The following is a 72,089-nucleotide window of genomic DNA, read 5'->3' as shown; positions in this document are numbered from 1 at the left end:
TTTTCACTCAAAGTAGGTCTTTAACTTTTTTTTCTTTTATGTATTTTCTTGGTAGTTAGATGAAGATTATGAATCCCTCCTCAAGAAAAAAAAATGCATAAAATGAAATACATGCAATTACAAAAGAAAGCAATGGTATTGACATCATCTAAATATTTTTAAAGAAATTTTGAACCTCAGGTCAAAATATTTGAATAAAAGGAAAAATTTATGAAAATTCATCCATTCATCCATTCATCCATTCATTTATTTTTGTGTGGAATATCTGAGTACTTAGTTCAATTTTCCATTGGTAGGTGAATATTGAGATGAAGTAAATTAAATTAATGTAGTACAACTCCATTAGAAGGTTCCTGATTGATATCTTTTAAACTGTGAAGAGGTGCAAATTGTGACTGCTCATTCTAGTTATTTTGTATGTTCTTTTTTCTGATTTTGCTCATTTTACTTTGCATTAGTCTTCCTCCCACTTTATAGTAATTTATTTTTTAAACTTTTTTTACTTTTTCATATATAATATTTCTATTTTCCTCAATTACATATAAACCAAATTTTACATTTGTTTTAAAACTTTGAGTTCTAGAATTCTCTCCTTTCCTCCCCCCACTTTCAGAAGGTACATGTGAAGTTATGCAAAATATTTGCACAAAAGTTATGCAGTGAAAACAACAACAACATAGATTTGTACTCTCTAATTCCCCTCCAAAAAATACTTCAATAAAAATAAAGTATATTTTAAAAAGAACATGATTCAATATGTATTCAGACACAACCAGTTTTTTCTCTGTGTATGGATAGTATTTTTCATCATAAATCCTTTGGAATGATTGTGGATCATTATATTGGTGAGAATAGCAAAGTCATTCACAGCTGATCCCTCAGTATTACTCTTATTTTGCACACAGTACATTTCATTTTGCTTGAGTTCATGGAGGACTTTCCAGGATTTTCTGAGAATATCTCTTCTAAAACCATTTCCCTACTTTATATGTCTCCTTCCCCTCCTATTTTCCTACAGGGTAAAATAGATTTCTATACTCATATTGAATGTTTATGTTATTTTCCCTTTTAGCCAGTTCTGATGAGAGTACAGTTCCCTTCCTCATCCCCTACTCCTTCCCTTTTCCCCTTCACTATAGTTTCTACTATGTGGCTATTCAGGATATCTCATATCTCATAACATAAATGGATTTCTTTGTTTCTATCTCTCTCTCTGTCACTTTTGAGGAGGGCCAAGGTGTAAGAAGAGAAAGAATAGAACTAATGAGTGGAAAAATAGTTTAGCAATAGTAATTATAAAAGTAATTTTGAAGCGTTTCTTCGGTGAAGGTCCCATTTCTCAAATATACAGGAAACTGAATTAAATTCATTTAAAAAAAAAAAGAGTTATTTTCCAACTGATAAATGATTAACATAAATTATACATGTAAAATCTTATTAAACACATTTCCACATGTTCTGAAAGAATTAGAATAAAAGAAAAAACACAAGAAAGAGAAAACACAAAACAACAACAACAACAAAAAAAAAACAAAAGGAAAAGAATGTACTATGATTTTCATTCAGTTCTTTCTTAATCCTTTCCTTAGTTCTTTATCTCAATGTGAATAGCATTATCTATCATGAATCCTTTGGAATTATCTTAGATCATTGTATTACTGAGAAGAGTTAAGTCTATCCAAGTTGATCATCACACAATGTTTTCAATGTTTTTTTTTTTTTTTTTTTTTACTGTGTACAGTAGTCTCATGGTTCTGCTCACTTCACTCAACATTAGTGCATTAGTTCATATAAATCCAGGTTTTTCTGAAATCTGCCTGCTCAACATTTCTTATAGAATAATATTATCCAATTACATTCATATACCATAATTTGTTTAGCCATTCCCCAATTGATGAGCATCCTCTCAATTTTTAACTCTTTGTGACCACAAAATCAGTTTTTCCAATTTGCTGATTGAGGGAAAACATCACATTTTTTAATGAAATACATACAATTCTTCTTTTGAGAAATATTTTTATATCCTTTGACTATTAGAGTTTTGATTTTATTCTCAAATATTTAGTTGTATTTCAAAATCTCATCAGAACTATTTCATATGAAGATTTTCCCCTATCCAATAATCTCTCTTATGTGTTATTTATGTATGTTTTTTGCATCTACATGTGTGCAAAATCTTTTAAATGAAATGTATTTAAAATGATCAATTTGATCTTTTGTAAATTCCTATATCTCTCTTTTACTTAAATTTATATTTTATCTATAGCTATGAAAAGCACAGCATGTATTTCTTTTCTAATTCTTCTGTTATGATATCTTAATTCAATTCATATATGCATTTCAAATTTATTGTTGAATCTTATATAAGAATTTTTAACAAGCCCCAAAATTCTGTAAGACTGCTTGTTTTCTTATTAGCTATTTTCAAATAAAATATTCTTTCATAGGTCACTTATGTTTTCAAGCTTATCAAACAGAATTCAATTATTTCTAATTCTTGTCTTGTATATTCTATTGAAATACTGTTTTTTTTTTTTAAACAAATGCCATCTAATTTGTATGATTATGATTTAACATATAGTTTGACATCTGGAAATGCTAACCCTTCTTCATTCTAACTTCTTCATTCTTCATTTGTATTTCTCTTCATTCCTACTTTTTCTCATTATTTTCTTTGATATATTCAAATTTTTGTTTTACTGAATAAATTGTTATTCTTTTCTATAGTTCTGTAAAATGTCCTTTTACTAATTTTATTAAATATTTAAATTTTATATTTGATATTGCATTAGTTTGAAAATTCTATATTTATAAAATATTATTTTATTTCTCTTATTATTTCAGTTTGCTTATCACATAGTTATGCAGAATGAATTTTTTTCTTTTTTTTCTTTTCTTTTCTTTTTTTTTTTCTTTTTTTCTTTTTTCTTATTTTTTTTGCAGCTTATTTATTTGCTCCTGGGTTGATTTATTTTGCTAACCTCTATTTAATCTAGCTAATTAAAAGTATGTACTTTCTGTTATTTTTTCCCCAAAGAACTTTAGTTTTACTTTTCATTTCTATATTTCTTTGGTTTTCAACTTATTCTTCTGATTATTTTCACATCCTTTCCTCTATGCTTATGCTAACTTATGTTTTGGCTTTCCATTATTTTTGTTTTTGCTGCATATTCACTTAATTAACCTTCTTTTTTTTCTATTTGTTAATGTAGTTTGTAGGGATATAGTTTTTCCCTGAGAAATATTTTAGTTATGTCCCAGAATATTTCATATTTTGTTTTGTCTTCATCAACTTCTTTAATTAATTGAAAATTATGTCTATTATTTATTCTGTGATGCATTCATTATTCAGAATTTCATTATTGAGATTTTATTTAGATGTGTGTCTTTTACTTGTGCTCTCTTAACCGATTATAATATTTATTGTGCTATAGTCTCTATCGGCATATTTATACCTTCTGTCTTTTGTCATTATTTTAAAATATCTCTGATATGGTCAATTTTTATAAAAGATCTATGTTATATAAAGAAATATAAATGTTTACATATATGTACACATATATTTCTATCTGCCCAGTTTGGAAGATACTTTTTGGCTTTTAGCTATAGTTTCTTCAGAAATTGCAGAAAAATTAAAATTTATTTAAAAAAAAGTTTCTGTTAGATTTGTTCAAAATTTAGAATGAAACTTTGCTCATGTGGAGGGTTTGGTATTAAATCTGTAGTATTGCGATTTTTGTTATATTGGCATGACCCAGACATGAATATTGAAATTTTTTTCACCTATTTAAATGATTCTTCATTAATTTAAGGAATATTGTAAATTGAATATATATAGAAACAGAGCGTGTTTTGGTAAAGCAACACCTAAATATTTTATGTATGTTATAATTATTTTAAATGGTAATTCTATAACTTGAATGTTGTTATTATATATAAATGTTGATTTTTATGGATTTATTTTTTAACCTGAAGCTTTTACTAAGTTCTTAATTGTCTTGGTTTTGTTGCTTATCTGGTAGGATTTTTTTCCCTGAGGCAATTAGGATTAAGTGAATTGTCCAGGGTCTCACAGCTAGGAAGTATTAAGTATTTGAGATCACATTTGAACTCAGCCTGGTGCTCTGTCCACTGTGCCACCTAACTGCCTCCTCTGGTAGGTTTTTTTAAAAAGTAAAATCATCATGTCATCAGCAAATAATCTGTTTATCTCTTCTCTTTATCTTTATGCTTTTAATTATTTTCCTTTCCTATTTAATTTTTTTCTAATATTGCTATTGCTAGAATTTTCAGAACTACAGTTTAGAAACTGATAGTAATGGGGAAATGGGCATCATTATTTTACTCTAGCATTTATTAGAATGACCTTTAGTTTTTCCTTCATTTTATGTGATCCTTTCTTTTGGTTTTAGATAGATGCTTGTTAAAATTTTAGCAAGTATCTGCAAGAAAAGAATACTTTTTTGTCCCAGTGATAAGCCTGTGGATGTAGTGCCTGAGTGCAGATCCTGGCTTAGATAATGGCAGTTAATAAGGCAATTTCTTGTAGGATTTCTCAGTTTATTCTTCTGAGAATTCAGGTATAATTGATACATCTCTAATGCATAATTTTTCTCTCTCTGTCTCAGATTAGTCTATGGAATGGGAGAAATATCTGCTTCACCATCTTGTTTTCTTTAGATTTTTGAATGATTTTTTCTTAAAAAAGAGAAACTTTGGACAAGAAATTATAGGATGTTTAAAGGGATATATCATTTGTGGTCATTTGGAATGTGGTCTTCTTAGTCCTAGAAAACAAAGTTAGGAGCAATTGATAGGAGTTGCAGATAGACATATTAAGATAAGGATAAGGATACACTTTGTTACACTTGATTAATGAAACTCTATTCTTCAGAGGACCAGAAGATCCTCCCTTACTTTTCATCTTCAAGCAAAATCTAAATGTCTATTTGTCTGGTATGACAAAAAAGGGATTCTTAGTCAGGGATAAGTTTAGAGTAGTCCTCTAAAGTCCTTTACAACTGTGAGATTTTGATATATCTAAATATAGGGCAACATTATTGAAAACCTATTGAAAACAATGTTATAATTTCATTTGGGGAAGATAAAAGGCAACTTTAAAATATATGCAAATTTCTATAGTGAAAATACTTGTGTATTTTAATTATCCAAGAATTCTAAGGCACTCCAGTAAGAAAGGACACACTATTCATTGTTTTTTTTTATATTTAAACAATTCCTAAAATGAGCTCTTTTTTAGAAGTGAGAAATAACATTGCTTCATGGGGAGATCTTTTCCTGAATTGTGTGTGAAAACTTCTATGGAATAATGGCTTGAAAATGCAAGGTAGTTGCTTTACTGGTAATTAGTACCACATGAGTGCAGAACCATCTTTTAAGTTCATGGATGCTGAGCTTAGTGTATGGTACACAGCTTCATCAGTGTCTTCTGGAAATGTTATGAATAATAATGAAGAAAGAAACATCTATTTACATATATAGCTAATGCTCTATCGTGTCAGAGTCTACTGCATTTAGCAAGGCATTAAAAGTCATCTCCATCATGGTTGGCATTGCTTGATTGACATCCCAGGCTAACATCCCCTCTAAAGCAGAATTGTAATCAATGTGCTAGAATAAGGACCATTACCTTTTTGACACCACTTTCATTTCTTTCTTCTAAATTTTCTCTTAGAATAAATTTTATTATTCTTTAACTATAATACATCTAGTTTTGACACTTGTTACCAGTAATTACAAAAAATCAGTAGACTGGAATTGTGAATAATACAGATATTGTTGAACTGAACTATGGCTCTTGTCATACTCTTCCATCTTCCATGCTCAAGTAGCAATTAAACTTTACAGTTTTGTTATAATATGTTTCAGATAAAAATATTTAAGGGCTCCTCTGATAGTTTACAAGGTAAATTCTTTCCCAGTACAAAATACTATTTGATCTAAAATGTCCTTTCTTTTTCCATATTGTTTGTCTATCTGGGACCTAGTTACCCTACAGTAAAGATGTATTTGTTAAACATAACTGAAACTCAAATTCCCACTCTTTGATATATAGTCATGGGGCAATGTTTAGATTAACTCTCCATTTTCTATTTAATATCTTCCCTCAAAATTAGCTGTGATAATGTGAAGAAATGGACTTTTGTTATTTTTTTTAATAATTCATATATGACCCACTGAATTGTTAGAACTTAGGTTCTAAGTTAGGCTATTGGCTATTAATTTCATGTCTATGACTTTTCTAGCACTCTCCTGTCATTGTGGTTCATTGTTCTACGCTTGGAATTGCTCCTAGAAGCCATTTGTTTAACTATTTTATAGAAGAGGCAACTGAATTTCATAGAGACTTAGTGACCCACTTGTTAAGAAGTTACAAGTGACAACACTGAGATTTTAGATCACAGGTCACTTCATTTTCTTTTTCATTCCTCTTTTTAAGTTTATTTTTTACTGAAATTTTATCATAATGGTATAATGTATTTAAAGTAAATATTTAAACATAAAATACAACAAAACAAAGCAGATTTTTTTATTAATTTTATAATTATAACTTTTTTTGACAGTACATACACATAAGTAATTTTTTTTACAACATTATCCCTTGTACTCCCTTCTGTTCCAAATTTTTCCCCTCCTTCCCTCCATCCCCTCACCTAGATGGTTGGCATTCCCATACATATTAAATATCTTATAGTATATCCTAGGTACAATATATATATATGTGTAGAACCAAATTTTGTTGTTGTTGTTGTTGTTGTTGCAAAGGAAGAATTGTATTCGGAAGGTAAAAATAATATGGGAAGAAAAACAAAAAAAAAATATGCTCACAGTTTACACTCATTTCCCAGTGTTCCTTTTCTGGGTATAGCAGATTCTGTCCATCATTGATCAATTGGAATTGGATTAGCTCTTCTCTATGTTGAAGATATCCACTTCCATCAGAATACATCCTCATACAGTATCATTGTTGAAGTGTATAATGATCTCCTAGTTCTGCTCATTTCACTCACTATCAGTTGATGTAAGTCTCTCCAAGCCTCCGATTGGTCATTTCTTATAGAACAAAAATATTCCATAACATTCATATACCATAATTTACCCAACCATTCTCCAATTGATGGGCATCCATTCATTTTCCAGTTTCTAGCCACTATAAAAAGGGCTGCCACAAACATTTTGGCACATACAGGTCCCTTTCCCTTCTTTAGTATTTCCTTGGGATATAAGCCCAGTAGTAGCACTGCTGGGTCAAAGGGTATGCACATTTTGATAACTCTTTGGGCATAATTGCAGATTGCTCTCCAGAGTGGTTGGATTCTTTCACAACTCCACCAACAATACATCAGTGTCCCAGTTTTCCCACAGCCCCTCCAACATTCATCATTATTATTTTTTTATTATTGTTTATTTAATTTTTATTTTATTTTATAATTATAACTTTTTTTTTTGATAGTACATATGCATGGGTAATTTTTTACAACATTATCCCTTGCACTTACTTCTGTTCAGATTTTTTCCCTTCCTCCCCCAACTCCCTCCCCCAGATGGCAGGCAATCTTATACATGTTAAATGTATTACAATATATTCTAGATACAATATATGTGTATAGAACTGAATTTCTTGTTGCACAGGAAGAATTGGATTCAGAAGGTAAAAATAACAGTTTACACTCATTTCCCAGTGTTCCTTTTCTGGATGTAGCTGATTCTGTCCATCATTCATCATTATTTTTTCCTGTCATCTTAGCCAATCTGACAGGTGTGTAGTGATATCTCAGAGTTGTCTTAATTTGTATTTCTCTGATTGATAGTGATTTAGATAGTGAGCGGAAATAGTTTTAATTTTATCATCTGAAAATTGTCTGTTCATATCATTTGACTATTGAATAGCTTGATTTCTTATAAATTAAAGTCAATTCTCTGTGTATTTTGGAGATGAGGCCTTTATCAGAACCTTTGACTGTAAAAATGCTTTCCCAATTTGTTTCCAAATTTCCCTTCTAATCGTGTTTGCATTAGTTTTGTTTATGCAAAACCTTTTTAATTTGATATAATCAAAATTTTCTATTTTGTGATCAATAATGATCTCTAGTTCTCCTTTGAATACAAATTCCTTCCTCCTCCACAAGTCTGAGAAGTAAACTATCCTATGTTCCTCTAATTTATTTATGATCTCGTTCTTTATGCTTAAATCTTGGACCCATTTTGATCTTATCTTAGTATGGGGTGTTAAATGTCGGTCCATGCCTAGTTTCTCACATACTAATTTCTAGTTTTCCCAGCAGTTTTTGTCAAATAATGAATTCTTATCCCAAAAGTTGGGATCTTTGGGTTTGTCAAACACTAGACTGCTATTTTTATTCACTATCTTGCCCTGTGAACCTAACCTATGCCACTGATCAACTAGTCTATTTCTTAGCCAATACCAAATGTTTTTGGTGACTGTTACTTTATAATATAGTTCTACATCAGGTACAGCTAGACCACCTTCACTTAATTTTTTTTTCATTACTTCCCTTGAAATTCTCGACCTTTTGTTGTTCCATATGAATTCTGTTGTTATTTTTTCTATGTCTATTAAAATAGTATCTTGGGAGTCTGATTAGTATAGCACTAAATAAATAGATTAGTTTGGGGAGTATTGTCATCTTAATTATATTCTCTTCTCCTATCCAAGAGCACTTAATGTCTTTCCAATTATTTAAATCTTACTTTAATTTTGTGGCAAGTGTTTCATAATTTTGCTCATATAATTCCTGATTTTCCTTTGGTAGATATATTCCCAAATATTTATACTATCATCCGTTATTTTGAATGGAATTTCTCTTTGTATGTCTTGCTGTTGGATTGTGTTGGTAATGTTTAAAAATGCTGAGGATTTATGTGGATTTATTTTGTATCCTGCAACTTTTTTTAAAATTTTAATTATAGAATTTTATTGACAGAACAAAATCATGGGTAATTTTTACACCATTGTTCCTTGCATTCACTTCTGTTACAACTTTTCCCATCCCTCCCTCCACCCCCTCCCCTAGATGGCAGGTAGTCATATACATGTTAAACATGTTAAAGTATTTCCTAGATACAATATATGTATGCAGATCCGTACAGTTCTCTAGTTGCACAAGAAAAATTGGATTCAGAAGGTAAAATTAACACTTTACACTCATTTCCCAGTGTTCCTTTTCTGGATGTAGCTGATTCTGTCCATCATTGATCAATTGGAATTGCATTAGCTCTTCTTTATGTTGAAGATATCCACTTCCATCAGAATACATCCTCACACAGTATCATTGTTGAAGTGTATAATGATCTTCTGGTGCTGCTCGTTTCACTTAGCATCAGTTGATGTAAGTCTCTCCAAGCCTCTCTGTATTTCTCCTGTTGGTCATTTCTTACAGAACAATAATATTCCATAACATTCATATACCATAATTTACCCAACCATTCTCCAATTTATGGACATCCATTCATCTTCCAGCTTCTAGCCACTATGAAAAGGGCTGCCCCAAACATTTTGGCACATACAGGTTCCTTTCCCTTCTTTAGTATTTCCTTGGGATATAAGCCCAGTAGTAGTATGGCTGGGTCAAAGGGTATGCACATTTTGATAACTTTTTGGGCATAATTCCAGATTGCTCTCCAGAATGGTTGGATTCTTTCACAACTCCACCAACAATGCATCAGTGTCCCAGTTTTCCCACAGCCCCTCCAACATTCATCGTTATTTGTTCCTGTCATCTTAGCCAATCTGACAGGTGTATAATGATACCTCAGAGTTGTCTTAATTTGCATTTCTCTGATCAATAGTGATTTGGAACACTCTTTCATATGAGTGGAAATACTTTTAATTTCATCATCTGAAAATTGTCTGTTCATATCCTTTGAATATTTATCAATTGGAGAATGGCTTGATTTCTTATAAATTAAAGTCAGTTCTCTGTATATTTTGGAGATGAGGCCTTTATCAGAACCTTTAACTGTAAAAATGTTTTCCCAATTTGTTACTTCCCTTCTAATCTTGTTTGCATTAGTTTTGTTTGTGCAGAACATTTTTAATTTGGTGTAATCAAAATTTTCTATTTTGTGATCAATAATGGTCTCTAGTTCTCCCTTGGACACAAACTCCTTCCTCCTCCACAAGTCTGAGAGGTAAACCATCCCATATTCCTCCAATTTATTTATGATTTTGTTCTTTATGCCTAAATCTTGGACCCATTTTGATCTAATCTTAGTATGTGTTGTTAAATGTCGGTCCATGCCTAGTTTCTGCCATACTAATTTCCAGTTTTCCCAGCAGTTTTTGTCAAAAAATGAATTCTTATCCCCAAACTTGGGATCTTTGGGTTTGTCAAACACTAGATTGCTATTTTTAGTCACTATCTTGCCCTGTGAACCTAACCTATGCCACTGATCAACTAGTCTGTTTCTTAGCCAATTCCAAATGTTTTTGGTGACTGTTGCTTTATAATACAGTTCTAGATCAGGTACAGCTAGACCACCTTCACTTAATTTTTTTTTTAATACTTCCCTTGAAATTCTTGACCTTTTGTTCTTCCATATGAATTCTGTTGTTATTTTTTCTAGGTTATTAAAATAGTTTCTTGGAAGTCTGATTGGTATAGCACTAAATAAATAGATTAGTTTAGGGAGTATTGTCATCTTAATTATATTCTCTCGGCCAATCCAAGAGCACTGAATGTCTTTCCAATTATTTAAATCTGACTTTATTTTTGTGGCAAGTGTTTTGTAATTTTGCTCATATAATTCCTGACTCTCCTTTGGTAGATATATTCCAAAATATTTTATACTATCGACCGTTATTTTGAATGGAATTTCTCTTTGTATCTCTTGCTGTTGGATTGTGTTGGTAATGTTTAAAAATGCTGAGGATTTATGTGGATTTATTTTGTATCCTGAAACTTTGCTAAAATTCTGAATTATTTCTAATAGCTTTTTATCAGCGTCTGTGGGGTTCTCTAAGTATACCATCATGTCATCTGCGAAAACTGATAATTTGATTTCCTCATTTCCTACTCTAATTCCTTGAATCTCTTTCTCGGCTCTTATTGCCAAGGCTAGCGTTTCTAGTACTATATTGAAAAGTAATGGTGATAGTGGGCAACCTTGTTTCACTCCTGATCTCATAGGGAAAGGTTCTAGTTTATTGCCATTACATATGATGTTTACTGAAGGTTTTAAATATATTATCCTTATGATTTTAAGGAATAGTCCATTTATTCCTATACTCTCAAGCGTTTTTAGTAGGAATGGATGTTGGATTTTATCAAATGCTTTTTCTCCATCTATTGAGATGATCATATGGTTTTTATTAATTTGATTATTAATATGGTCAATTATACTAATAGTTTTCCTAATATTAAACCAACCATGCATTCCTGGTATAAATCCCAGTTGGTCATAGTGTATTATACTGGGGATGATTTTCTGAAGTGTATTTGCTAATATCTTATTTAAGATTTTAGTGTCAATATTCATTAAGGAAATTGGTCTATAGTTTTCTTTCTCAGTTTTCGATCTACCTGGTTTAGGTATCAGTACCATGTCTGTGTCATAGAAGGAATTTGGTAGGACTCCTTCAATCCCTATTTTTTCAAATAGTTTATATAGCATTGGAGTTAGTTGCTCTTTAAATGTTTGGTAGAATTCACATGTAAATCCATCTGGTCCTGGGGATTTTTTCTTAGGAAGTTGGTTAATAGCTTGTTCTATTTCTTTTTCTGAGATGGGACTATTTAGACTACTTACTTCTTCCTCTGTTAATCTGAGCAAGCTATATATTTTGAAGATATTCTTCCATTTCATTTAAGTTATTGAATTTATTGGCATAAAGTTGAGCAAAGTAGCTCCTAACTATTGTTCTAATTTCCTCTTCATTAGTGGTGAGTTCTCTCTTTTCATTTTCAAGACTAACAATTTGCTTTTTCTCTTTCCTTTTTTTAATCAGATTTACTAAGGTTTTGTCTATTTTGTTGGTTTTTTTCATAGAACCAACTCTTAGTTTTATTAATTCAAAAGTTTTCTTTTTTTTTACTTTTGATTTTATTAATCTCACCTTTTATTTTTAGAATTTCAAGTTTTGCATTTGTCTGGGGATTCTTAATTTGTTCCTTTTCTAGCAATTTTAGTTGTAAACCCAATTCGTTGACCCTTTCTCTATCTTATGCAAGTAGGCCTCTAGAGATATAAAATTTCCCCTTATTACTGCTTTGGCTGTATCCCACACATTTTGGTATGATGTCTCATTATTGTCATTTTCTTGGGTGAAGTTATTAATTATGTCTATGATTTGCTGTTTTACCCAATCATTCTTTAGGATAAAATTATTTAGTTTTCGAATATTTTTGGTATATTTTCCCCTGGCTTTTTATTAAATGTAATTTTAATTGCATTGTGGTCTAAAAAGGATGCATTTACTATTTCTGCCTTACTGCATTTGATTTTGAGGTTTTTATGTCCTAATATATGATCAATTTTTGTATAGGTTCCATGAACTGCTGAGAAGAAAGTATACTCCTTTCTGTTTCCATTTAGCTTTCACCAAAGATCTATCATACCAAATTTTTCTAGTATTCTATTTACCTCTTTGACTTCTTTCTTATTTATTTTGTGGTTTGATTTATCTAATTCTGAGAGTGAAAGGTGGAGATCTCCCACTATTATAGTTTTACTGTCTATTTCTTCTTGCAGCTCTCTTAATTTCTCTTTTAAAAATTTAGATGCTGCACCACTTGGTACATATACATTTAATATTGATACTGCTTCATTATGCTACCCTTTAGCAGGATATAATGACCTTCCTTATCTCTTTTAATTAGATCAATTTTTGTTTTTGCTTGATCTGATATGCGGATGGCTACCCCTGCTTTTTTGGCTTCACCTGAAGCATAGTAGATTCTGCTCCACCCTTTTACTTTTAGTTTGAATGTATCACCCTGTTTCAGGTATATTTCCTGTAAACAACATATAGTAGGATTCTGACTTTTAATCCAGTTTGCTAACTGCTTCCTCTTTGTGAGGGAGTTTACCCCATTCACATTTATGTTAGAATGACTAATTCTATATTGCTTGCCCTCCTGTTAACCCCTGCTTATGCTTTTCTCCTTTCCTTCCCTCTTACACCCCTACCTAGTATTAAACTTCTGAACACCACTTGCTTTTCACAGCCTTCCCTTTTTAGTATCCCTCTCTCACCTTAAAGTTCCTCTTCCTATTTTACCCCTTTTTCTCACAATTTCTGTATTGCCTTCCCCTTAGCTTACTCCTTCCCTCTCACTTTTCAATGAAGTGGAAGAAGTTTCACCATAAATCGAATATGTATATTGATACACACTATGTTCATCTCCCTCCTTTCTTTCTCTCAGATATAATAGGTTGCCTTTGCCTCTTCATGAGATGTAGTACCACCAATTTACCCTTTTTTGTGATATAATTTCCTTTCCACCTCTAGTTTCTAGGACAAATTATACCTGTGTTCTTTACATGTTTTTTTGGCAGAAATATAGTTCTCAAGATTTCTTTTACCTTTTTAGAAATCTCTTGAGTTCTGTATTTGAAGATCAAACATTTTGTGTAGGTCTGGTTTTTTCATCAAGCATAGATGGAATTCATTTATTTCGTTAAATTTGCATCTTCTTCCCTGGAAAAACGATGCTAATTTTTGCTGGGTAAATTATTCTTGGCTGCATACCAAGTTCCTTAGTCTTTCGGAATATCATGTTCCAGGCCCTTCATTCTTTTAATGTGGGTGCTGCTAGATCCTGGATTATCCTTATTGTGGCTCCTCCATATCTAAATCGCTTTTTTCTAGCAGCTTCCAATATTTTTTCCTTCATCTGATGGTTCTTGAACTTGTCCACTATATTTCTTGGCGTTTTGATATTAGGGTCCCTTTCAGTAGGTGATTGATGAATTTTTTCAATGTCTATTTTACTCTCTGTTTCCAAAATGTCTGGGCAGTTCTCTTTGATAATTTCCTGGAAAATGGTGTCCAGGTTCTTTTTTAACTCACATTTTTCAGGGAGTCTGATTATTCTCAAATTTTCTCTCCTGGATCTGTTTTCCAGGTCAGTTGTCTTTCCAATAAGGTACTTGACATTCTTTTCAATTGTTTCATTTTTCTGGTTTTGCTTGACTACTTCTTGGTTTCTCCTTGAGTCATTCATTTCTACTTGTTCGAGTCTAATTTTCAGTGATGTATTTTCTTCACTCACTTTTTTTTATATCTTTTTGTAATTGTCCAATTGAGTTTTTATCTTCTATGGAATTTTTTTCCATTTCATCCATTTTAATTTTTAGAGAGCTGCTTTCTTTTTCCAACTCACTAATCCTGTTTTCCTTGGAGTTGTTTACCTTTTCCAATTCACTAATTTTATTTCTCAATGATTTGTTTTCTTTATCTACTCTGTCTTTAAATACACGGAATGACTTCTCCAGGCTCTCTTGCCAAGCTTTCCTTTCCTTTTCCCTTTCCCTTCTAGCTCTCTTGTGAGAGCCTTTTTGATTTCCTCTATGAGATTCTTTTGTATTGAGGAGCAGCTCATATCCCCCTCAGGGGATTCCTCTGGAGACAATCTGCTTTTAGTCTCCTCAGTATTTGAAGTCTGCTCTCTCTCCATACAGAAACTGTCGATGGTTAGAGCCCTTTTGAATTTTTTGTTCATTTTGTCAGAGCAGGACTCAAAGAAAACAAATTGACAAGAGAAACAATTGGTCTGCTTCTGGGGTGGATGAGGCTGGATGGTGTTACTGGGCTTCCTCTACAGACTGAGGGAGACAGACAGCAGCAAGGCACTAGCAGGACAGTGATGGTTGCTCCTGGCTTGCTGACAAGACAGAGTATCCACACTGGGGTAAAAGTCTATTTGCAGAAATGGAAGAGATCGTACCCCTCCCCACTCTGGTCTGAGCTGAGTGATCTATGTTTCTCGCTCTCGCTGCCTGCCCTCAGTCTGTTCCCAGTCTGTTCGATCCTCCCCCGAGCAAACACAGACCTTCTCTGGTGAATTTCAAGGATTGCTTCTGTTGGTGATTATTTGTGGGTTTCTTTTCCAGTCAAGCATTAAATCTGAGGCTTGTCATGAGAGAAAACACAGAGCTCAAGCAGCTGTCTGCCTCTATGCCGCCATCTTGGCCAGAAGTCAACAAAACAGATTTTTCAACTTCTTTTTAGTCAATGTATTATCATGCTACCCATATTTCTATTCTTTACCAAAAAAGAGGAATTCCATGAGTAGAATTCAATTCTCACAATAGGGGGAGAATTTGATGTGCACTCTTAGACAAGAACCCCAGGTTTTGTCATATTGCTGTTGGTAGTATTCATTCCTAGTGATTTTAATAGCTCAGGACAGTTATCCAGCTTCTTTTTTCCTTTCATATAATACATAGACTTTTATTTTCATTTGTCTCCTAGGATCACAAAGGTAGAGCACACCACCTTTCATACAATTATAAACAAACTGAAATAGAGGAAACTATGAAAAAAAAACCCACTATGAAACAAAAGGCTATTTGAAAGAAAGATCCTAAACAATATAGGAGAGAAACTACCCAGAAATCTTAATTCACAGAGAACAGAAATGGCAAATTGAAAAAGGCAGCTGATCAATGTTAGAGGGATCACTGACATTGATGGGTATAGTCTCAATTTAATTGCTTCCATAGAGGTTGTAGTTGATGAGAAGATATTGCCAGGTTCATAGTATATAATTTTACAATCTCTCTTGTGATGGATGACCACTGAAAATGACAATTTTCTATGATGCATTAGAGGATAGGCTTTACTAGGACACATGGGGAGTTTGGATATTTCTTTTCTTCTCCCCTCCATAAACCTTAATTTACTATTCATATTCAAGAATAGGTTAGAAGGGAGTAGAGAGCACTTTCAGAACAAAAGAGTCAAAGATGAAGGTGTGGTAAGAGATAGGAGTTCTAGAGGCTCTCATTTAGTTCTTCTGCTCTAGCTGAGAATCATTCTGATATCTGAGCCTTGGTTTAGGGCACAATATGAAACATGATAAAGTGAAATTCTAAGAGTTACAGTTTTAGGAAAACATGAAGTTGTGGCCAAAGTTACACATCTAGCCAAAGATGAGACTATGTTTTTTCTTGGATCTGCAATACCCCTGCCTTTTATGGAACTCAAGATAACATATTTCAGCTCTTATGAAACATTGTCATAGTTAAAATCTTTGTGCTAAAGAATTGTTTCATTCCCTATCTAACTTTTTAATTCTAGTTTCTTTGAATATGCATGCAATTTATAGGCTGCCTAATCAAGAGCTGCCACTTGTTCCTCAATTTAAATGATATTTAAACACATAAGAATAAAGTGCTGTATATTTCTGGTTTAATCCTTTAGATTTCGACTTATGGTTAGTGCAATATCTTTCATTTCTAGATACTTCAAGCTAGTCAATTTGTTCAGATCTTCTAAAGATTTATAGTTTTCACTGGTGCCTGTCAACAGGTATGTTGCCATCTTGGGAAACATGTCCTGATACAGTCTTTTGATGCCCACCTCAACAGGCTCCAGGGTTTCTTGGTCCCTGATTTATTTTAAATCACCACTGATTTATCTAGTCTAGGAAAGAGAGGAGACAGGATGAAGAAAATGATGGACATGGGAAGAGAGAGGGATGAAAAGGAGAGGGAAGAAGGGAAGGATGAAAACTCTAAGAAGCAGAAGAAGGTAGGAAAGTTTGACTATTTCTTGCTGGATGCCTAAGCTCTGAAACCCTTTCTCTTTTCAACTTCAAAGGATTTGAAACTCACAGAACCACTGCAATTTATTCATATGTACGATAATGTCACCTTAGGAGGACTTCAGTCAGATAAAATATTTATCCTAACAATTCTATGGATAATAACAGAAGAAATAAACTTTTATCCATCATCAAAGACATATGAGTCAAATGCAAAATATGAAGGAAGAGCCTAAAGTCAATTATTGTGAATAATTTTTTTCAGATGTTATTTAAGGTAGGTCATAACTAGGTCTTAAAACTCTTTAGGTTGTAAAGACTTTTTGTTGACTGGGATTTGTATAGTGGAATTTGAACCAGTCTGTAAAATTAATTATTTTGTACTTATATGAGTGTCCTAGTCTATTAGCTCCCATAAAATATGAGTTAGTTATAATTAGAGAATCATAGAACAGTAGATTTGGAAGGAAATACTCTGAGGTCATTTGGTCTAACATATGAATGAAAATCTTCTCTATGACATCCCTAAAAAGTGGTCATTTATTCTTTACTTGAAAATAACTTGTTAAAGGATAATCCATTATCACCCAAGGCATCCATTTCACTTTTGGACAGCTTTTAATTATTGGAAAGTTTTTTTTTTCTTCTTATTGAATTTACATTTGTACCTACAGCATCCATTAATTCTTTCTCATTTTTACCCCTGGGACCAATTAGAATAAGCCAAATCTTCTTTCATGTGATATCTCATAAAATATTTGAGACAGCTCCCACACACTCATAAATCTTTGCTTTTTCAAGCTAAACATCTCCAATTCCTTCCTAATTTGAAAATATCAAGATATTCAGTTTCCTCACAAGCTTACTTAATTTGAAAATATCAGGATATTCACCTTTCCCACAAGCTTGCTTGCTCTAATCTAGATTTCTCCAGTTTGTCAATGTCCTCTATAAAATGTGACTTCAGCAATGAATATCATGTATGTGAAGTCAGAATACAGTAGGGGCCACTACTTTTTTTTTGGTCTGGATGACATACTTTTCAAAAGTGGTGATGATTGCTTAAGTTTCCTTGGTTCCTTGTGTCTTACTGAATTATCTACCCCAAATATTTTTCATTTGAATAGATTCTAGACATGCTTCTCTCGAGCTTTGACTTGTGAAATTGATTTTTTAAACTATAAGCACAAGACTACACATATATTAAATTTTATCCTCTCAGTTTTGATCCATGTGGGGGTTTTCTCCTCAAAATCTGTTCTATTTTTTTTACTCAGGAAATCATCATTTTGTCTTTTGAAATAATCATTACTATTACTGGAGAAATTTTACGTAGCTTGAAAAAAAAAATCTATCTAAATTCAATCCATGAATCATTTGTGAAATCTGTGACCATAGTCCATAATTTGGGGAGGAAAGCAAAATTATCCAGTATTATACCAGCCTAAGTAAGGATTACACATCTGTGCTGCCCAGGTGCCCTTGTCCATTTACCCCTGGTAGAAGAAGCTAAATTACTTGTCTTTATTATTTCTGCCATAATCTTTGATTCCCTTTCTTTTTGAACCTCTCCCTCCCTTGACAACTTCCCTTCTCCTGTCCTTAATTCCTAGTTAAGTGTTTTCATTCAATTGGAGATCTTGGTCAATCACCCTCTATTGAATTGCCACAAACAATTCTCAATGGCTCAAACTCCTAGGTAGGTAAGCTCATTCAATTTTAAATTGAATTGAAGATCGGGTCCCTAGGAAGTTGGCTTTCCATCTCTGGAGGAAAGATCAAAGCAAGCCCCAATATATCTAGGGTTACAATCCCAGATATTTTGGGAGAAGTCCTAAACAGGATTGATTATACTTGCCAAAGAAGCTCTCTTCTTAGCAAGCTGTCCATCCAGGACTTTTTGCCCACTGCTGAAGCTATTCTCTTCTCAGTATTAAGCTTTGCTATCTTCCTAATAGGACCTTTTTTGTCCACTAAGAAGTCAATTCCTAGCAAGCTTATTTCTTAGTGCCAATAGATTCCTTTTGGCACACAAATTTCAGGTTTGTGGATTCTTTTGCATAGGTCCTGCACCTACCACCAGAGAGGATCTCCCACCCCAATTCTAGCACCTTATTACAATTACCACTAACTTCATCATTTCTGAATTGGTAAATTGAAAGGTATCTTTGCAAGTTGATCTAATTCTTTATGGTTTTTTTTTTTTTTTTTTTTTTTTTTTTGGTAATTAGGACAGCTCATACAGAAAGAAGGTAGATACAAAAGGTATGCCAAAAAAGAATTGTTCAATAATGTAGTATAAGGAAATAAAGAATGATAAAGGGAAAGAAGCAGTTATTAAGCAGTTACTGTGTAAAGCGCTGTGGATACAAATATAGAAGTGAGGCATTTGAAGATGTCTTCATATCTCAGATGTATATAGTTATGGTAAATAACCCCTTGAGATTCGGTGCAAGAGTAGGGAGTTTTGGGGACTCCCTTCTGGCATCACAAAGGTTCTCTGTAACTAGTTCCAGATCAGTAAAGAGCTAGACCACCAAAGGGCATTGGCTCTTTTTAGATTGCTTGATTATGCATATTTTTAGCAGGGTATTGTTTTTATTCTATATTTTTTTTTTTGGCTCTGATGTGAGGAAGGAAGAAAAAAATAAGTGCTTAATAACTAAAATTTAAAAACTGAATAAAAAAATTCATGGGCTAAAACAGATTTCATTAAGAAGAAAAGGAAAGAAAATGCATGCTTAATTTGGAACTGAAAAATTGAAAATTGAAAATAAAAGATCATAGTAGTTTGCTAAAATAAAAAAGAAAATCTGTATCAATGTCATGTTTTGCTAATGATAATGTCTAGATTTAGGGAACCAAAATGAGATTAGGGTTTCTGATGGTTAGGGAGTTAAATGATAAGGTTTAGTGGCAGGTTCAAGGTTCAGGGAATCAAATGGAGAGGATTGGCTCCCTTGCAACCCCTTGAGATTCGGTGCAAGAATAGGGAGTTTTGGGGACTCCCTTCTGGCAGCACAGAGGTTCTCTGTAAAGGAATTTACAGACCCAAAAACCTAGATTGATAAAAGAGGTTTATTATAGGAATTGGGGAGTAAGTTTAGAAATCTTGACAGAAAGGCCCTGATAGAGAGGCATAAGTCTGGTTAGGGAAATAGGTAAGGGTAAAGAGAAGGTGAGACTGGAAAAGAACAGTGGACAGAGGCTCCTTGGCTCCCAAGCATAACATAGCTGGAATATTTGGAACCTCCACAAAGAAAGGGTTTTAGTTTGGCTCTTTTGTATTGAGTGTCCTAGTGGGGGTTGGGAGAGCCTGGATCTCTTATTGGAATTCAAAGGAATGCTTTTGGACTATAATTTGTAATTGAATCAAACGCTCTGACATCCAGGAAAGACAAGTTTTCTGGGGAAGATATGCCTCAGCCAGGAAGGGCTGGGAATCTGAAAGGAATCACACATCAACAAGAAATAGTTTCTTAGAAGGTACCACAAGCCACTTCACTTATATATAGGAATCTGAAGATTTTTGTGAAAATGACATTTTAAGAGTGGAAAAGGTGCTTGTACTTTAAAATATCTATCCCACTGAAAGAAATTGCTACCATTAGAGTTATATTGAATTAAGATAGTTATTTCTAAAATTTATTTGATGACCATTTATTTTTAAGATAATTTATAAAACAATCTGTGAAAATAATTTGCTTAGCTTGAATTTTATTCAAATATAAATTTATTAGCTCCAAACCCCAACTTCAACATGAATAGTATATTCAGGTATTTATTGAATTATTAACAATATATTTACCTAGCATCTTTTGGATTATTTTAATTTTTAAAAGTTAGAATTTTTTAATTAACTTGTTATATTTTACCTACCAAAATGAACAACATTGCAAAATTTAACATGTGATAAGTGTTTAAGTGTTTAAGTTCCCACAAAAATTATTGAAATTCAAGTTTATAGACCATGTTCAAATGGAGTGAGCAGCACAGTGGTCCAACTCATTCTTGTTGATCCTAAACTGACTGATGGTTGTGTGATGTAATAGGACTCTGTGTCCCCCTGATCTTTGTGGAGGGTAGACCACCTGGCCTGGGAAAATCCTAAAAAAATGATCCACACGCACCTGAATCTCCAGGCTCTGGGAAAACTATCTGGTTCCCATAGGAAAATCCCACTTCCAAATGATCTGGGAATCACTTTGATCTGGGAAACAATCACCACCCTTATAGATTTGGAAATTAGCTCCCTTGCCTCAAACCATAGAAGACTAAATTAAAAGCAAGACTCCACCCAAATCTTTGTTATCTTTCTAATCAGGAAACAGCCTACTGAGAGAAAGAATTTCTCAATGAAATAAATCCATTGTGATAAAAACCTTGCTTGTAGCCTGGGAATGGGAATGGGAATTCTTTTGCAAAACCTAGGGACCCCCATCGCTGTTAGGGTATCTCTAGAGGAACCAGACAAGGAGAAGCTGAAGGGGCAGAGAATGTTTCCAATTTGAGGAGTAGTTCAGCAGTGAATTAAATTTCTAGGGTCAAGAGGCTGTGTAATTCTGGGCAAGGTCATCCAATATCATAACCAAGGCAACTCAAATACAAAAATATAAATTATAGACAATTTGGCATTAATACTTTAAAATCACTGTCTTTAAAAATGAATTTATTGCCTTTGCCTCTAGAACTAATCTTCTGCCTGACTTCCTTCTTTCTGCCAGTGTCTCATCATTCACCCATTCTCCCATCTTCATAACCTTAGTGATATCTTTGCCTCTTCATTTTTTACATTGTAAATCCAAACTGTCAGTCCATGGATGACACTTCTGCAGCATCTCTCAATACGTCTTCTCTCTTCTCTACTTCCACTGTTACCATTATGGTACAGGCACTCAGTACCACCCACTTGCACTGGAGAAATAGATATGTATAGGTTGTGACTGCTCCATCCTCTCCTTCCTCCAATGCATCATTCAAATCTCTATCAAAATAACCTTCTTTATGTAGATATCTAGTTATTTCATTTGTCTATTAAAGTACATTCAGTGACTTCTGATTGCCTATAAAACACACTTCACATTTCTTTGCTTCGCATTTAAAGAGCTTTATAATTTGGAGCTATTCTATTTTTATAGCTTTATCTGCTACTATTTTCCTCTGTGGACAGTGCTATAACTAAATTGGGTTCTCATCTCCTGAATGTGTCTATAAAATTCCTACCCAAACTTTACAGTTCAACTCACCCATCATTGCCGTGAAATCTTGCTGAATACCATCTCTCTATTGTTACTGATTTACCCCTTTGGATGTCATATAAGATATGATTCTATATTTTTCTAATTCATTTATCACTCAATTTTAAATTACCTATTTTGGTCTTTTCCTGGTGATGTTTTTGTTTTTCCTTTGTTCTTGAAGAGAACCATGACATTAGGGAATTGAATGCCATGACAAGCATGTAAATTGGATTTAAGTGAAGGAGGGTTGTGCAATTACCTGCCTTACTTTCCTCCAGAACTATCTGAGTCCAGTGGCCAGATATTGATCAAGATGACCAGAGATGGCCCTGGTTGCAATGGAAGACCTTGGCCTTTTTAAGCTTTTTAAAGATTTTCAACAGGTCTCAGTTTGACTGAGGGTGCCACTCACTCAGCAATTAAGGATAGGTGGCAATTGAAGCAAAAAATCTCCTCTTTCATTTGTAAAATAAATAAACAAACAAACAAACAAACAAACAAATAAATTAATAAATATGGGAGGGGAAGATCCTCAGGGTTTCTGGCCTAATTGACCAGAAATAGCTCCTATACCAACATTTGATCATTTTTTTGATTCTGATTGATTAAAATTGAATAATGTAAATAGCAGTCATTTCTCCTTTGGCCAGAAACCCTAAAGACCATCTCCTTCCAGATTCATTCATTCATTTATTTGTTTATATATATATATATATATATATATATATATATATATATATATATATATATATTTTTTTTTTTTTTTTTGTACTAGGCACACATTCTTGAAGAATGTAAAATAAATCTTTCCTGCATTCATCAGTGAGTTAATTATTCCTCCCTCCCTCCCTCCCTCCCTTCCTTCCTTCCTTCGTTCCTTCCTTCCTTCCTTCCCTCCTTCTTTCTCTCCTTCCTTCTTTCTTTCCTCTCTTCCTCTCTCCCTCTTTTCCTTTCTCCCTTTCTTCCTCCTTCCCTCCCTCCCTTTCTCCTTTTTCCATTTTTTCCTCCCTCCTTCCCTTCCTTCCTTTCAAGCTTCTTTCCTTCCTTCCTTCCTTTCTTTTTTTATATTTTGTTTTCCCCCAATTACATATATAGACTATATTAAACATTTTTAAATTTTAAAAATTCCTCCCTTGAGAGAAAGAAGTTTTATTCATGCAAAACATATTTTCATATTAGTCATGTTGTAAAAAAATAAAACAAGAAAAAATAACAAAAGGCAAGAAATCATGCTTTAATCTGCATTACTCTTCCATCAGTTCTTTCACTTGAGATAGCATTTTTCATCATTAATTCTTCAGAATTGTCTCAGATGATTTCATCGCTGAGGATAGCTGAATCATTCGTAGTTGGTAATTATACGATTTCCTGTTACTGTGTTCAATGTTTCCCTAGTAGTTTTCATTTCATGTGCATCAGTTCAAGTACATTTTTCCAGGTTTTTCCTTTCTCTTCTCCTCTCCTCTCCTCTCCTCTCCTCTCCTCTCCTCTCCTCTCCTCTCCTCTCCTCTCCTCTCCTCTCCTCTCCTCTCTTCTCCTCTCCTCTCCTCTCCTCTCCTCTCTTCTCCTCTCCTCTCCTCTCCTCTCCTCTCCTCTTCTTTCCTTTCATTTCCTTTCCTCTTTCCTTTCCTTCTTCCTTTTTCCTTTTTCCTCTTTCCTTTCTTTCCCAAAGATTGGTCACAAATAGTCTATTAGAACAGTTAGGCAAGAGGTGGTTCTGGATTTTCAAACTTATGTTTCCTTTCTGCTTTGCTCATTAAATAAAGGACATTTTTGATTTGGGCACATGTTGCTGGACAGTCCTATCCCAGCATTGTCTCTCAGAGTTAATACTAAACTTTTTCAGAGATGACTTGAGAGTATCCTTTAACATTTTTAAAAAAATATCCTTATACTGTTTCTTCTGACCTCATATGAGTGATTTTTCTTGTGTGATTTTTCTGTACAATAATCTTTTGGGTAAGTATGAGTTTGGCATTCAAACTACATGATCAGCTCATTGGAATTGCTTTCTTTGCAAAAGAGTCTGAATACTTGGCAGTTCAGCTTTAGAGAGGTGTCTAGTACTTCACCTTGCCAAGTAATAATGCTAATAAATATATGCTACATGTAAATTCATCAGATTCTGTAGGACATCAGATAGTAATTAAGAGAAAGATTGTGAAAAGAAAAGGTATACTTATTTCAAGGATATGGCAAGCTTGGGTAGTTATTAAAAAGTGGTTATAAGGGGGTCATATAGATAAATGAATATATATTTAAGAAAATTTAAAAAAAAATTAACAGTTCTGCTTCAAAATGACCCTGGTTATTGCTTTATGTTTCTGAAATTCAGCTCAATAAATCAATTATGAGATAGATATCTCTTTAAAGGCAGCTAAGTGAACACCATATACCAAGATAAGATCAAAATGGGTCCATGACTTAGGCATAAAGAATGAGATCATAAATAAATTAGAGGAACATAACATAGTTTACCTCTCAGACTTGTGTCAGAGGAAGGAATTGGTGACCAAAGAAGAACTAGAGATCATTATTGATCACAAAATAGAAAATTTTGATTATATCAAATTAAAAAGTCTTTGTATAAACAAAACTAATGCAAACACCATTAAAAGGGAAGCAACAAACTGGGAAAATAATTGTACAGTTAAAGATTCTGGTAAAAGCTTCATTTCCAAAATATATAGAGAACTGACTCTAATTTAAAGAAATCAAGCCATTCTCCAATTGATAAATGGTCAAGGGATATGAACAGACAATTTTCATTTGAAGAAATTGAAACCATCTCTAGTCATATGAAAGAGTGTTCCAAATCACTATTGATCAGATTCTAGACCACGTGGTCGCGCTATCCCTGACTTTTCAGGAAAGTGAGAACCCCAAAAAGGAGGTGATCACGCCTCCCCAGACTTCTCAGGAAGGGAGATGAAAGCACTAAAAAGGAGATAGTCACACTCTCCTTGACATCTCAGGAAGGGAGATGAAAAGCATCAAAGAGAAGTGGGGATTGCTAGCAGGTTTCTGGATTGAAGAGCCTTATTAGAAACAAGTATGCACAAACCCATCAGCATGGAAGTTATTACACAAGCACATAGCAATACCGCAGAGGCTATTAGTGATGACTCTCCCCACCGTCAGTGCAGACTTGATATGGTGTAACAAACAGGAATTGTACATTCAAGTAGTGATATAACAAACAATATAAATCAACACGGTTTTGTAAAAGATTTCTAGAAGTCCTAGAAGGAGGGTATGTAAACATCAGTCATACATACGCCTTCTTCAGCAACCAAGAGATAGTCCAAAACCAATCTATTGTCCATTGCTTCACGTGTTAGGGAATCCAATGATCCCCACAAGTTTTTGAAGTCCCGCATCAGTCTTTTTATATATTAGGGAATCCAATGATCCTTACAGGTTTTGAAGTCCTGCAACAGTCTTATGATGCCTCAGAGAATCCAATGATTCCTGAGGACTTTCAAGTCCTATAATACTCTTATCATGTCTCAGAGAATCCAATGATTCCTGAGGGTTTTCAAGTCCTATAATACTCTTATCATGTCTCAGAGAATCCAATGATTTATGAGGATTTTCAAGTCCAACAGTTTTTGATGTCCATGAGTCAAACGTCATAACTGCCAGGTTCTTTCGGTGGTGGGCACAGTCAGCAATGGAACCACTGGATGTTTCTTGGGTCTTCTCCTTCGTTTCAAGGGTCTGCTCCATCTCTCTCTGATGGACAAGGCGAATACGGCTCGTTGGCACGCATATGGTTCCTTCTCCATCTGTGGAGATACAAGCAAACCCTCTCCCCCAAGCAGTTAACCTATCTGGTCCCTTCCATTCACCACTTTCTGGGTCTCTCCACATCACCTGGCAATTATCTAAAGACAGTGGAGCTTCTCGCACTGGACACTGTCCTTCCAGTGGGTTATAAAACCTGTCTGTGGGAGCCAGTGCTTCTTTGTCAAAAATTAAAAAATTAATGGTATAGAGAACTAAATTTAGAAGTCCTCTAGGATTACCTGTGGCTCCCCCTTTCTTTTGTATTTGGAGGAGTGTCTTAATATCTCTGTTTCTTCTCTCCACTATTGTCTGCCTTTGAGGATTAAAGGGTATGCCGGTGGTATGTAAAATCTTATACCGTGCACAAAAGTGTGCAAAATGTTTAGACGTATATACAGGTCCATTGTCTGTTTTTATTGCTTGTGGCATACCCATAATTGCAAATGCTTGTATAAGGAATTCAGTGACCACTCGGGCTGTCTCTTTTGCTGCTGGCATTGCAAATGTGAATCCTGAAAAGGTGTCTACCACAATGTTGATAAAAGATAGACGACCAAAAGATTTATAATGGGTCACATCCATTTGCCAAATTTCATGAGGTCTCAAACCATGAGGGTTCTTCCCTGGAGGAAGTGTAGGAGCATGGAAAAGAAGGCAAGCTGTACAGGCTTTTACTATGCTCCTAGCTTCTTCTCTTGTTATTCCAAATTGTAAACATAAAGCTCCAGCAGCCTGATGATATTTAGAATGAGATTCTTGTGCTTCTTGAAATAAAGGAGTACTGGCCAACATGGTTAGAAGGCTATCTGCCTTTGAATTACCATCAAAAATAGGACCTGGAAGTCCACTATGGGAGTGGATATACAAAATATAAATCTTACCCGGATGCTTTCTCACTCGCTCTTGAAGTTCCTTAAAGAGCTGATATATATTGGAGGCTACAGATTTTATTTGGGCTGTGGCAATTCTTTGTACCACACCTACTGAATAGGCCAAATCAGATATTATATTTATGTCTCCCAGATAATAAGCAAGAGCTAGAATGATTGCATACAATTCATTCTGCTGAGTGGACTGAAAAGGAGTTGTGATTACTCTTTATAGTTAAGTCACGAGAATATACAACACAAATATTATGTTTGGATGCATCTGTAAAGATACCGTGTTTCCCCGATAATAAGACACTGTCTTATTATTTTTTTGGGACTAAAAATCACCAGAGGGCTTATTTTCAGGGGAGGGCTTATTTTATCCTCCATCATGCCCCTTTTATCCTCCATCATGCCCATTTTAGCCTCCATCATGCCCCTTTTATCCTCCATCATGCCCATTTTAGCCTCCATCATGCCCCTTTTAGCCTCCATCATGCCCCCTGAGTGCTTATTTTATTCTCCATCGCTTACTGAACTTACCGAGTTTTTAGATGGTCCTGTCTCAGCTCTACTCCGTGGCGCTGCTCTCAGTAGCGCCAGCAAGCAAATCACCAGGGAAGAAGAGGATGACGCGCTCACTGCTGCAGCTCTGATTGGATGCAGCTCGGAGCGCGACGTGCGTTTCACCCGGGAGGGGAGGGCGGCGCTGCTTACTGAAGGTACCGCTACGCAGCATATAGCGCAGGGGATCACCATGATGACCGTTTTCATAGTAAGTTCGATAGGGCTTATTTTCGGGGGAGGGCTTATTTTAGCGGAATATTAAAGAGTATGTGGGTGTCTTATTTTCAGGATAGGTCTTATTATCGGGGAAACACGGTAGTTGGTCCTTTAAGAGAACTTTAGAAACCTTTTCTTCAAGAATCCATTGCCAATTATGTAACAGTCTGATTATCTTTAATGGAGACCCGTGTGTAAAATTTGGAGCCATGGCTAATAAAATTTGCCACTTTGGGATGATTTCACATCACACATTAACTTGTTCATTAGTATAAAAGGTGTATATTTTGTCAGGTCTTATCCCAGATAATTGCACTACGTGTTTAATGGCCTTTAATAAAATTCTAGCCACAAGCCTAGGTAAGGAATAAGGCTTTGCTCTGGTTGTGCTGAGAGGTTCACCCACTCTATTACACTGTCTCCTTGATGAAGGACTGTTGTGGGTGCCTTTTGTGTAGCAAAAACTGGTATTTCCAAGGGTTTTTGAGTGACTCTTTCAACCACATTGGATAAAGTCAGTTCAATTTGTCTCAAAGCCTCTTGAGCTTCTTTTGTAAGCTGGCATGGTGAATTTAAAGCACTGTCTTTCCTTAAAATGTTATATAATGGTTGCAATTGACAGGTAGTCAAGCCTAGCATGTATCTCTTGCTGTTGGATTGTGTTGGTAATGTATAAAAATGCTGAGGATTTATGTGGATTTATTTTGTATCCTGAAACTTTGCTAAAATTCTGAATTATTTCTAATAGCTTTTTAGCAGAGTCTTTGGGGTTCTCTAAGTATACCATCATGTCATCTGCGAAAAGTGATAATTTGATTTCCTCATTTCCTACTCTAATTCCTTGAATCTCTTTCTCGGCTCTTATTGCCGAGGCTAGAGTTTCTAGTACTATATTGAATAGTAATGGTGATAGTGGGCAACCTTGTTTCACTCTCTTCCCCATAGATTGATGGAGATTTTTTCAACTGTAAAAGGAGTAAAAACCCCTGTTTCACCTTCAAATATCCATCTTAAGCAGGTAGCACTAACTTCAGCTGCTATTGATCCTCCTACCCCAGACATGTAGGTGTCTGCCTTAGTCTTTGGCCAGTGACTGGGCCAGTTGCCACCTCTAATGACTGTGAGATCTTCACCTATGTCCACCAGTCCTTCTAATGGTATGCCATTTATATAGATGATTAGCATAGGTTGGTCAGCTGTCACAGCTGCTGTCCAGTATATTCCTTGGTTTTTCTGCTTGGAGTCAGAACATGGGTGACTGTCATCAGGTTGCTTATCAGGGTTCTGTATCAACACACCCGATGCTAATACTTACCCTGGTTGATAAGTCACACATTGTCTACCTGTGTTAGTGACTGGGATATTATCTACACATTCCCCAGTTTCCCACATCAGTGTATGAATGAACACTGTCTTGGAAGTACTCTCAGGAGGTGAAATGGTCAAACCTACTGTCCTGGAGGCAAGGGATCTATAGGTTGGAGAGGAACAGATTTCACCTCTCCAGAGTGTATCTCAGTTGTCCCAGCTGCATACAACTCTGTCCTCCCTAATTGTAGTCCCTTTCTCCCATCATGTTGCTTCCTGGCTGATTGATTGTGTAATCCCTTTCTCCCCTCAGATGGCTTCCTGGCTGATTGGTCATGTCTGGGTATTGGACTTGGAGGCACTCTCTGGGTGTGGCATCGGCTGCCATCTCCCAAGTGTTTTTTGCCTGGGAACCTGGAGCTGGGCCCCTCATCCCATTTCCCTGAATCAGTCTACATTCTAGTGCCCGGAAGCCTCTGTTGCATTTTGGACATGGGATTTTGGGTCTTGTTCTCCCAGCTTGTTTTCTCACTCTTTCTCTATGCCAACATTGAGCTTTCAGATGGCCTACTTTACTGCATTGAAAGTATTGACAAGTCTCTCTGGAAGTCCCTTGCCAAAAGGGACCCTGTCTTCATATGTTGGGATCTTGGGAAATCTGCACCAAAGCCTGGCTATAAAAGGTATTTGTGCCCATGGTGGTACAGCATCTTATGATCTCCTCTAAAGGAGCATCCCTATTTAGTCCTAGTATAATCCTTCTACAAACCTCATTGGCATTGTCTCCAGCAAGTTGTCTTACCAAAATGTCTGTTACTTCATTTTCACCATTTGTCCGTGTGACAGCTGTCTGCAAACATGCTACAAAATCAGCAAAGGGTTCTTTGTACAATTTTTGTGTAGGTCTCACCCTTGTAGTTTTTACTGGAGAGAGAAGCCCATGCTTTGATAGCAGCAGCAGCAATTTGCTCAAATGCTGTTATGGAGTAATTAATCTGTACTGAAGCATCTGCATAATAACCTACACCTGTTAGTAGGTCACAGGTGATTGAAGTATTAATTCCACTTTGACTATTTTGTTGGGCTTGAATCCTACAGAGCTCACCATATTCAGAAAACCACAACAAGTTTTGTCCATGTTCTAAGCACATCTTTGCAATGATTTTCCAATCACTAGGGGTTAAAGTTTCATAAGCCAAATTGTGTTTTAACATCTTAACATAATTTGATGTAGCTCCAAAAAGAGTGCAAGCTTTTTTCAGGTCTTTAAGGACATCCATATTAAAAGGAACATATCTTTTACTTTCTTGACCTGCAGAATTATGCTGTTGAATCACGTGAAAAATTTGAAGTTTGAAATCATTATCTATTTCTTTTCAATTTTGAATGGCTTCAATAAGCACTTTTTGTAATCTAGTTATGGGGGTTGGTGATTGCTGGGGGGGGAGGTGCCCATGATATCACTACTCCTCCCACTACTCCTCTTCCCTCCATCCCTGAAGGTGGAGTTGATGTGGGCCGATTAATAATCTGCTTTGTAGGAGGGGTTGAAATTTCTTCAGAATAATCAGAGTCAATACACCCTAATTCCTCATTCAAATCCCCTTGCCCTCTGGCAAGGTCTTGAGTTTGCTTATTTTCTATCTTTTGATCCTCACACTTCCTCCTCTGTTCACTTTTCCTTCTCTTATAATTTGCTAGATAGCTTAAGTCTAATTGAATCACATTGTATATATAAAATACCTCTATGGAAATTGAATAAGGCCCATTTTTTTACTTAAAATTCCTTCATTTCAAGTCCCACTAGCTTCCAGTTATCTACACTTAGTTTTTCTTCCTTTAAGAACCAAAAGGACGTGTGATTCAATGAGTCTAAGAGATTATCCATTTGTGGGCTGGTTACAAGTAAACTCTTCTCGTCAATTATCTTAATTATATCCTCTATAGTATTACTACTAGGGGAGGCTGAAGCAGTTGGCTGAGGCCAGGGAATGTCTTTACTTAACACCTGCCCCATCTCAGCTACTAGAGATTGCTGGTTTAGTCCTTAACAAGGTAAGTTCCTTATTTGTATTAGAATACTCACCTAATCTCCTGGTCACCTGAGGATTTAGGTGGAAGTAGGGTGCTGACCCCATGTTTGGATACCAAAATGCTGGAACTCTGTCTTCCCAGAAATCAGCCGGAGTCAGGATCACTAAACATCTTTATTCTTGATCTTTTACAATCAAGGTCAGGGGGTTAGGCCTAGCAACCTCACACACACCTTCCTTCCTCAAACGCCAGGAGAGACTGACTCAGTGTTTCGTCTCAATTCCTCTTCCTCTTCCTACTCCTCCCACACACAGTCACTTGCCCTTCTTTGTCCCACCAATCAAGTCAGCACCGAATAGCTGGGGAGGGTCAACCTTTAAACAAATTAATAGGGAACTGTCCAATTGGCAATTAGTCTCATGTGCTTCATTATCCAAGTGCATTGCTCAGTTCTAACCCTTTACAATCAGAGAAATTCAAATTAAGACAACTCTGAGATACAGGAAAAAATAATGATGAATGTTGGAGGGGATGTGGGAAAACTGGGACATGGATGCATTGCTGGTGGAATTGTGAATGAATCCAACCATTCTGGAGAGCAATCTGGAATTATGTCCAAAAAGTTATCAAAATGTGCATACCCTTTGACCCAGCAGTGCTACTACTGGGCTTATATCCCAAGGAAATACTAAAGAAGGGAAAGGGACCTGTATGTGCCAAAATGTTTGTGGCAGCCCTTTTTGTAGTGGCTAGAAACTGGAAAGTGAATGGATGCCCATCAATTGGAGAATGGTTGGGTAAATTGTGGTATATGAATGTTATGGAATATTATTGTTCTGTAAGAAATGACCAGCAGGATGAATACAGAGAGACTTGGAGAGACTTACATGAATTGATGCTAAGTGAAATGAGCAGAACCAGGATATCATTATACACTTCAACAATGATACTGTATGAGGATGTATTCTGATTGGAGCAATTCACTTAGTACATCTTTTGCTTCTCTTAGTTTTTTCTTAACTATAAAATAGGGATAACAGTAGCTGCTACCTCCCAGGGTTGTTGTGAGAACCAAAAAAAAGATCTTTGTAGAATGCTTGGCATATAATACATGTTATATGAATCATCATCTTCATCCTTATTATCTTGGTAAATTGGACCAGTGAAACATCTCTGTGTATTCCAGCTTAGCAAAATTTCAGTAACCAGTTTGGAATTATTTTAACCAGAGATACAGAATAACTTGACTTTTGGATCTTCAAGATTTCATTAGCACAATTTAATTCTTATTTTTTAAACTTTTCCAGTTTGTATACAGCCACGTTAGCAGGACTTTTTCAGGCCCTATTTTTATATCTTACTCCCAAAAGTCCTTCTGGATATTTTGCCTCTATTCTTTCTTCCACATGCCAATGCTATTTCATATTCAACCTCTCAAATGAAAAAATATGCCCATAATATCTATGGCCTTTTTCATTTATTCATGTTGCCTTTTGAAAGATGCTTCCAAGAAGCTTCATTTCCAAAAGTCCAAACTTTACTTCTGCCTTTAAATAAACATTCAACATTTTTGGAATTTAAATTAGAACAGGTAGAAAAAAGATTTCCAGTCTATTTGTAATTTATTGGCAACCTGCTTGGGCTTTGAAAAGTAATTGTGCATTGCTTAAAAAAAGAGCTCTAAAATACAAATTTCCTACTTTCTAAGTACATCCCCAGCCTCCTGTTTATCTCTTCTTTATCTTAGTTTCTGATGCATTCCTCTTCTTCCTTCACTCTTATTTATTCAGGAACTATTAGGACTATTCTTGAGTTTCCTCTACCCAGCTCAATTTTTTTTTAATACTGTAAAGGGACTTAGTATCTGTTGAATAAATTAATACTTATAGAGCAAAGAAAAGTACAACTGGAATCTGTAGAATAGGGATACAGTCTTGAAACTAGCTGTAAAGTGAGGTGATTGGATCTTATAAATTCTAATATCCTTTCTAATTCAAAACTCATTTTGTGGTATCCTATGATAAATCTGGCAGTGAATATAAAATACAGAGTGTCCCAAAAGTAAATTTGAAATTGCATTGTATTTTGGGACATCTTGTTGGTTTAAAATTTTCAATTTATTCTTAGATTCTTCTTTTAATTTTGATTTATTGATATCTATATTTATGGACAAATTTTCTAAACATTTACATGTCAAGCATATTCTAGCTATAGGGTTTTAAACTAAATTTTCTATGGAAAATATTTATCTCCTAAAGAGCAAAAATGATATAAATTTATGTGCTTTAAGCTCTGGGTTTGAGGCCAGGAAAACTTGGAATAAAATCTTAAAAATCTTAGAAAATTGCAAATTCTTTCTATGGCAAGTGACCCAAGGGATAGAATGCTGGTCCTGGAGTCTGGAAGAGGTGAATTCAAATCTAATCTTAGAGTGCAAGGTGTGTTCAGGGAAGAATAATTTCTCTGGTGTTAAGGCTGCCAAGACATTTACAGAGATGCTTTTCAACTTTGGTTCCAAATGATCCTCCTAACTCTCACCTGTGACTCCTAGAAGATATAGCATGCACAGCGGCCACACCCCAGTAAACTGTTTGGCAAATGGGCTAAACTAGATTGAAGGTAACCAAAAAACCTCAAATCTTGTGTTCAGTTAGTGGGGTATTTATCCCCTATTTGTAAAGACTTCCTCAAAAGATGAGAACAGTTTGTTTCAATGGCCATGAAGGCAGGTGATGCAAGTGTTGTGGAGCATTTAGAGCTTGGTTAGACATCTAAACCCCAAGGTCGTCCACTGCATTTTGAGTCATTATCAGTCATCTTGACTCTGTCCTACCACTGGACAGTAATGGCTCTGGAAGAGAGAGTGAAGCTGACAACTTGCAGCTCTGCCTCATTTAAATCCAATTTACACATAAATCAAATGAAATTGTAATTTTGGTTATCTTTGAGTACTGGGGATAACAACCAATCAACCATTCAGCTGTGTGAGCCTGAGCAAGTCACTTAACTTCTGTTTACCTCAGCTTCCTCATCTGTAAAATGGACATAATAGCAACTATTTCCCAGAATTGTTGTAAGGATCAAATGAGACAATAATTGTGAATTCTTAGCATAGGGCCTGGCACATTTACTGTGTAATATATAAATTTTAATATTGAAGTTGAATTTTTATGGGTTTTATACACAGCAAACAATACAATGAATTCTGATTGATCAAATTGATATGGATTGTGAACCTATTTTCTAAAGAAGCTTCTGTGAGCTTGGAAAAAAATTGGTCCTGAGGAGCCTTTCATGTTGGTCTCACTATAGATTAATGTAGCATTGAAGACAGAATTGATCATCTAGCCCAATTTATTTGATTTACAGATGAGGAAACTAAATCCTGCTGAAGTGCAATGATTTAGCCCAAATTCACATAATAAGTGAAGGGCAGGCCTGGATTTAGAGACCTGATCTCCAGTCTTAGTACAGATGTTCCTATTTCTAGACATGGCTGTCTTTCCCGAGGGACCCTTATCCACACTCTAAGCACCTATGCTATAGCTAATCCTCATTACCCACTTCCTAGTCCTCCCAAGAGCTACCCCAATAGCTAATTTTGATAAATCTACATTTCAGTTCTTACATATGTACTGATGAATAAAGTTGGAGAAAAAAATCATAAAATTATGTTCACTGTGTCCACTACAAATTTATGCTACATACAGACAATTAAAGGGTAATCCTTTTTATGCTTTTTAAATTAACTCCCTATTCCACTTACCACAGTAGTATTTCTAGATCTTCATTCCTCTTTAAGACTCTCATGATCTCCCTCCTCTGCCCTCTCTCTGAGAACCTTGCCTCATATTTCACTGAAAAAATGAGACTATCTTGCATCATCTTTTTGCCTTTTTTTTTTTTTTTTTTTCACTATCTCTTCCTTTACTTATATCTTGAATGAAGAGATAGAGCTTCTCCTTGCTAAGGCTAATCCATCTACATGCAAAAGTGATCCCATTCTAGTCATATTTCAGCAGATTGCTTCTATCATTTCCATTCTCACTTATCTTCATTCTCTTCCTGGCTACTTGTGGTTTCCCTCCTAACCACAAACCACCCATGTGTCCTCTAAAATTAAAAAAAATAAATAAATAAAAAAAAGAAAGTCCATCCTTGATCTGTTCATACCAATAGCCAAAGTAAGTTATTTACAGTGGCTGTCTCTACTTCCATTCTTGTCACTACCTCCTTGATTCTACAATTTGGCTTTTGACTTCATCATTTAACTGACATTGTTCTCTCCAAAGTGTCCAGGGATATTTTATTTGACAAATATAATGGTTCTTTAGTTTTCTCATTTCTTATCCTCAACCTCTTTGTAATTTTTGGCACTGTCAATCAATCTCTCTCTTCTTAATGCTCTCTTGTCTTTAGATTTCTAAGACTCTACACTCTCCTCATTATTGTCCTTCCTTCTCTTTTTGAATCTCTCATACTAGTTATTCATCCTAATCACACAAACATACTCATGTGTCCTCAATTTAAAAAACAAACAAAAACATTCATTAGCTATCATCTTTTATATCACATATTGTAATATCACTTTCATTTGGTAATTAACCTTGATAATGTTGTTTACACTCATTGACTTCACTTTTTTCCTCATATTGCCTTTTTAACTCTCCATAGTCTAGCTTCCAACATCATAGTACAATTGAAATTTCTCTTTCTGAAGTTAACAATGGTCTTTTAGTTGCCCAATCTTTCTGTCTTCATCTTTCTTAATCTTTTTTGTAGCCTTTCACACTATCCAACATCTTCTTGTTGATTCCCTCTTACTCTTTAATTTCATGATCCTTCTTTCTCCTCATATCCTCATATCCACCTGACCATTTCTTCTCAGTTTTATCTTCTGAATCTTCATTCAAGTCAAACTTGCATGCTGTCCCTGTCCTACGGTGACTTCTTTTTTCCCTTCTATTCTCTCTTGTTCAGTGATCTCCTTAACTATGTAGATGATTCTATTTAATTAGTTTTACTTTTTCTTCTGTTCTTGTTTGTCCTTCACTCTTGAACAGTCCCATAATATAAGGGGGAGGTATTGCCAATTTTCTCCAAGTTTTCTACAAGAAAACTATTCTGATATGCCTTGATGTTAGTTCCCATGCTCTCTTACTTTGTGCTGTATGTAATTTGTTTTTTTCATAGGAGTTTACATGCTGTTTCCTACATCAGATTATAATCTCCAAGAGAGAAGGAACTATTTTCCATTTTTCTTTTATCCCCAGTGCTTAGTTGAATGCCTGGCATATCATGAATGCTCTTAATAAATGCCTTAATAAATGACTGAGAAAATTTTTATGCCCTTAATTACCAAAGAATGCAGTTTTTATTTCCTACTAAAGTTTGTCATCATCACTTATATTCCTATCTGTGGGAAGCAAAGTGCATTCAAGTGGAGTGGAATGTTCTCCAAGATATTTCCTTCCTACATGTTGATGGTCTATGATTCAGAGGAGTGATAAAGTGAAGAGCTTTGTAGTTCCTACAGGTGTACTTGTTTTTGTGATCAAATGACATGGAACAGGCATTCCCCAGAAACAAAAAATTGATGTTAATTGCTTTGCATAAAGTGAATCATAAATCATAGACTAATTTTTTTCTGGATGAGAGAGAAAAGTCAACAGGCTGGGAAAGTAATGGGCTACAGCAGAAAGAATATTGTCTCTGTTATTAGAATTATTTTTGTTGAGTTGTGTCTGACTCTTTGTGATCTCACTTGGGAGTCAAAACACTGGAGAGGTTTATCCTTTTCTTCTTCAGTGCATTATACAAATGAGGAATCTGAGGCAAACAGGATTAAATGACTTGCCCAGAATACACAGCTAGGGTTTGAGACTGGATTCAAACTCAAGCTCTTCCTGACTCTAGGCCCAGTGCTCTAACTCCTGCACCATTTAGCTATCCCTTAGTATTAGAGACCTGAATACAAATCTTGACTTTGTTGTTTATGTAACATTGGTGCTTATGGTTGATGCTTTCAAGAGTTGAGTTGGTATAGTATATGATGATTGGTACAACTAAAACAGAAATCAGACTTATGCTCATTAATGCATATCATCAATATTATTTTTAAGAATCTAATTATTAAATAGTATAAATATTAACTCCTTTAGGAACAAATCATTGATCTGATTCCTAGAAGTCTTGATAAGTATGTCTCATAGTAGTGCTTAGGACACAGTTGTTGCTTGGTACAACTGGAGATTTGTGTTTTTCCTCAAGTGAATATGGGGTTGCTCAAGTCTCAAATGGGGGAAATAAAGAGAATATTGATAACTGAGGCTTTCAGCTAGCTAGGGTTATTAGCTACATACACTCAAATTCTGGTCTGTAATTGACCAAATTTGTATCCCAAATAGTAATTTATTATGTAGTTTATAGTTTATTATGTAAATTACTGACAAAAATATTTTCAAGAATTCTCATTGGTGGGCTGTCCTACATAAGGATTTATTAGTTGTTTGGGAATATAGTTAGGAACATATATATGTATATAAATGTATATACATATATATATATATATATATATATACATATATATATTACTTATCATAAATATAAATTTTTTCATTATTTAAAAAATCAATCACATAACAACTTATAGAAAAACAATCCAATATAGAAACTGTTTGCTCACAGTTCAATAAAAAAATTGAGTCTTAAGACAAAATAGTCACTTATGTTTAGATAATAAATATTTTCACTGTTGATAACTGATAGTAAATCTTTTTGTTTCACTTTTAATGCTCATTGGTATGGGTATCACTATACTGGGTAATGTTCAGTTGCCACCTTTTCCCTGCTGGGTAGGGATAGAGATAAATCCTTTCAAGGCCTTTCTGAACAACTCTTTCTTGTGGGGTTTCTTATGGTGTGATATTTTCTCTAAGGCATGGTCCTTACCTCTCCACCCACTTTCTCTACAAAAAAACAACAACAACAACAACAAAAAACTAGCCTCACCTGATTACATCCTTTTATAACAATCATTTATTTATTTATTTATTCATAAGCTCATTTATTTATTTATTTTTGCTGTCAAGGGCAATGATGATTCTAAGGTTCTCATTATTTCCTGGTCTGTTGTTTTATGGAATTATCAAGCAAAAAAAAAATTAGTAACATAAGCAAAATTCTCATAGATCCCAGTTAAGAAAATTCTTAGTATGTAGGCAAAGGATTGCCTCACTTTTTAAATTTAAACTTACTTGAATTCCTTACTTCTATTTACAATTCAAAATTCAGAATACAGGAAACACAAAAGTAAAGAATAGCATAATATTTTATAAAGTTTGTTCCTGAATGGTCACTAGAAGCTTCACCCTCAAAGGCCTCTTCTGAGGACTTTATAGGAGCCTGAGATAGCTCTCCTTGAACCCTACCTTGTCTTTCACAGATAAGCTCTCACCTGCTTTCAGATTTCTCCTTTTGCCTAATGCCCCTACATCTCTAAATTTTTAAAAATTCAATTTATTATATTCTAGAAAGTAGGAGAGATGCTGCTACTCAGGTGCTGAACTCCACACTCCTTCTCAGTTAGTCTTTCAAGGACTTTAGATGTGTCTTTTTAAGAAGTCTTGTAAGTGATTCAAGTTTATCTCCTGGTCCCAAAGCCTGCTGGGAGTGGGGAAGAAAAGGCTTAAAGAAGAGGGATTACCACTTGTAATAATAAGTAGTATGTTGATTTGTGAAGATGCTAAAAAAAGGACCCAAGTTAACTCCTTAAATCACTTTCAAAGAATCATATTAGAGCTAAAAAGTGTATTAGGTATTATCTCAGGCTGTCTTTGATTTTACAAAAGGAAGAAAGTGAGTCCTTATAGAATAGAAGTGATTTATTCAAAGTTGCAGAGTAAGGCTCATTCAATTTTTACTAAAATTAAGACTAACTGAAGCAAAATGAGTCCCAAATATTGAAGATTCATAGACCTTTAACTTCAGAGGTCATTTTGTCCAACCTCCTAATTTTAATGATGAGCAACCAGAAAACTCTAATATCAGATCAGGGATTAAAATACAAGTCTAACTACCAGGCCAGTATTCTTTCAGCTAGATTGTTGAAATTTGACCTCCAATGGAAGTTTGGTTTTCACACAGGAGTGGTTGTACTTGATCTCATTACTTAAGAGAAGTGACTAATAATGAAGGAGCATATGTGTTGGTGCTTCTGTGCTTATCTATAGTTTTGTGCTTGTCTTCCAAGCCCTATCTCCCCCTCCTTAACCCTTTAGGAAAATGTAAGCAATTTTAAAGATCAAATATTATTTTAATTCTTATTAATGTGACAAAACTGTGATATCTTTGTGCTTCCATTGTAGAGTTAAAAATAAGGGAAAAGTCTAGTTAGCCAGAGATTAAATAGTATTAAAGATGGAACAAGAAAGCTTTGATAAACAGTAGAAGATTTCCTAATCAATTTGCTGTGTCTTAATTTATAGATCAAAAAGATTTATCAAGACCTTTCAGTTGTAAAAATCCCAAAATAGCTTAAGTATTGTGATGTGGAAGATATAATTCTTGTAGATCAGAACAAGGCTTCCCCATAGAGTATAGGGTTCAGGACTAAGAAGAATCAAAGTACACCATGAGAACTTAGAAAATTTAATGGTTTCCCCAGTGAGTTCCTCATCTGTATGGCAGTGATCAAATGGATCATTTACTTTAGTTTAAAATTCCCTACTCTGTGTATGAAAAGGGGCTCAGCTGCAAAGAATATTTCTGATTTTACCTTTGTGTTTTGTTAAGCTCTGGCTCCCTCAGTGAAGCATTATTCATTTTTAGGGAAAAGTTTCATACACTTGGAAGTCAGTCTTCCCTTTACCCTTTCTTTTCTCCCTGCCTTTTCTCCTTTCCCTTCCTCTTTCCTCTTTCCTACTCATATATTTACTTCTTTGGGGTATTAGTTGGATAAAGTTAGACATATATGGTGTCCTTAAAAGCCATATAAACTTTGAAGTCAAAGAGTCTGGGGTCATATCCTCACTCTTTTACTTTCTGCTGCTGTGAACAAATCATTTACTCTTTCTGGGCCTCAGTTTATTCCTTGAATAAGGAAGAAGGTTGGATTAGTTAATCTTAAAAGTTCTTTCTCAAATCTATATCATAGCTTTATCCTGGAATTTTTCATGTGGACATGATGGCAGCATGACCAAGTGAATAAAGAATATGTATGTTTTATTTGACCAATTAGCAGAAGAAACTGGCCAAAATGGGCATTTTATGTCTGTGGCTCCACAAAACATAATCCCATCTCTTAGTGTGGGTGGAGTTGAGGAAAATTTTGCAGGCAGGTGAAGATGTGAAAAGAACTAGATTTATTTTAGCACTTTCCTGCCAGGCTGTTTTAGTTCTAATGATCTTTAAGTATGAGAAATGGAGGTGTTATTAACAGGAATGAACCATCCACCATTTTATTCCTGCCAAGGAACAAAATTATTGTGAGATACATATTTCAGTTATCTATTGCAGCATTTGACATTAAGAAGAAAAAGGCATTAAAAGAAAATCTTGTTCCTCTCAGGATGTCATTTCAACACCATGTTTTCCTTATTAAAAAGACACAGAAAACCTGTTATTTTTTCAGAAATTAAAAAGCCCTGACCCATTTTCTTAGATGCTAGTCTCTCTAAAAGTCTATGTAGAAGGTTGTTCTTTGACCAAATATGGCCTCTTGCTTTTATCAGTTAACCAAAACTTAGTGAAGTTGAATGGGTGAGCCCATCCCTTCTATGTTTCCTCTCCTTGGAAAAACCAAATGGTCATTTGACTGTAATAACAAGTGATGGCAGATATGTGATAGGGGCTGTTGTTGGATGCTGGCTATCAGCCAGTGACCATTTTGAATGTCAATAAGGTAAAGGGGCACTTGGGAAAAATTAAGGGGAAATTCTAGCAGTAAGAAATGGCTTTTCCCCAAAAGGATAATCCTAAAGTTAATAAAAATTAAATTCCACATAAACATGTTTCCACTTGGCTGTAATGCTGAAACTAATTGTCTAGCAGTTAGGTACCCTGCTACTATTAACTCTAATAGCATTGGTATCAAATATGAGTTAATTAAAATGTTTTGCAACAATAATCTTGTGTCTATTAGTGTTAATAGAGTTCATTCTGAAAGAGATTGTGTGGGAGTGAGTTATAGCTATTCTTTACTATGACAGGGTGTCCACAGTAGCAGCAACTGAAAGATGGAGGGGTGGCAGTTCTACTTGGCAAAGATTGAAAAGGTGGATAGAATGGTTGAACAGAAAATTCTTACCAGTTGTGCTGTGCTAAAAAGCATTAAACAAACATTTCAATCTGAGCTATGTATACTTCAAAATGATAGACTTTCAGTATTATATCAGTGTTAAACACATACCTACTTTCATGCAAATATCTTTCTTACCCCCATGGTATTTCTAACTCTAACATATTCTACCATAAAAGCAAATATAACAAAACCACACACACACACACACACACACACACACACACACACACAAAACCCCAGCAGTTATATTATTTGTCCTGATTACACTGTCAATAACTACTGCCCTTCCCCTTTTTGTTTGTTTCCTCTAATGACTCTCAAAGTGAAAACAGGTTTGTCCCCTTCACCAGCATAAGTACATGATTTTAATAAATGATTTCTCTTCAGATAAAACACTCCGGTATTACTTATATCCCCAGTTAGTCCCTGAGTATAAGGAGCATTATTATTCATTTTTGGATACAAAACACAATGTTTTTACACATTAGGTTTTCAACATATATTGAATTACATTTATTTATGTGTGTATGTGTGTGTATGTGTGTGTGTGTGTGTCTGTGTGTAAAGTGAGAAGTTGTTGTCTCCATTAAGTCATTTTCCATTTCACACAGAAGCCTTATTTGCCAATAAGTCACTTTTTGTTCATTTTTTTCATTTTGTAGTTATTGAATATCTACTATGTTATATACTAGATATTTGAGAGGGAAAGTGAAAAAGATAGAAATATATGTAAAATATGACCACTGTCATAAAGAAACTGTAATGAGTTTCATTGCCAGGAATAAATATATACTAATTGTTTATATTATTATATATCTTTGTATTGATAATTGTTTTCAGACACATTGCCTAATGATGTCAGATACTATTTTCTTTATTTCTTGCTATATGGAGTGGGAGGTTCATTTGTTTCATCCTTAAAACTACAGTTGCACATTATCAATGCAACTGTTTCATCAGAATGCTTAACCCATTACCTATTTTAAGTTAGTTCAAAGTGACTTGATTCCAGTAAGCAGGTTCTACAAGCTTTCTCCTTCTTTTCAACATAGCTTTAAGAATCAATTGTGAATATGTTTGTGTCTTGGTATGGAAAAAAGTCTGCAAATGTTTTGGTAAATGATGCTAACATGCCCAATTTCTCTTTTTGTCTCTGTATCTTTTTTCCCCTCTATCACTTTGTATCCCTCCATTTATTTTCCCTCCTCCATCTATCTCTTCCTCCTTTCCCTTGTATTTCTTATTGTCTGTCTTGCTCTATTTTCCCTTCATCCCTGTGAACAAGCTAGTGAAAAAGATGAGTTGAGCAAAAGAGCATGGCTTATTTCCATCAAACCTCAAAACTTTTTATTCAGGAAAAGCAGTTCCCTTTAGAGACAATGCTTGAAATTGAGCAATTTAATTAATGTTTGGTTAAATAATAATACAAAAGGAAATGAAGCTTTAGTAATAATGTGGTGTATATTAGTGGATAAACATGAAAATATATAGATGACCATATTATTAGTGTAGTTAATGTTTACTCATTGGCCTGGAAGGAATTCATATTTACTCATTGATTCATTTAGAATTTTGAAGGTATTTTGGGAAAACAGAAATTTTCCTACACTCTTTGGGCAAGATGACACTTAAAACTATCACTGCCAGAAGCAATGCTTTCTAAATTTTTAATGGCCCTTGAGGAGTTTAAATTACTTTCCTTAAAAACTCATTCCAATATTTAACAATAGGCCAATAGTTAGATTTGGAAAGACACTTATGAAAGAATTTAAGCAAAAATGAAAAAAAAATATCCTTGACCTTAAAAGACTTAGATGCTAATGAGGGGAAAGCAGAACATAAAAAGAAGATGAAAAGCTGGGAACTGGGAAAGAGGGAGAATTTATTTATTTCTATGAAGGAATAGGAAGCAACGCAATTGATTCTTCTCTATAAATTCTTCTTAGTAGGTCTAGAAAATATATTAGGATTTTGATTAGGAAATCTAGAAAAAGCACAATGAGTCCTTTTTATAGCTTACCTTGGCAAAATGGTCACATTGTAGAGGAAATAGTCTTTTGGAGATGGGATAAAATCTCATGTGCAGGTAGAAGACTTGGCTTTGATAAGGAGTATGGATACCGTGTGAGAAAGGGGTGAAGGAAGAGATAGTGGCAGAAGGCATCTGAGGGACATGATATGCAGGGCATGACAAATAGCATCTTTCCCTCCCCCCTTCCACCAATAAAACATTAGGCAAGTTTATCCTCTGTATCTTGGGCCATTACTAATCATCTTGATTTTTATTCTGACCTTGGCTTTCAATGACTCACGAAGAGAGAGAAAAGCTGACAACTTTGAAATATTCTGCCTCACAAATCCAATTCATGCACAAATCAGGACATCATCACCATGATGTCATTGATCCTCTTCAAAAATGAAGAACAAGCAACAAATGGGGTTTTACACAGTCTTCCTCACATGTCCTGGGGCATTGTTCCTGTCCTTTTGTTCTCTAGCTCAGTACCAGCTGTTCAAAGTGTTGTAATGTTGGTAATAAGGGGTTGCAGTTTCCAGTAGGCGTTTGCTCATGAAGAGCTGCAGTCACAATGTAGCAGTCCAAGAAAACTCCACAGCTTGTAGCCCAAATCTCAGTTTCAATGAGGGAAAGGGAAGTGTGGTATAATGTAGGTTTTGTTACAGCTCTGTGTTAAATTCTTGGGTTTGCTAGTATAGCTGTACTGCAGGTAGCATGGGAGGTGGAAGGGTACTGCCTGATCTCAGGGTTAGTGAATATCTGTTCATAGAAGGCATTTTTTTTTGTCTGTTTTGATTTGGTTTGGCCTTCTGGATTCTAGGTTTCCTAGATTATGGACATAACATAAATTGCTTTATCTTTGGCACATAATTTGTTTGGGAGAGGTTTGAAAAGTCATAGTGGTCAGCAGAAATGTCTAGTCCATCTTGTTGCTTACATGACCTAGAAATTTCAAATTGTATTTCAATATGTCTTCAAGTCCTTTTATCTTAGTCATATATTCATTTGTCATTTCTTGGTTCAGGATTATGTAGGATTTCAGCCCCTCCTATTTGTAATTCTTAACCAGATCAGTGAAGTCATGATACCTTGCAACTGCATCCCCAAATTGTATTTTTAAAGATTTAATTCTGTTAAAGGATGGGCTTTCATAGGAAGATAAATAATAACTTGGAATATAACTGGTTGTATTGTGTTTCCCCCTGCCCAATATTTCTATGCTAATAATTTTTATAACAAAAGAAAACCAGGGTAAGAGATAGGTGCACATTCTTAGGTGATTCTGTTTTCTATTTCTATTTTATCTATCTTTCCCTATTGCATCTTAACAATTTCCAGGAATGTAGCAAATCATTCTTGTAAACTCAAGCCATGTTGATGATTTTTCTTTTTACATGTTTTGTTAGATGCTTGCTGGTGCTTCTTGCAAGACAATTTATTAATCCCAACATCATATTGTGAGGTGGAAAAGCAATATAGCAAGTTAAAGGTTTGTGAATTTTATTTAAATGCTATAGTCTTGGTTTAAAGCTTAGTAACATTCAAGAAGAAGCGATGATTGTTTCCTTTTTAAACTTTGTAACTTTTTTTTTAAATTTTTTTTTATTATATATATATATATATTTTTTTATAAAATTATCCCTTGTATTCATTTTTCCAAATTATCCCCCCTCCCTCTATTCCCTCCCCCCGATGACAGGCAATCCCATACATTTTACATGTGTTACAATATAGTCTAGGTACAATACATGTGTGTGAATATCATTTTCTTGTTGCACAATAAACATTAGAATCCGAAGGTACATGCAACCTGGGCAGACAGATATTAGTGCTAACAATTTACATTCACTTCCCAGTGTTTCTTCTCTGGGTGTAGCTACCTCTGTCCATCATTGATCAACTGGAAGTGAGTTGGATCTTCTTTATGTTGAAGATTTCCACTTCCATCAGAATACATCTTCATACAGTATTGTTGTTGAAGTGTACAGTGATCTTCTGGTTCTGCTCATTTCACTCAGCATCAGTTGATTTAAGTCTCTCCAGGCCTCTCTATATTCCTCCTGCTGGTCATTTCTTACAGAGCAATAATATTCCATAACCTTCATATACCACAATTTACCCAACCATTCTCCAACTGATGGACATCCATTCATCTTCCAGTTTCTAGCTACAACAAAAAGAGCTGCCACAAACATTTTGGCACATATATGTCTCTTTCTGCTCTTTAGTATTTCTTTGGGATATAATCCCAGTAGTAGTGCTGCTGGGTCAAAGGGTATGCACAGTTTGATAACTTTTTGGGCATAATTCCAGATTGCTCTCCAGAATGGCTGGATTCTTTCGCAACTCCACCAGCAATGTATTAGTGTCCCAATTTCCCTACATCCCCTCCAACATTTATCATTATTTGTTCCTGTCATCTTAGCCAATCTGACAGGTGTGTAGTGGTATCTCAGAGTGGTCTTAATTTGCATTTCTCTGATCAGTAGTGATTTGGAACACTCTTTCATGTGAGTGGATATAGTTTCAATTTCTTCCTCTGAGAATTGTCTGTTCATATCCTTTGACCATTTATCAATTGGAGAATGGTTCGGTTTCTTATAAATTATGGTCAGTTCTCTATATATTTTGGAAATGAGACCTTTGTCAGAACCTTTGTTTTTAAAAATATTTTCCCAATTTGTTACTTCCCTTCTAATCTTGTTTGCATTAGTATTATTTGTACAGAAACCTTTTAGTTTGATGTAATCAAAATCTTCTATTTTGTGATCAATAATGATCTCTAGTTCTCCTCTGGTCATAAATTCCTTCCTCCTCCACAAGTCTGAGAGGTAGATTATCCTCTGTTCCTCTAATCTATTTATTATCTCCCTCTTTATGCCTAAATCATGGACCCATTTTGATCTTATCTTGGTATATGGTGTTAAGTGTGGATCCATATCTAATTTCTGCCATACTAATTTCCAGTTTTCCCAACAGTTTTTTCCGAATAATGAATTTTTATCCCTAATGTTGGAATCTTTGGGTTTGTCAAAGATTAGATTGCTATAGATGTACCCTTTTTTGTCCTTTGTATCTAATCTGTTCCACTGATCTACCGGTCTATTTCGTAGCCAATACCAAATGGTTTTGGTGACTGCTGCTATATAATATAGCTTTAGATCAGGTACACTTAGACCACCTTCCTCTGAGTTTTTTTTTTCATTAGTTCCCTTGCAATTCTCGACCTTTTATTCTTCCATATGAATTTTGTTGTTATTTTTTCTAGGTCATTGAAATAGTTTCTTGGGAGTCTGATTGGTATAGCACTAAATAAATAGATTAGTTTGGGGAGTATTGTCATCTTTATTATATTCGCTCGGCCTATCCAAGAGCACTGAATGTCTTTCCAATTATTTAAATCTGATTTTATTTTTGTGGCAAGTGTTTTGTAATTTTTCTCATATAATTCCTGACTTTTCTTTGGTAGATGGATTCCCAAATATTTTATACTCTCAACATTTGTTTGGAATGGAATTTCTCTTTGTATCTCTTGCTGTTGCATTTTGTTAGTGATATATAAAAATGCCGAGGATTTATGTGGATTTATTTTGTATCCTGCCACTTTGCTGAAATTTTGAATTATTTCTAGTAGCTTTTTAGCAGAGTCTTTGGGGTTCTCTAAGTATACCATCATGTCATCTGCAAAAAGTGATAGTTTAATTTCCTCATTTCCTACTCTAATTCCTTGAATCTCTTTCTCGGCTCTTATTGCCGAGGCTAGCGTTTCTAGTACTATATTGAATAGTAATGGTGATAGTGGGCAACCTTGTTTCACTCCTGATTTTACTGGGAAAGGTTCCAGATTATCTCTATTGCATATTATGCTTACTGACGACTGTAAATATATGCTCCTGATTATTCTAAGGAATAGTCCATTTATTCCTATACTCTCAAGTGTTTTTAGGAGGAATGGATGTTGGATTTTGTCAAATGCTTTTTCTGCATCTATTGAGATGATCATATGGTTCTTATTAATTTGATTATTAATATGGTCAATTATATTAATAGTTTTCCTAATATTAAACCAGCCCTGCATTCCTGGAATAAATCGTACTTGATCATAGTGTATTATCTTGGAGATGATTTTCTGAAGTCTTTTTGCTAATATCTTATTTAAGATTTTAGCATCAATATTCATTAAGGAGATTGGTCTATAATTTTCTTTCTCAGTTTTCGATCTACCTGGTTTAGGTATCAGTACCATGTCTGTGTCATAAAAGGAGTTTGGTAGGACTCCTTCATCCCCTATTTTTTCAAATAATTTATATAACATTGGGGCTAATTGTTCTTTAAATGTTTGGTAGAATTCACATGTGAATCCATCTGGCCCTGGGGATTTTTTCCTGGGGAGTTGATTAATAGCTTGTTCCATTTCTTTTTCTGAAATGGGACTATTTAAGCAATTTATCTCCTCCTCTGTTAATCTAGGGAGCCTATATTTTTGGAGGAAGTTATCCATTTCACTTAAGTTATCAAATTTATTGGCATAAATTTGGGCAAAGTAACTCCTTATTATTTCTCTAATTTCCTCTTCATTGGTGGAAAGATCCCCCTTTTCATTTGTAAGACTATCAATTTGATTTTCCTCTTTCTTTTTTTGGATCAAATTTACCAAAGGTTTATCTATTTTATTGGCTTTTTCATAAAACCAACTCTTGGTTTTATTTATTAATTCAATAGTTTTTTTACTTTCAATTTTATTGATTTCTCCTTTTAATTTTTGTATTTCAAGATTAATTTTTGGTTGGGGGTTTATAATTTGGTCTTTTTCTAGTTTTTTAAGTTGTAAGCCCAATTCGTTAATCTTCTCTTTCTCAATTTTCTTCAAATAAGCCTCTAAAGATATAAAATTTCCCCTTATTACTGCTTTAGCTGCATCCCAAAGATTTTGATATGATGTCTCATCATTGTCATTATCTTGGGTGAAATTGTTAATTGCTTCTATAATTTGCTCTTTCACCCAGTCATTCTTTAAGATGAGATTATTCAGTTTCCAATTACTTTTTGGTCTATTTACCCCTAACTTTTTACTGAATGTAGCTTTTATTGCATTGTGATCTGAGAAGAAGGCATTTATTATTTCTGCCTTCCTACATTTAATTTTGAGATCTTTATGTCCTAATATATGGTCAATTTTAGTATAGGATCCATGAACTGCTGAGAAGAAAGTATATTCCTTTCTATTGCCATTCAGTTTTCTCCAAAGGTCTATCATACCTAGTTTTTCTAATATTCTATTTACTTTTTTAATTTCTTTCTTGTTTGTTTTGTGGTTTGATTTGTCTAAATCTGAGAGTGCAAGGTTGAGATCTCCCACTATTATAGTTTTACTCTCTATTTCTTCTTGCAGTTCTCTTAACTTTTCCTTTAGAAAGTTAGATGCTATACCACTTGGTGCATATATGTTTAGTATTGATATGGCTTCATTATTTATGCTACCTTTCAGCAGGATATAGTTTCCTTCCTTATCTTTTTTAACGAGATCTACTTCTGCTTTTGCTTGATCTGAGATAAGGATAGCTACCCCTGCTTTTTTGGCTTTACCTGAAGCATAATAGGCTCTGTTCCAACCTTTTACCTTTATTCTGTATGTATCTCCCTGCTTTAAGTGTGTTTCCTGTAGACAACATATTGTAGGGTTCTGCTTTTTGATCCAATCTGCTATCCGTCTCCGTTTGATGGGATCGTTCATCCCATTTACATTTACAGTTAACATTACTAATTCTGTATTTCCTGCCATCGTATTATCCCCAGATTATGCTTTTTTCCCTTGACCCCCCTGATCCCCCTCCCTGATATTTAATTTACAGACCCCCCTTGTGACGCGCAACCCTCCCTCTTTTTTTTTTTTTTTTTTTTTTAGGATCCCTCCCCCCTCCCTCCAAGTCCACTTCACTTATTCTCCTTTTCCTTTTCCCTTTTCCTCTCCCCCCTTTTAATGAGGTGAGAGAAAATTCTCTGAAAAACAAATATGTTAATTATTTACTCTTTGAGCCTCTCCTGATGAGAGTAAGATTCACACAATGATTCTCCCCCTCACTAAGTTCCCTTAGATAAGGTGTATTTTCTATGCCTGTTCCTGGGATATAGTTTCCCTCTTTTTATCACTCCTTCCCCTTTTTCTGAACCGACCTCCTTCCCTTTACTACACCCCCCTTTTTTCTTTTATATCAGTAAAATCAAATTATCCTTGAGTATTTTTTATATACCCATAACAGAGTTACAGTTCTCAAGGGTTCTGTGTACCTTTTTCTGTTTCTCTTCAGTCTTGTGGATGTAGATCCAATTTTTTTGTTTAAGTCTGGTTTTTTTCGTAGAAACATATAGAATTCCTCTGTTTCATTGAATGACCATCTTCTTCCATGGAAAAAGATGCTAAACTTATCTGGGTAGTTCATTCTTGGTTGCAGTCCTTGATCTTTTGCCTTACGGAATATCAGGTTCCAGGCCCTTCTATCTTTTAATGTGGAGGCAGCCAGATCTTGGGTGACCCTTATTGTGGCACCTTGGTATTTAAATTGTTTTTTTCTAGCTGCTTGCAAGATTTTCTCCTTTGTGTGGTAATTCTGCAGCTTAGTCACTATATTCTGTGGTGTTCTTTTTTTAGGGTCTATTTCAGAAGGAGTTCGATGAATTCTTTCCACATCTACTTTCCCTTCTGTTTCTATTATCTCTGGACAGTTCTCTTTGATAATTTCCTGTAAAATAGAATCTAGGCTCTTTTTTTGGTCATAGTTTTCTGGAAGTCCAATAATCCGCAGATTATCTCTCCTAGATCTATTTTCCAGGTCTATAGATTTTCCCAGTAAGTATTTGACGTTGTTCTCCAGCTTCTCATTTTTTTTTTTTTTTGTTTTGTTTGACTGATTCTTGGGTTCTCTGTGAATCATTCATTTCTATTTGTTCCATCCTGACTTTTATGGAGTTATTTTCTTCTTTCACAGTTTTTAGTTCTTTTTGTAAATGCCCAATTTCGTTTTTAAATGAATTATTTTGCTCTATTGAGTTTTTTTCCATTTCCCTAATTTTTTTTTGAGAATTATTTTCTTTTTCCAATTCAGAAATTCTATTTTCTTGAGACTTTTTTATCTTTTCCAATTCAGAAATCCTACTTTCCTGTGTTTTTTTAACCTTTTCTAATTCATAAATTTTGTTTCCCTGCATCTCCTGTGAATTCTTTATTTTTTCCAACTCCAATTTCAGGACGTTGTTATTCTCTATCATAGCTTCCCTTTCCTTTCCCCATTTTTCTTCAATCTCCCTTAATTTTTTAAGAGTTTCTTCTAGGAGAGAGTTATGTGATGGGGGGCAGGAATCGTTCCCCTTTAGGTTGTTATCTGCTGTCTCTCTGCTGTTAACTTCCTCGGGGTTGGATACCCGCTCTTTCTCTGTGTAGAAGGAATCTATGGTTTTTCTGGGCTTCTTACTCATATTTGAAAAATCTTTTGGGGTCTGTCCCTGGGGTAGGAAATTATTTACTTCTTTACCAGCTTCCTCCCAGACAGGATGGATGCAGCGGCTCCTGCGCCTGAGCTAAGATCGAGCTCTGGGAGAGAGTTCCCCACCCCCTCCCTGGAAGTGCCTCAGATGTGATTAGCACTACTGTGCTTCGAGGGCGTAGAATAGTAAAGACAGCACAAAGCCCAGCCTATGTGTCCGGGTGGGGAGTGTATGTCTGCAGCAGGTGACGTGAAAAGCCCCTGTGCTCAAACTGGAAGTGTCTGCCAGAAACCACGGTCCCTAGTTCAAAGGTTCTGCTTCACTGGGACTTCCTGGAGCTGAGTTCCACTCCCTCCAGCTCAGCTAGGCAGGGTGTGTTGCCTTGGGCCGTATCCACCCACTTGTCAATCTCTTACCTATTCTCAGGAGGTAGCTGAGGCCACACCCCCTTGTGCCGAGATCTGCTGAGTCACCTCCAGGGTCCAGGGAAAATCTAATCTGAGTTTTAAAATATTTTGGCTTTCTCTTCTGAATTGCTAAATAATTAGCAGAGAAGAGCTAACAGCCTGTGCCAGATTCCTTTACCTCAGTGGGTTCTCTGATCCCAGAGCCCTTCCCTGCGAAATGGGTGCAGTATGCGAGCACCCAGCCCTCTGTGCTGTTCTCTCTTCTTCCTCCCCTGGGAACTGACCTTTCCTGTTGAAACTCCAGATTCTCTTCAGCTGGTAAGTCGTGCTTCCAGTCCTTATGGTATCTATCAGTCCTGAGCTAATTCTGAGACTTAATTTATCTAATTGGTTGTGAGGGAGTGAGGACGTTCACAGAGACGTGTGTTTCTTCTCCGCCATCTTGGCTCTGCCCCCCAAACTTTGTAACTTTTTGGAAATTTTTCTTAATTGCAGGCAAAATCAGAGAAAAATTTTTTGTAGCTGCTTATTTAAAAGTCTTTGAAAGGTGATACACACTCTTTATAGACCACTATGCAATGAAAATGATAATTAATATAGAAAATATAAGCAAAAGATATAAACCTATACAGTGATCAAAGAACAAATTGCAGAAACAATTATTAAGAAATGAAAAGAGAATGAAAAGTGTAATATTATATATCAAAGACAATGCTTCTCAGCATTAAGGTGATACAAGAATTGCGGTGGAAAATGCCATCCATATCCAGAGAGAGAACTCTGGAGACTGAATGTGGATTGAAGGATAGTATTTTCACATTTGTTGTTTGCTTGCTTTTTTCTTTCTTGTGTTTTTTTCTCTTTTGGTTTGATTTTTCTTGCACAACATGACAAATAAGGAAATATATTTAAAAGTTTTATAAATGTATGACCTATATCAGATTGCTTGTAGTCTTGGGGCAGGGAGAAAGGGAAGAAGGGAGAAAAAATTGGAACAAAAGTTCTACAAAAATTAATGTTGAAAACTATATATATATATATATATATATATATATATATATATATATATATATAGTTGAAGGGCAAAAAGCAAAATACTGTTGAGGAATCAAAAAGATTATACATATATATATTTGTATATGTATATATATGTCAAACTGTCAAAATCTTTGAGGTATAGCTAAGTCACCTCAGAGTAAGATAAAATTTTGAAGATGTACACTAACAAATTAGAAAAAAATACTATATTTCTGAATGAAAATACTATGCATATTATTTTATATGATAAAAAAATTAATACTTCAACTAGGGAAAGACATGGGAAAACTAAAGCAAATGTATAACTATCACTGATAAAGATATTTCAGAATGTAAAATAAAATATCAACAAAAATACTACAGTAACATATGCAAAAATTTTAAATATAGTTGAGCCATTTTTATACAGGGATACAAGAATGGTTCAACATTAGAAAAACTATTAAGATAAGGAATTATATTAAATACAGAACCAATCCCTACCACATGATTATATCTCTGGATGAAGAAAAAAACTTTGGATAAAATATAACATCTCTCTTAAAAAAAAAGCATGGGTATAGAAGGATCATTTTAATATAATAAAAAATACATTTATATACCCACACATAATTTAGTTTCAGAACAAATTTTGACCAAATCAAATCTGGACTTACAATTACTGATAACAAAGCATTCAGAATCTCAGTTTTCCTAAGGATCATTATCAGCTATTACCTCTAATTTCAGGACACTCTTTTTAGTTAATTCATTAAAAAAATTCATGACAACACTCTCACTTATCCATAACTTTTTTTGGGGGGGTGGGTGGGAGCAGTGTGGTTTCCTTTAAAATCACCCAATGAATCAAAGAGCTCTATTTCTTTATATATGAATGATAGTATTACATAAACATGTAAGTATTCCAAGGATACTGTCCTGGGACACAGTCTCTTTTTTCCCCCATGTATCTTCTCAGTGATCTCACCATCTTTGATATTTAATTTTCATTTGTATGTAGATGACACCCAAATTTATATAGTCAGCTCTGATTTCTTTTTGAACTTTAATATTGTGTCACCCATTGCCTGATGGTAATCATCAGTAAGAAGCAGTAGGATGTCTCATAGGTATCTCAAACTCAGCATATTCTTCCCATTATCTTCCCTATTATCACAGATAAATTATCATTTTCCCCTGTTTTTCCTGTTACCCAGATTCATAGCCTTAAAATCATTTTTGAGTCACCTGTACTGCTAATGTACAAATATTTGCTAAATCCTTTAATATCTACCTTCATAACATATGCTGTATTGGTCCCTTATCTCCCCTAATTTATTAAGCTCAGATCCTTATCACCTCATATATGCTATTTCTACAGCTTCCTAATTGATCTCTCTGCTTTTGGTCCCAAACCTCTCCAACCTATTTTAAACAGAGCAGACAAATTGTTTTTCCCAAGACATATTTTATATCTATTATTACTTTGATTAAAATCTTTCAGTGGCTCTGTCTTCTCTCAAATTATAGTACTATGTCCTGTTATCCTGTCTTTGAAAAAATCCTTTATGATCTGACTTCATTCTATATTTTCAGTTCTATTTCTAGACTTGTTCACAGTATTCTTCTTTATGAATTCTATATTCTAAATGATCTACTTGTAGTTTTCTACCCCAGTCATTTCTTCTATTGCCTCTGAGTCTTTGCAAAAGTTTTCCCTTGTGCTAAGAAGGTGGATTCTCTGTAATTCTGTATTTTCTTAACTTTCATAGGTCCACCTGGATGCAGCTTTCTCTGTGATTACTAGGTTTTGTTAGAGCGATTTGATGCACAATTTTTTTTTGGTAGTCATCAATTTTCCTTCAGGTTCTAGTTTCATTGATCTTGTTCATTATGAAATCACTAAATGACATGCTGAAACAAAGGTCTATCCTTTTCACATCAATAACATTGATTCATGCTATCTAGTTAAGATTCATGGACTATTACAATCTTCAAAGAATTAAAATTTCTCATTACCAGTATGGAGATTCTGTCATGGGACTCTGCTTTCCTGATTGATCAATCCCTCTCTCAGAATACTGTTTTAGGAAAGCCACAGTAACTATACAACATTACCCATTCCACGACCTTTTGTATGCTTTTGTATGCTTACTGTTTCTTTTTCCTCCCTGAGCCATTCAGTTCTAGAAACAGGTTGATATCAGCTAACACTGTTCCTGGATGGGATGTGTCAATCTACTTCCTTAAGGCCCTATTTACCACACTCCTTGTAATTTTACTTACCAAAGCATCTGTGTCTTTTCAACATTTCCATTTGAATGTTGTTTTCTCCCCTGCTGCCCTTATTAAAATATAAGATCTTAAAGTCAGGGACTGTTTTTTCTTTCTTATTTGTATCCCTAGTGCTTAACACAGTATTTGGAACTTAGTAAATTCTGAATAAATACCTTTTCATTCACTAATTCATGGAGACTTAGTAACTTTATGTTTTTAGATTCATTACATAGGAAGGTGTATTTACTCTTTTGAACAACTGATGACTGTCAGGGTACTTCACAATGAAGTAGTTGTAAGGAAGGTTATATGCATCCTCTTCACAACAGCAGAGAGTAAATTAGGCAATGGGTAATTTTACTCTAGATTGCTGAAGAATCTTGTTTAAGAAAATTCTTTTTTGATTATAAATAATATAAATGGAATTAAATAATTTCCTAGTTATTATTAAAATGAATCTTTCACCATTTTTATATAGTTAAGATGAACTTATGTATCACACAATTTACAAGAAAATAGGATATGGGAAAAGGAGTTAGGTTATATATCAAAATATAAATGGATAAGGGAAAATTAAGTAGCACAGTCTTTTGTGAATCTAACAAAGTATATTTTGACCAGATTGTCACTTTTTTGTATTCAACAAATATGACTGAAAGTGAAATATGTTTAGCTTAATGACAGTTTTGTTTGCATGTTGGTAGGCACTATTTCTTCCAGAGAGAAAAAGAAGCCTATTTCTCATTTGTGAGGAAGATTAACATTCACAGAGGAGTGAGTGAAAATAAAACCTCACTCTCCTCTGGAAATAGTCATGTGCAATATCGTGGCACTCATAAAAATGGCATCCAGTTTGCTATACTCCAAGCTATTCTCTGATATGTCACAAAATCAAATGAGTTCCTGACTTGTTGCACGCATATTTTCTCAACTACTTCTCTAAATACTTTTTTAAGTAATAACTTTTTATTTTCAAAATATAAGCAAAGATAGTTTTCAATATTCACCCTTGCAAAGTTTTGTGTTCCAAATTTTGTTCTCATTCCCTTCCACCTACCTCTTTCCCTAGACAGTGAGTAATTCAATATATGTTAAACATGTGCAATTCTTCTATAAGTATTTCTGCAATTATCATGCTGCACAAAAAAAGTCAGATCAAAAAGGGGAAAATGAGAAAGAAAACAAAAAGCAAATAAACAACAACAAAATAAATGAAAATACTATATTGTGATCCACATTCAGTCCCCATGGTCCTCTTTCTGGATACAGATGGCTCTCTCTATCTTGAGTCTTTTGGAATTGGCCTGAATCACTTTACTATTGAAAAGAACCATGTCCATCAGAATTGATCATTGCATGATTTTGTTGTTGCTATTACAATGTTCCCTTGGTTCTACTCACTTCACTTAACATCAATTCACTTAAGTTTCTCTAAACCTTTCTGAAATCCTCCCACTTATTATTTCTTATGGAGCAATATTATTTTGATTAAATAAATTTACTATAACTTATTCAGCCATTCTCCAACTGATGGGCATCCACTCAGTTTCCAGTTCCTTGCTACTACAAAAAATGGCTGCTACAAACATTTTTGCATATCTCTGTCCTTTTCCTTTTTTAAAAATCATCTCTTTGGGATATAAGGCCACTAGATCAAGGGGTACACAGTTTGATAGCCCTTTGGCCATAGTTCCATATTGCTCTCCAGAATAGTTGGATCATTTCACTCCACCAACAATATATTAGACTCCCAATTTTCCCACACCTCTCCAACATTTATCACTTTTTCTCCTGTCATCTTAGCCAATCTGAGACGTGTGTAGTAGTACCACAGAGTTGGATTAATTTACATTTCCTGATTAATTGTGATTTTGAGCATTTTTTATATGACTGGAAATTGTTATAATTTCTTCATCTGAAAATTGTCAGTTCATTTCCTTTGAACATTTATAAATTGGAGAATGGTTTGTATTTTTACAAATTTGGGTCAATTCTCTATATATTTTTGAAATAAAGCCTTTATCAGAACCCTTGGATGTAAATTTCCCACTCTCCCCACCCCCAGTTTTTGCTTCTGTTTTAAGGTTGTCTGCATTGGTTTTTTGGTATAAAAACATTTTAACTTAATAAATTAAAATTAGCTAGTTTGCATTTCATACTATACTCTAGTTATTCTTTGTCCACAAATTCCTTCCTTCTCCATAGATCTGAGAGGTAGACTATATTTTCTTCTTCTAATGTACTTGTAGCATCACTCTTTATGTCTTCTGACCCATTTTTATCTTGGTATATAGGGTGTTAGGTGCTGATCAATGACTAATTTCTGCAATACTATTTTCTAATTTTCCCAGCAATTTTTATCAAATAGTGGATTCTTATCCCAGCAGCTGAAGTCTTTGGATTTATCAAATGCTAGTTTACTATAGTTATTGACTATTGTGTCTTGTGAACCTAACCTATTTCAACTGAAGGACTACTTCATTTCTTAGCCAATTTTTTTTAATAGCTTTCATTTCCCAGATATATACATGGGTAATTTTACAACATTGACAATTGCCAAACCATTTGTTCCAATTTTTCCTCTCCTCCCCCCCCCAAGATGGCAGGTCGACCAATTTATGTTAAATGTGTTAGTATAAATTAAATACAATATATGTATACATGACCAAACAGTTGTTTTGCTGAACAAAAAGAATCAGACTTTGAAATAGTGTACATTTAGCCTGTGAAGAAAATCCAAAATGCAGGCAGACAAAATTAGAGGGATTGGAAATTCTATGTAGTGGTTCATAGTCATTTCCCAGAGTTCTTTCGCAGGGTGTATCTGGTTCAGTTCATTACTGCTCTATTGGAACTGATGTGGTTCATCTCATTGTTGGAGAGGGCCACGTCCATACAGTATTGTTGAATGATCTCCTGGTCCTGCTCATTTCACTCCGCATCAGTTCATGTAGATCTCTCTAGGCCTTTCTGAAATCGTCCTGTTGGTCATTTCTTACAGAACAATAATATTCCATTAATATTCATATACCACAATTTATTCAGCCAATCTCCAATTGATGAATATCCACGTAGTTTCCAATTTCTGGCCACCACAAAGAGTGCTGCCATAAACATTCTTGCACATATAGGTAACTTTTCCCTTCTCTAAGATCTCTTTGGGATTCAAACCCAGTATCAACAATGCTGGATCAAAGGGTATGTATCAGTGTCCCTGTTTTCCCACATCCCCTCCAACATTCTGCATTATCTTTCCCTGTCATTCTAGCCAATCTGACAGGTGTGTAGTGGTATCTCAGAGTTGTCTTAATTTGCATTTCTCTGATTATTAATGATTTAGAGCATCTTTTCATAGGATTACAAATAGTTTAAATTTCTTTATCCGAGAATTGTCTTGTTCATATCCTTTGACCATTTATCAATTGGAGATTGGCTTGATTTCTTATATATGAGTCAATTCACTATATATTTTGGAAATGAGGCTTTTATATGAACCTTTGACTGTAAAAATGTTTTCCCATTTTATTGTTTCTCTTCTAATCTTATCTGCATTGATTTTGTTTGTACAAAAACTTTTCAATTTGATATAATCAAAGCATTTTATTTTGTGATCAATAATGATTTCTAGTTCTTCTTTGGTCATGAATTCATTCCTCTTCCACAGGTCTAAGAGGTAAACTATCATATGTTCCTCTAATTTATTTATAATCTCATTCTTTATTCCTAGGTCATGAACCCATTTTGACCTGACCTTGTTGTACAGTGTTAAGTGTGGATCAATGCCTAGTTTCTGACATATTAATTTCCAATTTTCCCAGCAATTTTTGTCAAACATTGAGGACTTATCCCAAAGGCTGGGGTTCTTGGGTTTGTCAAACACTAGGTTGTTAAGAGTTATTAATTATTTTGTCCTTTGGACCTAACCTATTCCACTGATCAACTAGTCTATTTCTTAGCCAATACCAAATAGTTTTGGTAATCACTGCTTTATAATATAATTTTAGATCTGGTACAACTAGGCCACCTTCATTTGATTTTTTTTCATTAATTCCCTTGAAATTCTTGACCTTTTGTTTTTCCATATGAACTTTGTTGTTATTTTTTCTAGGTCATTAAAATAGATTTTTGGGAGTCTGATTGGTATAGCACTAAATAAATAGATTAGTTTAGGTAGTATTGTCATCTTTATATTATTTTCTTGCCCTATCCAAGAGCATTTAATATTTTTCCAATTGATTAGATTGGACTTAATTTGTGTGGAAAATGTTTTGTAATTTTGTTCATATAGTTTCTGATTTTCCCTTCGCAGATAGATTCCTAAATATTTTATACTATCAGTAGTTACTTTAATGGGGATTTCAATCTGTAACTCTAACTGTATTTCTTGCCATCATAATATCCCCTGATTATGCTTTTTTCCCTTATCCCCACCGAACCCCTTCCCCAGTATTAAACTTATGATCCCCACTTGTGTCACATAACCCTCCCTCATTATTATCCCTCCCTCCTCCCTTTAAATTCCTTTCCCTTTCTTATTCCATTTCTTTATTGCTCTTTTCTTTTTCCCTTTTCCTTTCCCTCTTTTTAATGAGGTGAGAAAGAATTTTCTGTAAAACTAATATGTTAATTATTTTCTCTTTGAGCCAATTCTGATGGGAGTAAGATTCACACAATGTTTCTCCCCCTCTCTAACTTCCCTCAGATATGATAGATAGGGTTTTCTTTGCCTCTTTTTGGGATGTGGTTTCTCTCTTTTTATCTTCCCTTTCCCCTTTTTCTTACACTATCCTCTTTCCATTTCTACTTCTTTTTTCTTAATATCCTTAAAATCAAATTACACATGTAGTCTTAATGTATATCCACAACAGAAATACAATTCTCAATAGTCCCTTTTACCTTTTTTCTGCTTCTCCTGAGTCCTACAATTGGAGATCAAATTTTTTCTTTAAATCTGGTTTTTTACTTGGAAACATATGCAATTCATCTGTTTCATTAAATGTCCATCTTCTTCTATGGAAGGAAATGCTCAACTTAGCTGGGTAGTTTATTCTTGGCTGCATTCCAAGTTCTTTTGCCTTTTGGAATATCAGATTCCAGGCCCTTCAGTCCTTTAATGTAGAAGCAGCCAGATCTTGAGTGACCCTTATTGTGGCACCTTATTATTTGAATTGTTTTTTTCCTGTCTGCTTGTAATATTTTTCCTTAGTCTGATAGTTCTGAAATTTGGCCACAATGTTATGTGGATTTTTTTTTTTTTTTAGGGTCTTTTTTCAGAAAGTGTTCGATGAATTCTTTCAATGTCTATTTTACCTTCTGGTTCTATTATCTCTGGGCAGTTCTCTTTGATGATTCTCTGTAAAATAGTATCTAGGCTCTTTTTTTCATCATAATTTTCAGGAAGTCCAATAATCCTCAGATTGTCTCTCCTAGATCTATTTTCCAGGTCTGTCATTTTGGCAAGTAGATAGCTGACATTTTTCTGCAGATTTTTTTTTTTTTTTGGCTTTGCTTGACTGATTCTTTGATTGTCTCAATTGCCTTTGATTGATTGTCTCAATGAATCATTCATTTCTATTTGTTCAGTTCTGATTTTTAATGAGTTATTTTCTTCATTAGCTTTTAAAACTTCTTTTTGTATGTGTCCAACTGAGTTTTTTTTTATTATATATATATATATATATTTTATAATATTATCCCTTGTATTCATTTTTCCAAATTACCCCCCCTCCCTCTATTCCCTCCCCCCGATGACAGGCAATACCATACATTTTACATGTGTTACAATATAGTCTAGGTACAATACATGTGTGTGAATATCATTTTCTTGTTGCACAATAAACATTAGAATCCGAAGGTACATGCAACCTGGGTAGACAGATATTAGTGCTAACAATTTACATTCCCCTCCCAGTGTTTCTTCTCTGGGTGTAGCTACCTCTGTCCATCATTGATCAACTGGAAGTGAGTTGGATCTTCTTTATGTTGAAGATTTCCACTTCCATCAGAATACATCCTCATACAGTATTGTTGTTGAAGTGTACAGTGATCTTCTGGTTCTGCTCATTTCACTCAGCATCAGTTGATTTAAGTCTCTCCAGGCCTCTCTATATTCCTCCTGCTGGTTATTTCTTACAGAGCAATAATATTCCATAACCTTCATATACCACAATTTACCCAACCATTCTCCAACTGATGGACATCCATTCATCTTCCAGTTTCTAGCTACAACAAAAAGAGCTGCCACAAACATTTTGGCACATATATGTTTCTTTCCGCTCTTTAGTATTTCTTTGGGATATAATCCCAGTAGTAGCGCTGCTGGGTCAAAGGGTATGCACAGTTTGATAACTTTTTGGGCATAATTCCAGATTGCTCTCCAGAATGGCTGGATTCTTTCACAACTCCACCAGCAATGTATTAGTGTCCCAATTTCCCCACATCCCCTCCCCAACTGAGTTTTTAAATGAGTTTTTTTGCTCCATGGAATTTTTTTTTTTTCCATTTCACTAAATTTGCTTTTTAGTGAGTTATTTTCTTTTTCCAATTCACAAATCCTACTTTCTTGGGAATTCTTTATCTTTTCCAATTCACAGGTGCTACTTTCCTGTGATTTCTTTACCTTTTCCAACTCCTTAAATCTGTTTCCTTGCACTTCCTATGAATTCTTTACCTTTTCCAATTCACATATCAGTACATTGTTATTCTCTAGCATAGCTTCTCTTTCCTTTCCCCATTTTTCTTCTAATTCTCTCTTCAGATTTTTAATAGCTTCTTCTAGGAGAGCATTATTTCGGGAATTGTCTGGAGGTTGTCTGCTATTAGCCTCCTCAGGTTTGGAAACCAGCTCTTTTTCTGCATAGAAGCTTTCAATCCTTTTCTTCATTTTGTTGCTCATTTTTTTTAAAGCCTTTAGGGTCTGCCCTCAGGGCAAGGAGATTACCAGTTTCCTCTGCAGAGGGAGGATGGGTTTATGGGCAGTATTTGCCCTCTCAATGGGCTGTAAGGAACAGCCAAGCTGTGGGAGGGCTCTGGGAAGAGCTCCACAGGGAAGTGATTATGCCTGGGTATCATGGGCTGGCTGTGTAAGTGCCCTGCTAGGAGCCTAGCTGTGAGGATTAGTGATTGACTTGGGGCTAGTGGTTAAGGAGCAACTGTCCTCCCCCCCCACCAAATGCTCACTTTGAGTATTTGAGATTGTCCTGTTCCTCATCATATCAGGAAGTGTCCCTGTCTGTGGGAGTGTAGTCAGGCTGGGGAAATTCCACTACTCCCTCTCCCCCTCTGCCGAGCCCCTCACTATACAGATGAGAGAGGCTGCCCTGGGTTGTGCCCCTGCTGTAGGTGACTGCCCCCCCACGAGCCCCTCACTGCCTAATGCCACAAAGAACTCTGTTATGGTCTGCGCTAGGTCACTTCTGGTCCTGGGTGGGTGCAGCCAGAGCCTCTCAGGCTTTGGCATCCCTCAGTGTACCCACCACCCCAGGCTCCAACTTTTCTGCTGGTCCCCTACTCCACCACCAAAGCAAAGCAGTTAGGCTACAGCAGAGAGCTCTGTGTAAACCTTCCAACTGCAGATACAGCCCTGCTTCCGTTTCTTTCCCTGCTCTACCCTGGTCTGCTCCTGCCACCTCAGAGCAAACCTTTTCTGGCAATATTCCAGATTCTCTTCTGCTGGTAAGTTTTTGTATTTCCAATCTTCATGGGTTTTACCCCTGAAGCACTGTTTTTGAGGCTGAATCAAATACTTGGTAGCAAGGGAATTAGAGAGCTTAGAAAGTTCCATCTAGCTTCTCTGCCATCTTGGCTCTGCCCCCTCCACAACCAAATGGTTTTGATGATCACTGCTTTATAATATAGTTTTAGGTTTGACATAGCTAGAACATCTTCATTTATTTTTTTTTCACTAATTTCATTGAAATTCTTGACTTTTTGTTCTTTCAGATGAACTTTGTTATTAAATTTTTTTTTTAGCTCTGTAAAGTGATTTCTTAGCAGTTTGATTCATATAGCACTGAATAAGCAGATTAATTTAGGTAGAATTGACATTTTTATTATATTAGCTCAGCCTATCCATGAGCAATTGATATTCTTCCAATTGTTTAGACCTGACTTTACTTTGTGTGGAAAGTGGTTTGTAAGTGTGTTCATATAGTTTCTGACTATCTTGGTAGGTAGACTTTCAAATATTTTCTAATAACTATTGTTAATTTAAATAAGATCTCTCTTTGTATCTCTTGCTGCTGGACTTTGTTAGTAATATATAAAAATGCTGATGATTTCTATGGATATATTTTGTATCCTTCAACTTTGGTAAAGTTGTTCCTAGTTTTTTAGCTGATTCTCTGCATTGGATCATCTGGAAAGGGTGACAATTAAATTTCCTCATTACCTACTCTAATGCCTTTAATTTTTTTCCTTCTTGTTAGAGCTAACATTTCTAACAGATATTGAAGAGTAATATTGATAGTAGACAACCTTGTTGCACCCCTGATCTTACTGGGAATGATTCTAGTTTACATATGATACTTACTGATAGTTTTAAATAGATGTTATTGATTATTTTAAGGAGAAGTCCATTTATTCATATACTCTCAAGTATTTTTTAATAGGAATGGATGTTGGATTTTGTCAAATACTTTTTCTGCATATATTGAGATGATCATATGCTTTTTGTTAATTTGGTTATTGATATGGTCAATTATTCTAATAGTTTTCCTAATATTGAAAAAGCCCTGCAATCCTGGTATAAATCCTACTTGGTCATGGTGTATTATCCTGGGGATGATTGTCTGTAGTTTTTTTTGCTAATATTTTGTTTAAGATTTTAGCATCAATATTCATTATGGAGATTGGTCTTTGTGCTATTCAATCTGTGGTAGAGTCCTCCTGCAAATTTTCCAGTTACAGAGACCACCCTCACCCTATCTGCTCAATATGCTAGCCTCTGGCTCTATCTCCCTGCTTGTTCAGGCCTGCTCCCACTAATCAAGACAAAACTTTTCTGGTGATCTTCCAGATTATCTTTGATTGGTAAGTTATTGTACTTCTAATATTAGTGGATTTTACCAATCAAGAACTACTTTTGTGGCTCAATTTGGTAATTAGTAGTGAGGGTATGAGAGGAGAGGAGTTTGGAATATCACATATGTCTTCTCTGCCCTCTTGGCTCCGCCCCTCCCTTCAATTTTTAAAATGGAAATTCCTAAATCCTAGGTAATCTTGATTGTAGTTCCTCAATATCTGAATTGTTTCTTTCTGACTGGTTGAAGTATTTTCTCCTTGGTCTGATAATTCTAAAATTTATTTACGATATTTCTCAGGGTTTTCATTTTCAGGTTTCTTTCAGTAGGTGATTAGGATATTCTTTCAATGACTATTTTACACTCTGATTATAGCACATCAGGGAAGAATTCCTTGTTGATTTCTTGAAAGATGTTTTCTAGACTCTTTTTCTCATTATGATTTTCAGGTAGTCCAATAATTCTTAGATTGTCTTTGGAATCTATTTTCCAGGTCATTTGTTTGTCCAATGAAGTATTTTAAATTTTCTTCTATTTTTTCATTTTGAAAAACATTTTTTGACTTATTCTTGATGTCTCATTGAGTCATTCACTCCCATTTATTCAATTCTAATTTTTAGTCAATTATTTTCTTCAATTAGATTTTTTTTGCCTCCTTTTTCATTTGGACAATTGAACTTTTAAACAACTTGTTTTATTCTTTGGATTTTTTTCCCCAATTTCTACTATTCTATTTTTTCAGGAGGAATTTTTCTGTTTCCATTTCACAAATTCTGTTTTCCAAATCTCCTTTTTTAAGGAGTTATTTTTTTTTAGACAATGTTTGTGTTTCCTTTTTTAAAGCTTTCTTTTCCTTTGCCCATTTTTCTTCTAACTCTATCTTAAAATCCTTTAAAATTTTTTCCCAAAAGACCCTTTTGATTTGGAGAACAACTCATAAAACCCTTTGTGGCTTCATCTGGAGATGTTTTCCTTTTAGTATACTCAGGGTTTGAGATCTTTCTCTTCTGTTTCCATAATAGCTATTGATGGTCAGAAATCTTTTTGCTAATTTGTTCATTTTTAAAAATTGAGTTCTGTTTTTAGGGTAAAGGGGAGATAATTTTAAGCTTCCTCTTTGATCAAACAGTGACTTCATGCTGCCCTGATTCTAATGCCCCAGGTTTCTTTCTTGTGAGGGTGCTTGTATCCAAGTCCTGCTTGTAACGCTATGGTTCAGGAGGACCTCAGTGTTTGTCTTCTCTGGTTACATTGGTGCTCTCCCAGGGAGTTTGCTATTCCACTGGCTTCTGAACCAGGACAGATTAGACAATATTGCTGTATTTTGGCCAACAGCCTCACAGTAGATTCCACTGGCATATCAAAGACTCTCCACCTTGCACCTGTGCTATGCCTTTACTGAGCCATCTCTTCCCCTGTCTGATTGAGACAGACCATTCCTGAATTTCCTCCACAATATCTTCTGCTGGAAATTTGTTTTACTCCAAATATTTTTGGGTTTTGTCACTCTAAAACCTTTTCAGAGTCTTGATCTGGTGTTGATTCTTAGGGAACCCAGAAAGACCTCAGACAAAGCCCTGAATACTTTCTGCCATTATAGCTCTGCCCCCTAATTGCTTTTTTAGTGTGAGGTGAGAGCTGTCATCTGGTACACCTTTGGATCAATTCCATTTGAGTGGGTTACTAAGCTAATTTGTGCTTTTAGTTTGTAGTCATCATTCAGATTGGCAACTCTACAGAGAGCAAAAGAGGTAAACCTGCGTTTCTTAAGATGAAATCATTTGTGGGGAAATTTTAGGTCATTCTAATTACTATCATTCCAAGTTAAACATAATGGCAGGTTGCTGTTTGCTTCAAAGGATCTGACAGTGTAAAGTGATTTGAAAAATGAAACAAGCTCTTAGTTCTGTACACATGGAGAGTTGAATTGGCAGTCACCTGGGAAGGAGCTTGAATAAAATTGACTAAAATAAAACATCTTAATTTCCATTCACCAATAAATAATTACATGTGCCATGTAAATTAATCATTGAGCATGTTTTGAGTCTCTTAAGAATTGGGGGCAGGTGAAACAAGAGGAATTTGCTTTGATCAAAAATCACAAGTCAATGGGGTTGAACAGAACCCCTCTTCTTGGCATGTCCCCTATTACACAGATGAAGTGTTTACCAGGAATTGTCACTGATTATTCCCATCTTGAGCTCTGTTACTTTGGAAGGTTTGCTACCTTCAGGTTTTCACAGTAAAGATTTCTTCTGAAAGCGCACTGTTCCTACTCTCTTGCAAATTAATCATAATGCTTAGCTATCTCCCTTAGGTCCTCTCTGACAAAACAACATTTACTGTGTTTTCTCCAGAGATGAAATTTAGCTGGAAACTGAGTACAGTAAACTCAGATGAAATGAAAAAACAAAAGAAGCAATCAAATAACACAACAACAACAAATCTCCAACAAATGACATTTGAAACTATAGTCTGAAAGAAAACTACCCTAGAATAAAAAAAAATAATAATAATAATAAAAAAAAGTATATTTGTAAACTATTTCCAATGCTCCATAAGAGTGTGTTAGGGTAGTCACTAATGTGGGTGTATATAGAATGGACAATAACATGAGAAGATATGGTATGGTGTCATAGTATAAAAGGGCAAGTTGATTATTAGGGTTATGGGTGCCTGTGATTTTATTAATGATCTTTTCTCCCTTGGGGATTTCATGTTGTACTTTATTTTATAGATTTCTAATTAATTTATCTGATATTATTTTATATTACACTTGGTTGGTCACATAGAATATTCAGACTATCATGTCTGTGAAGATATGGTTGACATCTGATCTAATCTCTATTATATCTTTTAAGTTGCTTAGCATTTTTTTTCAGTATACAATAGACATTTCATAAATGTTTGTTGAATTGAATCAAATTCAATTTTAGATATATATTTATTAAGCAGGCATTGCTGAGCTGATGACACATTTATTTGAAAATTATCTTCCTTTAGTCTTCAATGAAAGTATCAGCACATATTTAATTATTACAGTCTGTTTTCTTTCATTGGTGGGTATCTGAAAAAGTTTATTACTATTCTCCAGTGCCTTTCAGTTTTTACTATATCAAATGAACTTGACTTATTATAAAATAAATAAGTGCCACAGATCTTAGAATTTTCCGACATTATATGCACTTAAACAATGCATTTAATTGTGGCATTTAGAGAAATTAATTAGAAATGTATAAAACAAAATACAACATGAAATCCCCAGGAGAGAAAAGATCATTAAGAGGAGAAAATGAGGGAGAACTCCACAAAAAAGGTAGCATTTTAATTTAACTTTATAAAATGGTTAATCTTTTATCACATATAGATAAGAAAGGGAGGAGTCATTCTAGTTATAGAGAAAGACCCGAATATATTTGAATAACAAAAAACAAGAAAGGAAGTTTATTGCTAGAGTCCTAATATAAGATAAAAAGGGAAAGGCAGTGTTGTGATAGTGGCAGCCTAGGAAGGAAGACAAAGAAGTTTGTAAAGTTAATGATAGTGGCCACAGCTACCAAAGGAAATACAATACAATTTCTCAGGAAAGGAAATCCCTGGAGGTAGCAAAAAGATCAATTCCATTCATTTCCATGACTTTTATGCCTACTGTATCACAATTCCAATTGGAATATCTGAGTACACATAATGTATAGTAACTCCAGATCTTCTCTCAGTCACCAAAAAAGCCTTAATATATTGAACTCTAACTACAAGAATTCTAACTACAAGGGAGGGTGGTCTTCCCTCTAAGTGGAAGATTTATGAAAAAGGAAAGATTAATTTCAATGTATTTTAAACTTTTTCTCTGCTTTAACTAATAGTGATGAAATATTATTCTGGAAAGTTTGAAGAGGAAACAGCAAGACAAGATTAAGATGTTCAAATGGCATGGAAATGAGAAACACTGGTTCAAGCCATGGCTATTCTCCCTTGCCTATCATAAATGTTTTTAGATATGTCAAAAATGGCTTTCATGAGTTCAAATTTAGCCTCACGTACTTACTTATTAGACATGTGACACTTAACAAGTTGCTTAGTACTGTTTGCCTCAGTTTCCTCATCTGTAAAATGAGCAAGAAAAGAACTTCAGTGTCTACTTCAGTATCTTTGTTAAGAAAACACAAATGTGGGGCAGCTAGGTGGTGGAGTGGATAGAGCACCAGCCCTGACTTCAGGAGGACCGGAGTTCAAATCTGGTCTCAGACACTTAGCACTTCCTAGCTGTGTGACCCTGGGCAAGTCACTTAACCCCAACCTCAAAAAAAAAAAAAAAAAAAAAAAAAGAAAAAAAAAGAAAACACAAATGTATCATGAAAAATTGGACATATAGAATTACATATAAAAAGTAACCAAGGGTAAGACTCATGTATTTAGATTTTGACATACATTTACATTTAAAGTATCATGGTGCAGTGAAATGAGGGATGCCTTTGCTAAGAAAGAAAGACTTTGATTCAAATACCAAGATACTTAGTAGCTTAGATGAGTATGTACAAGTCTTTTAATTTACTTGGTCCTTAGTTATCTAAATTTAACAAGATTTTGTTAAATTTTCAACCTTAAGGAGCTTGTGTTCCATATGATAGAAGGTCCTGGGTAGTAATACATTTATAAATAAATGATAAAATAAAGACATACATCATGTACATATATCTGTTGGTTTATATACACACACACATACACAAAATGCATTTATATATGCACACATGTATATGTGTATCACACACATGTTTGCATGCACACACATATACATATATATATATATATATATATATATATATATATATATATATATATATATATATATATATAATATGGAAATTGAGAGAGAAAAAATAAAATAACCTTTTCTGTGGAAACTGGCACTTTATATAAACCTTGCATGGAGCTAAAAATTCCAAGAGGAAGAGGTAAGGATGGAGAATATTATAGATATGGAGATAGTTTGTGCAAAGTTAATATATAAGATATAAGATTTCATATACAAATAATATTTGGTTAGAATTCAAGTAAGTGAGAGGAAGAAATTTGATGTGAATCAGAAAAAGATAGATTGGAGTTAGATTATAAAGAATTTTAAATGCCAAAAAAAAAAAAATTATTCTTACAGGCAGTAGGAAGCTACAGAAGTTTCTTGAGCAGGGGATCGATATTGTTTGATTTATGAATTAGGAATATCAACTTGGCAGATTTTAAATGATTAAACAGGGAAATATTGGAAAGATAATAATTAAGAAGATATAGCAATGATCTACATGGGATAGAGGCCTAAACTAGAGCTCTATTAGTTGAGAGAATGAAAAGAATTAAAATAAATTTTTCTTTTGGCAATTGAGGGGATTAAGGTTAGTGATGTAGAAAAGGACTATAATAATCCCCATGCCATAGTATTTTTGTGAGGTATAAGTAAAGTAATGCATGTAAAGCGTTTTATGTGCTTTAAACTCCAAAATAATGTTTACCTCTTTTATGTGGTGGTGTTGAATTAATTTTCAGTTTTAGTATTATTATATTTTCTGCACATTGTCTGAATCTATATCTTCCCTCTTTCCCTTTCTTTCCATTATTGATTGAATATCTATTCAATTAGACATTGCAACAGATAGAACACAGAACTGGGATCTGGATTCAGAAAGAACTGAATTTAAATTCTATCTCAAATATTTACTAGCTCTATAACCTGGGCTAACTTATTGCTATCTAAAAAATCAGATAATAATTGAACCAAGGATATAATAATAAGGATAAAATGTGATAGTATTTATAAAATACTTTGCAAACCTTAAAATACTACATAACTATGACAAATTATATATGCATATATGTCTGTGTGTGTTGTGTGTGTATATATATATATATATATATATATATATATATATATATATATATATATATATATATATATATATATATATATATATGTGTATGTTATATTTCTGATAGATTCTTTTTACTTCTTGGACCCTGGAGATCACAAGATATAGTCTATAAGAATGATTTCATTATATTAATATCTAAGTGCCCTTCATCCATGCAGATTGACCACCTTTTCTGAAACCCTGAGAATTTGTGATCTTCTACAGGCATAGGCACTACCAGTATCCAAGCTTTTCTGACTGGAGGGCTTTCCCTTCATACTTCCTTTCAAAATTCATCCTGCATTTTCCTTTCCTTAGATACATTATCATTTATTTCTACCATGATTCATGCTGTCATGATCACAGAGATTAGAAATGTTACTATCGGTCTTTCCAAAATTGCTTTTTTACTCTTGCTATTTAATGATAACCATACTGCCCTGAATGCGGTCAGCCACATCTGATTTCAGAAGCTAAATTAGATTGGGCCTAATTACAATTTGGTTAGAAGGCAGGCAGAGAATATGAAGAGTTATATTCTTAAAATGAAAGTGACATACTACATACATAACTGACTTTGGAGTCACTAAGAACTAAGTTCAAGTTTGCATTCTGACAAATGTGGGATGCTTGACTCTCACAGATCACTTAACATTACAATGGCCCACAAGCATAGGGTCTATTTCATTTTTCTCTTGTTTCCTCTAGGCAACTCTTTTAAGACCAAATATGGAAAAGCAGATGCCAATTTATATTAGTAGGGGGAGTTTCTTTACTGGGAATATTTTATGCCAATGAAATAATATGTCAAGCCAATCCAATTTAATTTTACTTCCACAAAAATTCTACTCTAATGCTTTATCATGATCTGGGGTGAATTCTGGACTCACAATAAAATAAAAGCTCTTGTATTCATTAATTGATTCATTGATTCAACAGTCAGATATTAAGTACCTAAATATATGCAAGCGTGTGAGAATGCAAAGGTAGAAATGAAACCATTCTTCTGGGGAAAACAATGCATCCAATACATATGTATTAAGCACTATATGTGTCTTGGATCTTAGACTTTGATCTGAAAATTGAAGCAATGATCTTTTTTTTCCCCAATTGGCAATGTCTTTACTAAGTATATTGATAATTGATGATCTGGGGTTCAGATAGAGTTGCACATTATTGAAACAACTGTATGAAAACAAAACCTTCTCAAAAATTAGAGCTATACTTTGGTACCTTTCCTGGAAGGTTTTTGTTGTTTTTTGTTTGTTTTTTCAAGGCAATTGAGATTAAGTGACACAGCTAGTAAGTGTTAAATGTCTGAGGCAGGATTTGAAGTCAAGTTTGTCTGACTTTAGGACCAGGGCTCTATCTACTATACCACCCAGATGCCCCTGTTTTTATTTTTTTTTTTAATGTTGAGATTAGAAACATCATAGCTTCCTGTAAGTATTTTAAAAGATGTCAAAAGGAAAAATGATTTTTTTTTTAATTTTACTTATAAGTTCTGTAGAACTAGAAGCATTTTGTATTCAGACTTAGGAATTGACTTTCCCCTTCCTCTCTCTCTTCTTCCCCTTCTCTTTCTCTCTCCCTCCCACAGTCCCCCATCATTTCTCTCTCTTTCTCTCCCTCACAGATCTTCAAGAAAAACTCTACAAACACATGGATCAATTAAATTCTACATTACTGGAAATAGTAGTCAAACTGATGAAATCATAGATTTGAAGTATGAAAAGGTAGCACTGACATTTAATGTTGTTTGATTAAAGTGATTATTTAGATTAAAGCAGAGAACACTTAGAGGTGGGGGATTTTAGTTTCTTTTAAATACCTTGATGAGGTTTGGCTCCCCTTGATTCCCGGTTGGGAGCAAAAAAATGATGAGGTTGGGTGTAGGGTAGAGAGTTGTGGAAACCCCTTTCTGGTCAGCACAGGTCCTTCATAAATGAATCCAAAAAGTTAGACTGATAAAATTTTTATTGGCACTTGGCATTGGGAAGTTAGCCTTTGCTAGGAAGACTGACTTCCAAGTAGCAAAGTTCCAGCAGGGAAATAAAAGTCTAGCAGAGAAGTCCTGACAGAGAGGTAAAGAGGGGAATAGTGCTGTCAGGGAAATGTGTGAGAGATACAAAGAGAGGTTAGGTTAATGTTAAAAAAAAAGAGAATGTCTTTTCAGTGGACAGAGAGTCCCTCATAGGTAGCTATGCCAAGAGAGGTCTCTTGGTCTGGCATGATTCTTGCTTTTAGGTCCTCTGAAAGGAATTGAGCTGAAGGAAACTTGTTATATAGCTCTTGGTTGGGGTTGGAAGCAGTTTAAGTTGAAATCAAAATAGAGAATCTTTGAATTGAATGAGTGTCCCAGGACTAATTTCCAACTCAATAGAGGTCTGTATCTAGATCTCCAAGTCAGGCTAAGTAGGAGTGGTACTAGATTCAACTAGTCCCACCCAGATAATAGAATGAAAGCACTTTATCTTGATTCCCTGGGGCAGGTCTCTCAGGGGAGAGCTTCTCTGAGGGAGTTTGTCAAAGCATTCCCTCCAAAGTTTGAGAAAGAGAGTGAGAGAAAGTTTTGGGGCTCCCCTCATCAACCTGAAAATCCTTTGTAAGAGATAGAACTCTTATTATTCTAGAGTTTTAATTTGGAATCCATTAATTTATTTCTTTTTAATTATTTTTATAGGTACATTTCAATATAATTAGTATTCTTCATAAATCCTTGAATTTGATTTTTGATTTGAATAAAGATTTTTAAGTATTTAAAAACAAAACAACTTTAGAGCTCTTCCTGTAGATTACAGAATAAGTATCAATGAATGGATATATCTCTTACAAAGGATTTATCTCAAAAGCAGATTTTTGCCCCAAATAAGAAAGGTCTGTCATACTTATAGT

Source organism: Sminthopsis crassicaudata, chromosome 1, assembly GCF_048593235.1.
Source record: "Sminthopsis crassicaudata isolate SCR6 chromosome 1, ASM4859323v1, whole genome shotgun sequence".
NCBI classification, from domain to species: domain Eukaryota; kingdom Metazoa; phylum Chordata; class Mammalia; order Dasyuromorphia; family Dasyuridae; genus Sminthopsis; species Sminthopsis crassicaudata.
Note: the sequence above shows the minus strand (reverse complement) of the source record.